General features: G+C 33.4%; 3 protein-coding genes across 5 annotated transcripts; 1 reads left to right on the top strand and 2 right to left on the bottom strand.

Moving 5' to 3' along the window:
- Positions 1–7905: 7905 nt before the first annotated feature.
- LOC111401516 (cytosolic sulfotransferase 15-like) lies at positions 7906–9067 on the bottom strand. The gene has a single exon (XM_023029288.1). It carries the CDS (start codon positions 9033–9035, stop codon positions 8037–8039), a length of 999 nt encoding a protein of 332 aa, XP_022885056.1. The 5' UTR covers positions 9036–9067; the 3' UTR covers positions 7906–8036.
- A 3290-nt stretch (positions 9068–12357) lies between these two features.
- LOC111401515 (protein LNK3-like) lies at positions 12358–19347 on the bottom strand. 3 transcript variants are annotated; one of them, XM_023029285.1, is made up of 6 exons: positions 19201–19347; positions 15987–16342; positions 15242–15485; positions 14845–14964; positions 14613–14755; positions 12358–12844 (listed from the first exon to the last, which is right to left on the bottom strand). In XM_023029285.1, the coding sequence occupies exons 2-6, from the start codon at positions 16316–16318 to the stop codon at positions 12622–12624; spliced, it is 1062 nt and encodes a 353-aa protein (XP_022885053.1). In that variant the 5' UTR covers positions 16319–16342; positions 19201–19347; the 3' UTR covers positions 12358–12621. The 3 variants fall into 3 exon arrangements, with proteins under 3 accessions (XP_022885053.1, XP_022885055.1, XP_022885054.1); XM_023029287.1 differs by lacking the exon at positions 19201–19347 and adding an exon at positions 15726–15882 and having other exon boundaries at positions 15987–16204; XM_023029286.1 differs by lacking the exon at positions 19201–19347 and having other exon boundaries at positions 15726–16342.
- Positions 19348–24350: 5003 nt separating this feature from the next.
- On the top strand, positions 24351–24906 carry LOC111400410. Its single transcript, XM_023027829.1, has 3 exons — positions 24351–24615; positions 24695–24762; positions 24829–24906. Exons 1-3 carry the CDS (start codon positions 24351–24353, stop codon positions 24904–24906), a joined length of 411 nt encoding a protein of 136 aa, XP_022883597.1.
- The last annotated feature ends 40046 nt before the right edge of the window (positions 24907–64952 follow it).

Genomic DNA, 64952 nt, shown 5'->3' with positions numbered 1-64952 from the left:
TATATATATATATATATATATATATATATATATATATATATATATATATATATATTGGGAATGAGCAGGTGCATGAAACAGAAGACACACCAAGTGCCAAGATTAAGCCTCGAACAACTATTTTAGGGACTTGTACCTTTGACAATGGGTCATTAGCTCAATTGAGTCTTAGAAGCCGAAGTAATAAAAAAATAGGGGAGAATCCTTATGAATCGAGATGGGAATCTATATTAGTTAAGATCTATCCAAATGAGAGAGGGTAAGGATTAGAATTAGCTAGAAATCAACCTTAGTGCATACCTCGGGAAAAGTGAGCAAAAATCATAAGTTTGGAAGTGTGTATCTTACGATTGAGGAAAGGAAATAATTGACTACTGCAGTTTGGGAATCAAACTAGTTATTAGTGTTGTGATGTTTACATTAATATTCACACACACACACACACACACTTTAAGGTTCACATTGAATAAGGGGAAATTAATTTCAAATGTGTAATTTGGACACTTTTCAAAGTAATGACACAATTATCCAATCCTAGTATTCTCTTGATAACAATTACCCCGTTCATCTATCTCATTTGCTTATTTTGTGCCTTTTGCAAGAATGCCTCCCAAATGCACACGCGACACTCCATTCACTTCAAAGGGGAAAGGCAAAGCCTTTTCTTTGTCCAACCTAGGCCGCTCTCGGGTTGATGAAGGTGGCGTGCGAAGATTCCTTAGCCCCGAGCATAAGCTTCGATTTGAGTAAGTAGTCACCAAATGGACTATTTTACCCGAGCGGGAAGTGGTTTTGGAAGATTTCTCGGGGTTTGAAATTGAGACATTAATCCATCGTACGGGCTGGGAAAAGGTGATAGCTAAACCATTTGCTATTTATCTTACACTTGTTCAAGAGTTCTACACAAATTTCAACTTCTCCATCGACGAGCCTGGGACCGATCACCAGCACCGAACCTGGGTGCAGGATAAATGGTTTATGTTCACACCCGAGGTTATTGATGAATATCTTGAATTGAATCGAGAAGAAATCATCCTGATACCACCAGAGCAGAATTGGCCAGAGTTAGCACATGTTATGTATGGAAGAGCAAATGCCTGGCCGCTCCGTCAACCAGATTTCTTATACAGTAATTTAACAGAGTCCCTCATGGCTCTGATGATGTTTGTTTGCCACAATGTTGATCCCTCCAAGCATCGTTTTAAGTTCGATCACACTAAAGCTGCTTTGCTCTACCATCTAGCTAGAGGGCTTAAATTTGACTTGGGCACTCAAATCTATAATTTGATTTGTGCCCACGTTGCTGAAGTAGACCCACGACACACACTCATATTTCCAAGCCTTATCTGTGGAATTTGCAGGGCTTACGGAGTGTAGCTCCTACTAGCTGAGCAGGTAATACGTCATGCTGCCCCAATCAACATTCTTTCCACCCAAAACTCTTGGAGAAAAGTCAATCAGTACAAACAAGGACGACAAGATAACCAGGATGAGGCAGGCCATGAGGATGATGTTGACATCCACCCGGACCTGCAACATGAGCCACCAGCTGATACCCCCGTACTGCGATAGATGTTTGCGACGATGACCGGGCTGAGTAGATTGTTCAACAGTTGCAGCAATCATTTACCGCCCTGGATTTACGAGTACAAGATATGCAAACTGACATTGGGATTGTACGAGCCAGCGCGAGCCAGACTCAAGAAGATGTCTCTGATTTACGTCAAAGTATTGATAGGCTAATTGGGAGGTTGGACCGTTATACTGGAATGATGGATGGCATGCAATTCTGGGCCGATCAGACATACGACATGGTCCGTAGTATGCAAATCGAGATGGGCCAGCAATCTGCTTTGATGAGGGAGATTCTTTCTCCCATCTATCTCCACCGCCACCTTCCGATTGACCAGGGGAGTCTCAGTTCCTTTCGCACCCTCCTTTTTGCATTTTATTCCTTATTGTGGTACATTGAGGGCAATGCACCGATTAAGTTTGGGGGTGATTTAATCTTTTATCATCACGTTTACTTCTTTTCGCATGATTGGTATGTTTTATCTTTATTTAAAAAAAAAATTAACTTTTGTGTGTTGTTTTTAACTTTTGTGTGCTTGTGTGGGTTGGATGGTCTTGCTGGCAATGATGCATATATTGAAACTGTATAATTAACTAAGAATCGTGGAAGAATTATATGTTGAGTTAATTGACACTTGTTGATGTGAAACTTGATCTCTATTGAGCACGATATTCATGTTCTGCATTATGAGTTGATGACTTGGTTTGTATAAGGAGAAAGTTAAACATAGTTGATTCAAACCCGAACCAACACAAATAAATAAGACCATAAAACCTCTTTTAGGATAATTTGGAAATGATTAAACTAGTATAGAGGAACATTGAGATAAGTAAGGATTCCATGTGTGAAATGATTGTGTAGATTATCTAAAGCCAATAAGATGAATTGAGACGAAAACCTCGAGTTAGGGGTCGGTCTCGAGAATAGGTGTTTAATAAGGGGGCATTGCACTAATATTGGCAATTAAAAGAAGTAAAAGAACTTCTCTTCGAAGCTTTTTTGACTTGAGCAATTAAGCCTGCAAGGGTCCTTAAAACCTGGTGCCCTATGGTCATCTGACTTGGGAGTCACCGGCTGAAAACTCGCTACATGGGTCACTTAGTCGCTTAATGGAGAGAAGTATATATATATATCAACTATTTTAGGAACTTATACTTTTGACAATGGGTCATTAGCTCAATTGAGTCTTAGAAGCCGAAGTAATAAAAAAATAGGGGAGAATCCTTATGAATCGAGATGGGAATCTATATTAGTTAAGATCTATCCAAATGAGAGAGGGTAAGGATTAGAATTAGCTAGAAATCAACCTTAGTGCATACCTCGGGAAAAGTGAGCAAAAATCATAAGTTTGGAAGTGTGTATCTTACGATTGAGGAAAGGAAATAATTGACTACTGCAGTTTGGGAATCAAACTAGTTATTAGTGTTGTGATGTTTACATTAATATTCACACACACACACACACACACTTTAAGGTTCACATTGAATAAGGGGAAATTAATTTCAAATGTGTAATTTGGACACTTTTCAAAGTAATGACACAATTATCCAATCCTAAGACTAACAGCATACCATCTAACCAAAGTTTAATTGGATCGGGCTATAAATTGTTTGAGGGCAAACAAATGTTCAAATTTGGGGGTGTTTGATAAGTGTATTTTATACACTTATTTAGGCCATTAAAATTGAGTATTTGTTAAATAATTTGATGGAATATGACTTAATCATATTTATATATTGTGTGTAGGTTACAATCAATGAAAAATACGAGAATGAAGAAAATAAGCAGGAAAAACGACTTAATTACATTAAGGCAAGGTTTGGGGACTAGAATGCAATGATCCAAAAGTTGAATGGGACCAAAGAACGATGAGTTGAGAACACCAAGAGTCAATTGGAGTTGAAGAGAAGCTAATGGGACAATAATTTTTGGGAAAGAATCAAAACACACACTTCAGAAAGTTTAGGAACCAAATTGCAAATTGGCCCCTAAAATAGACTATGCATACGCATAGGCTTGCAGGTCGTGCGTACGCAAAATTGAAAAATTTAACTTCCGAAGCTAAATTGATGCTACTATGCCTACACACAAAAGTGTACCATGCGTATGCATGATTCAATTCCGACAAAAAAATTCTATTTCTTTATTTTGTTTTGGAAAGTCTTGGTTTACAATTCTTTATACCATATTTATACCAAAAGTCGACAAAAACACGGGAGAACCTAATTTTTATCATATTGGAAGCCGACAAAGAGGAAAAGAGAACGGGATATACATTGAAGAACAAGATTTCATCACTTCCGGAATTAAAGGCATAAAGTGGAGGATTTCATATTTTTTTCATACTTTAATGATTCGGGTGATGTCGTTCTTTTATTTTTACTATTTTTCCTACATTAATATGCTAGGCTAGATATCTTTGTATTGGATGGATGAAAAAACTGATTGACTCCTAGTTTTTAATTCAAGACTTTATGTTTTTATCTTAATTCTTGTGTTGTGGTTTCTTTAATATGCATATCTATATTGTTCTAATGTTTGCGCACCATTAGGACAAAAATTGCTTATTCATAGTGTTGGAAAACTCATGATAGGTAGAACACTGATATTGGAACGCATGGACAATGAATGTTAGGAATAATATTTGAGACGTGTGCGATCATATGTGATAATCCTATACATCAATGCATGTTTGCCGTATGAGTTCGGACTAGGAATATGATCGTTTCGTGGTAATCATAGGTTTATTATATCTTGGAAAAAAATAATAAATAAATGTGAAATTATCGATCATCACAATTGCATGAGTTGAGATAATTGTCATAGGTTGAGAATTAGAACTAAGAGTTGATCGGTGGCGTCGGAAATCCAATACATTCACTCATCTGAATTCTAAAACAAATTCTCATAAATTTTGCAGATTTTTAGTTATAGAACTTAATTAACTATTCAAACAAACGTCAGCTTTTAGTTAATCTCACGAATTTAATTATATCGAATACACTGAAATTAGACTTTATTCCCTGTGGGACGATAACTCTTTCATCACAATTATTACTTGTACAACGAACTCGTACGCTTGTGGGATTTTAACGAACACTCATTGATCATAAAAAAAAGATCCAATCATCATAGTTATTTTGTTTCCAGGGTCATGGATAAAATTAAGAAAATCTTGACCAACTCCAAGGATTGATCTGGAAGTTCCCCCAGTTCATGGTCAGAATCGAAGTGAATTTCCAAAGGAGTGGAAGACGAGCTTCAACGAAAACCACAACTAGAGAGGAAGATCGATGCTCAATGAAAAGTGAGATGGAAGTGCAAGATGACATGGATGGACTAAAATATTTGTAGGTCCCCAAGAGTTACAATTCTATGGGAGTTGCTATTATAATTGTTATCAATCTTGGAAAGTAATAATCGTATGGAAGCTACAAGTTCTTTCATATCAATCTCCAAAACTTTTATCCCATTGGGGAGAGGCCAAGCATCAAGTTATTGCATGTAGTACAGATTCTTGAAAGAGAAATGCTATTTGGCCAGGGTCATTTGCACGGACCCTGGCCAGATTCTCTTTTGTAGGGCCCCCACAAGAGATGGCATGAAGTTTGATGCAATTATCTGTTATTTTTATTTAAAAAAAAAGTCATATAACTAAGAGTACCCAAGCACAGCAAAATAATATAATTGCGAAAATCAGAAACTTTAATGGGTTTGAAAAGGTATGATAATTTCTTCTATCGAATCCATTCCCAAATACCAATGCCCATTTCATTATGTACCTGACCATCGTCACTTGTCTTTACTTCCTTTCAATTCGATCGAATACACAACTTTAAAATACATAAAACATGAATCTGTTTTGATATAGTCGGAAGAATAGTGCATGAATTATATTCCTTTAATCAAAAGCACCAGCATGATTTATTTGCAATCGACATGCCAACTGTAAGATAGTATTTTGACTTACCAAAAACAAGTTACTTGCATAAAAATTAACCAACACAATGACTTATCGACGTTTTAAGGCATATGTAGAAATTAGAAGGAAATTAAATGAAATGAGGTATTTAAATGTAAATCTCTTTAAGATAAATTTCACTATCTACACTAAGGGTGTAAGCGGTCCGATTTTACCGATTTTTGATATATTTTCAAACCAAACCGTTTAAAACGGTTCGAGAAAAATCCAAACCCAAACAAACAATTTTGAACGGTTTGAAAAAAATTCAAACCTAAACCTAACGGTTTGGTCCGATTTTAAACCGTCGGTTTCACCATATTTTTTTTTACTCGTCTACTTTTATGTCATTAATTCATTGAATTTAATATATATTTATATCTCACTAGTAATAAATCTAAAACAAACTAAGCCCCTGTTTGAACCAAATTTTTGGAACAAAAAAAATGAAAGTTTAGACCGTTATTCCACAAATCCAGCCGCCTTTGTTGATCTGCTATTTCATGTGTGGGACCCAACCTCCTCTCCAATAGTCAATTTTCTCATTATGATGATTGGAAAATATGGCTCAAACAGGAGCTAAATATATTTACTATAAATTTAAATATCAACTAAATCAAAGTGAAATCACAATAAACTAAAACATAAATTTTTTTTCATTTTTTTTCACTTTTTTTAGGCTAATGACGATACAATAACGTTACAATACAAATCTATTAAACTAGATATAAGGTTCAAAAAACATAATGATATCCAACAAGATTTCGTGATCATCATATCTGAAAAACGAATACTGATTAAACAAGGAGAATAACTAACCACAATAATAAAATAATTGTTTGTAATATCTAAACATAACAATTACACAAGTTTACGCTTATATGATATTACGAAACACATTTAATTTCAGATTCTTACCTTAGTTTGCTCCAAAAAATTATTGATCTGAAACTTTATTTTTAGCAAATATTATCACCGAAAGTCTAGGATCTCTTTGTCTCCGATTTGGTATAATGGACTTCAATTCAACTTTGAAGAGGCGTGAAAAATCTGAAAAAAAAGTGTGTGGTGCCGGTGGCTCAAAATTATATTGGGTGTCGACTGGAGTTCATTTAAATTTTGAAGAAGAAAAAGGCTTTTGATAGATTATGTTGATTTTGAAATTATTAAATATATATTATGATTATTGGATAATAATAATAATAATAATATGTCTGTATTAGAAAATTAGGAATTGACAAAAATACCCACAAATGACAAAACTATTGAATTTTACATATTTGGATCAATTTTCAAAAAAAATCATTTTTTCATTTTTTTTATTTTTATATATTTTTTCGCGGATGCGGTTTGGTTTTAAACCGTAATTAAATTTCTCAAACCTAAACCAAACCATTTTGACCGGTTTGGTTTGGGTTTGGGTCAAAACCATTTCGTTGATCGGGTCCACGTGGCACCAAACTGACGGTTTCTAAAATGCGATTTCGGTTCGATTTTTCGATTTTGCAATTTTTGCTTACAGCTCTAATCTACACTAGTGCTAACAAGATTAAATGGACGTTTGTCTCTTAAGATGTAACCCTTTTTTTCAAAATTAATATTATGTTATATTAATTTTTATAGCATAATATTATTTTTTGTCGGACGAACCAAAACTTGACTGTGCTCTTCTAGACCTCATATTTTTTTATTATTTTTTTTATTTTTTGGAAGTTATTAGAAAGGGCTACATTTTTATAATTTATAAATGACTTTTTCATCACTAATTATGTGCGACTACAAAACTTTTATGTTGCCTAGACTATGCATTATTTTTCTATATATTCTACGTCTTCAAAAATTTTTAATTGCATCTAGATATTTCTTACTATATAGCTACTAGTATCGGAGGGGATGAATATTATTATCATCGTTGGTACAAATCAAAGACTTTCTGATTATTGGGCTCAACGCTGAAAACCGGGTTCCAAATAATAGATAACATAATTGTAGTATGAAAATTAAGGTTAGGTTCTCCAACTTTTCATGTGATGCAGTTATGGATGTTCAACCTTTAAAAGTGATATTTGAATCCCTCAACCATTTGATTATTGAACTCAACGCTGAAAATCTGGTTCCAAATAGTAGAATAATACAATTGTAGTAGGAAATATTAGGACGGTGTTCTTCAACTTTTCATGTGATGTGGTCATGAATCTTCAACCTTTAAACATGGGTTTCGGGTCTAAATGTAAGAGTTCATGTCCCTATGTTATTGAAATTGTTAATGTAAAAGTTAAAAGCACATAAAACTTTGACTTGACTTAAAGTTAGAGAACAAAGCGATGAAACCAATTAAAATTTCGATGGATGATGGTAAAAATTTGATCTTGTAAAGTATCAATGCTCATTTATTTAACAATTTATACAAAGTGGGGCACATAAAGACGTATTTAAGACAATTACAATATTTTAACTTTCTATAAATTTATTTTGTCAAATTATTATTGAGCTGATCCACCCTCAGAACAATTTGAAGGACAAACCTGAACCAGCTAATTTCTCTTCCATGATATTGGTCAGCCTTTCCACCATCGAGGGGCTGAAATAGTTTACCCAATCTCCCACCTCACCTTTCCTAAACAAGTTCTTGTTTTCAAAGTGAGCAATGGCACCTTTTCCTTTCTTGTTCACTTCCAACTCTTTCAAATGCTCAAAGCTGCATAATTTTGATATTTCTTCAATTACTCCATATTTTTCCTCTTCCAAAGAGAAGGGAAATCCCAAGAACTCAGCCAATTTCTTCATATAAAGGGTAGTGTCTTCCTTCATTTCCTCATATTTTAGAAATAAAACTTTGTGGGGTTTTTCTATACTCTCACGCCAATAGCCCAACATATGGTCCCAATATGGACCATATCCTATAACACCCCTGCAATACATATCAAAGGCTTCTTCAAGAGACAAGGGACCCAGAGATTCAGGCCTTATTTTACAAAGATAATGCCAGATTGAAACAAATGTGTCAAATGGGTTCCTGCACAAGTACACAACCTTACTATCTGATTCCCTAACAGATTCAGGCAGTGCCCCTAGAGGCATGTGAGTGGCGAAGAGTCGAGGCGTCGGAAGCGTAGAAAGATCAGGAATTTGATTGTTTGCATACAATTTATACTCAAGAAACAGCACGAGTTCATGTGGGTTTGAAGTGAGCAAAGGGTGATTCTTTTGGTAATCGAATTTCTCTCTGTTCACTATGGCAAAACACAGTGCTTTCAACCAGGTTGTGCCTGATTTCGGAATTGTGGCAACAATTACATCGCTGTCTTTTGCTTTATAGTGATTCTGAACAGAAATTATGGCCTGAATCTCTTTTGGCTGGCACCAAAATCCCTGGAATAGGTACAGATTTGGTGTTCTCCAGCCTTTTTCTGTTGGGAGTGAGCTAAGAATTTCTTTGAATTCTGGGGCTATTTCCTCTTCCGCATGTGATGCTTCTGCAATATTATATACAATTGCCATTTTTTATCAGTACTCAAGTTATGAAGAAAAAATTTGCAATCTGAGTGCTAAGTCAGGCAACAAGAAAATTCTATTTATAATACGCTGTTCGCAAGGCAATACCTGTAAATTTCTAAATTCTTGCATAATTAAAACGTGCGTGAATATGTAATCTAATTAAGGACCACCTCAACAAACCCCCCCCCCCCCCCCAAAAAAAATAAAATAAAATAAAATAAGAAGAAGAAAGTTGTAGTTTTTCTAGCTCCACTTTTATTTCACAAACCTACATTGCATGGCAAGCCATGCAGGTTGGCTAAATTACATTAAAAAGACCCATATCAAGTTGAATATTTTGGTGTTTTTAATTATCATTATGGCGAAGGTGTTCGTAACTTACCAGTGACATGGAAGATGATACATGGCATTAATATGACGTTATAATTAAGGGATTACAATGATAATAAGATACCATTTTTAAGATGATTTTGTAATTATTCAGACAAATTTTTATCGATATATTTCATGGAATCCATGAGTACCACTCATTTTCATGTATTTATAATTGGGTTAGAGGATGGGTAATGTGAGTTGTGTGGGGTGAGAGAAGTAGGATGAAGTTTGGTGAGTGGGTAATGATCTGTGAAAGTGCTTGCTCTTGGAGAAGACTCAACACACCAATTTCAAGCATATCAAATTGACGATTCGGTCAAACAAGCAAATAATTTATGCCCCCATTTGATTCTCATTCTTATAAGAACGAGAATAAAAAATATAGCCGTTACGAGATCCACACAAAAGAGATGAAGTCTAATATGGTGGCTTGAAATAAAAATTATTTTGTCCAGCTCTCTTCTTCAAGACTTGACACTTGAGACTTAGAATATGTTGTTGGGTTGTGTGCTATATGATATAGTTTTGCTGATGTAAAAATAACAATAATAATAATTTTTTAATATTGAATAAAATTATGTTACTTTATTTATTGCATTTATTTATTGAGCATGCGAAATTAAAGTGCCTGTGATCACTTGTGATAATATGAGTTGAGTACTTGCGTTGAGAAATACAGTGAGACACAACTTATATTTTGATCATAAATAATTTGTTCACAACCAATGTATAAGAGTTGACATTTTATATTGGAAGGTTATAGTGTTGACCAATTCACTATTCTAGTTTGTGATTTGTTCTTATCACAAAAAAAGTTAAAGGTGGCATTAGTACACTTGGAGTGTACTGAACGGACCACGTGTCGAATTTAATTCTATAGCGTGACCATGAGGAGAATTAAATTCTACTTGACCGTTGTGTATTTCATCTGAATCCTTTGACAGGATTATGTATATCATTTCGCGATTTTAATTGTTTTTTGATTCATCAATGAGTAAGATCAATTTAATTGGTTAAATATCTCGATGAGTTGAGAACTTGAGAATGAACGGAGTAGAGACCATGAATTCATATCGGGAACCGTCACCCTAAAAAATGGGTAGAGTGACTATTTAAGTATTTTCTATTGAACGGTTAAAATTCGAGCTTAATGTTTAGCGATGGCTAAATTTTGACATCTGTGATTTGTTCACAACACCGTTGAAGAAAATGAAACTTAAATTAGTGAGAATAATTAGAGGGACAAAACGATCATTTATGCTCGTACCTAATTATCGGATCTCGGACGGGGATAAAATGCATATACGATAGGTCAGAGAAAAGTATTATAGATTAATTGGCTTATGTGATTTTATATATTCTGAGAGTTCAGTCTTTTGTCTTTAGTGGTAAAAATAAAGTCTAATGATTAGATTGGGTGGTTTAGGGTCGACTAGACATGATCTAATTATTGGAGCTTGAAAAATATATGTCCGATCAGGTCCCTGTGGTAACTCCATAAAATATTGGTCCGTTCAGGTCCCTGTGCCAATTTATGCAATAGATAAACATTGATCTCTTTCTTCTTTAAACTTGTTGACTACTTTGTGCATAGACTCTTAGTTGCTAAGGGGCTAAGTTTGAAAAAATATGCATTGATTTTGTACAATTATTAGACCAATAAATGTGAATTGACAAAGATTTAAGACATTGTCACAATATGTGAAGAAGTCATCGGAAATAACTAGGGACGGGCAAATTCTCAGTGTTGCCTCTCTGGGCCCTAACTCCGCCGGCCAAGATTTGTAAGACGCGTGTATATGGCTACTTTAATTTTATTTAATAGTTGAAATTTTATTCGTCTCATCTATCAAATTTTGAATTATATAACTAATAATGTTTGATGGATGACTCTCAATGGTCCTGCAGTTGATACGAGCCTTTTGAAAAATTTGTGACAACAAACGACGCGTTAAAAGATTGTAACCTAACTGAGATACTCGCAAATAATGCATAGTATCATCCACAATACCATATGTAAATGTTGTAGAAAATCATCACGAAAATATTTAATACATTATCGATGGTTATTGTTCATTACAAAGTATAGAAAGTTCTTTGATTTGCTGTTACTCGGTCGCTATAACTTGTTATCTTATGTTGCCATCTTTCAGAAAAGCTTGAATCGAAAGATCTTTACGAATATTTTTTTTCTCCCTTTCAGTATTCACTTTTTGTTTTGTTTTAGTAAATTTTAGTAAAAATCTGATTTTTTTTAAAGTTTAGAACTTGTTTTCTTGATTTTGAAATGTGTGATATTTAAACTCTTACTTATTTCTAATTGAAAATGGATACATATTTTGAAAAGCTATTTATTTAAAAGCAAGCATCCTCACGTTCACGAGGTTTTCTAGATGGAGGGCTTGATAATTCGAGATGATTGCTTTGGACAAGGTACACCTAGCATTAATAATATTCTATTTATTTTAAATATATCATTTTGTATACACTATTGTCATAATGGAATTCATTAATATTCATTATGTTTTATTTCAAAAATAAAACTCACTTTTTTGCATTATGATTTTCAATGTAATTAATAAAATAGAGCATTTCTAATTTCTTGATTTGGGTTACAACAACATTCATTTTGCGTAACGCATTCTTCCTTATCACTGCAATTTAACTGCCAAAATCAAAATGGAATACTGGATATTTGGAACTCCAAAAGTACGAATTCCAAACAAATTTTGGCTAGAATTGTGGTGGCAAGTAAGATTGTGTGTGGGTGCCTGTACTGGATTTGAAAGCTTCACCAAATAAATAAGGACCATGCTACACTACCACAAAATTCGACACATTGGCTGACACAACACACTAACATGAAGGTCAGCGTTATTTTATTCGCGCGCGACCCACGCCTTCGCTGTGAGTACTGTGTCAAACAATGTGGTCGTTCAACTTAATCCAATAAATAAACACCCCTACATTAGTAACGACAGGAAATGTAACCATTCATGATGGTGAGTAGAGCATATAATATGCACAAAATTCGGCATGAAGAAATATCCAGAATCTTGAGAAAACACTTAAGATACAAAACGAGGTACTTGATTCAGATCATTTCAAATTGAAGCAGCCATTTTTGTCAAACAAGACGGACAATGATCTTTCTTTCATTTCCCGATTTTGCTTTCACTTGAAAGCAAATCCATGGCAGTAAGCAGAAATGAGCCTAGTCTCGGGGCATTGGTGGAGGGTGGTTTATTAAACCAAATGTTGGCACTTCTGCATCACCTTCAAGAACGGCGCCACTAGAGGAAGTATAGAAACATGGATTGTAATCGTAAGAACTGCACTCCACTTCAGGGCTGCAAAAACTGATGTGGTTGAACAGGAGATTAGCAACTGTTCTATCGATTGCATTTGTTGACTCTTCTTCTTCAGTATCACCCAACCTGGATGCAAAGATAAATACTTTGATTAAATAAACTTTGTTATACGAAACCCTGAAGGAATTATTAATACTCGATCTTCGAGGGGGGCAAAGATGTAGTTAACGCACACGAACCCCCCAAGGGTATAAATATGTTCTTCACAAAAGTACCAGATGGATAGGTGTTAACGAGTAATTTTCACTTCTTTCCAGGAAAAAAAAGTGGTATCTTCACGTAGAAAGATGAATTGTATAGAGTCATGTCCCAAATTCCCTCAACTAGAATTTAAGCCTGAACTACTATATTTCTTTTCAAATCTCTCAGGGAATTCTCAAGCTCCCATATAAATCAAAGCTTGAGTGGTAGTAAAATCAATTAAGCCCCTGTTTGATTCCCATTACTTGGTAATGAAAATGAGTAGAATAGTATTTTTTTGAAAAATGAGTGGTTGAAAAAGAGAGAAATTTTTTTGATTTACGTGTAATATTATTTTATGGAAGATTGTATGGTTGAAAATAGGAGAGAGAAAAATAGAATGTAATGTAATGGGGGCCAAACGGGGGCTAAATTTATTTCTAAGTTCCAGTTAAGTAATGTTACTTAGCAACGATCTCAACCATTCAAAACATTATGAGCGCCCTTGCATAGCCTTCTGAAAGGATTTTTTTTTAAGAGTTTATATGTGAACAATCATCTACAAACTTGCCATCTTGAGGATTCTTGATCTAAAATAAATGTATTGTATTCATTAAATGGATGGGTCAACTGAACTAGGCTCCTAAATGCTGCCAGATCATTCACAATGTCAATGTGTAGTGAACAAGAGGAACTCACAACATTAACCAACTACAGGAGTATTGTAAACACGTATCATTTCATATGAGACCGACTCTAACGATAGCTCCCATGAGAGTTTCTCAAATTGAATTATCTTACTTGGTCACTGCATAGTGAAGCTACATCAAAGCATTGATAAAAGGAAGCATGGCTGCAATAAACTCCTCTACCAAGTTGCAACTTTTCAGCATGAGACAGCGAGAGACAAAAGACTACGACGCGTAATTCACTGTTTTCTTTCTATTAAATTTTTCTTCTTGTCTTTATATTTTAATTTCCTTTTTTTACGTTTATAGGGAAGGGAAAGCAAAGACACCATTGCCAGCAGAGGATGAGGAGCTACTGATAGGGATGAGAAGAATGATGGAGGAATCAAGTATGCTGACAATTTTATGGAACTTGTGGATTTTCAAGATGGTTTATAGTATATTATGAGTACTTTGTATATTTATTGCATGTTTTAAATTTTATTTTATTATTTTTTGTAGAGGCTTAAGCCTTCAAAATGAATCATGACTTGTGCCTCGCCTTTTTAAACATTGCGTGGAATATTAGAGTTTTCCCACAGTACACCACCAGACTTTAGTACTATATAGCTTAACAACATATAGTACCTTGCTTCTACTCTTCCCATTAAAGCTACAAAGTTATTCTCTTTTTAATCATTTGTTCATCACATTCCACATTGTTCTTTAAGCTATGAGCAAATTTGTTCTTCAACAAGTCAATATTATCTGATGGAAATTACCCATTCAGGTTCTTCATTCTTGTTTGAACAGCCCACAAAATAAACACATAAACCCAAAAATTTTCCTTCTTTTTTGACCACACATTCTCCAAAAAATTACTATTCCAAAATACATTTTCCCCAAAACGACATTAAAATGGAGCCCAAACAAAGGTTGAGTAAAACAGATGAAATTGAGAAAGGTTACCAATATATAGCATTTACCTAGATGCTTCACGATAGATTGTCGGTGAACACCCTTCTGGTGTGTCATTTTCATTCGGAACATGGTTGGTATCTTCATGTTTTGAGTTCTTTGCGAGGCGGTACAGGGCATCTCGAATGCAAATTCTGGTACTCTCCGTCAACTGGGCAAGATAAGATTAAGTAAACAACTCGTGATCATCTCATATTTTAGTGACACAGTTTACCCGTTCTAGATAACTCACTTTCTTACCTTCACAGTCAAGCTCCTAAGCTCCAGATATACAGATTCCTCCATTGATGTTACTTCCTCTGCGATGTGTTTATCTGAACTGTTGTGCTCCAATGAGAAGGGGATGTCAACCTCCATTGCCTTAAACAACAATTATCAAGATTAAAAATTTGTTGAGCAAATCAAGTCTTAAACAGCCATGCCAATGTTGCAAACTAATGTCATGAATACGATAAAAGTATAAAACTACATGATAATATTGATATCCACCAAAACTAACGTCTACCAAAACCAATATCCGGAAACCAGAGTTACTTACCAATTGCCAAAATCAATACCAGACTCCTTGTATATTACTCAGTGTCTCTAAAAGATATTTCCTTATACTTGAGTTTCTTACTCTTGAAAGAATGATTACCTTTGCCACTGACAAGGGATCATCGTTCACTCCATTGTTGCAGTCTCGTGAAACAGAAATGTACTTTTTGGGATCCTTTAAGTGTCCTATATCTTCTACATGGTCTTGAACAGTGTTAGACTCTGAAACTAGATCTCTTAAAAGATTAGATGGTATCACATTGTCGTTGCTGGATGTTCGTGAAAAATCAATTGAACCAGCAGCAGCATGAATTCCACTCTCATTCTCTTCAAGTAATTGACCCCTGCATGAAATTAGTAGAAGAGTTGAACTTTGGGAGAAAAATTAATACAAAAATGATTAACAGTTTTAACAACAGAAAGATAATTTAATAATCACTGAAATTGATATGCCGTGAAATTAAGTGACTAAATTTTGTTCTAGTGGTGATTGAAGCCAAAAGAAATGTAAATTATTAAGGGCAAGACTTCGTTGCAATGTTTCCATACGAAAGGTTTAACTCAAGTCTCACTTCTGTACTTGCCTTAGAATAAGCATAACAGTGTGGTTTCTAATCACATGACTTTTACAGTTTCAGTGATATGATAGAACAATAGAAGAGCCAGAGCTTCAATCAATCGCCGATCAGCCAACCAACTTTAAAATTTCTGTCTACCAACAAATCACTGAGTCTCCTTTTCCTAAATAACAGCTTAACTTGAGCATGAAACGTGGAAATTTAAATAAAGCATTAGATGCACATGCATGAAATCAAATATCTTAAGCCCAGAAGGTACGCTTGTACAAGAAATTGTCATCAGCCTCATAATATCTGGCAAAGTCACTGAGTTGAAGATCCAATTGTTCATGAGGATAAGCATTCCGTTGAAAAGAATCATCCCGCAAACCTATACAAACACTTGAACTACAGAGCCGGTCATCTTCGCTGGAAGAAGTGGTTCCACTTAATAGATTTTCTTTCATTCCAGCAATATTGCGTTTCTTAAGGGAGTTAAAACTTCCAAATGTTTCATTCTCCCAAGGAGACAAAATATATGGGGATGGAAGCCTGTCAGACATCTCCTTATCTTTTGGTATGCAAAGATCTTTAATATCACTCCCGAAGTACCAATCCATTGAATTTTCGAAAATGATAATCACCTACATATAAAAGAAGGTTCACAACAGTTTAGTAAATTGAAACAATTGTATTATGCACCACTTTACTAGAGGCTGTCACAAAGGCCATAAGGAAATATATCACTCAATCATGTGAATCAGTTTACAATCTTATGCTACCCAAGAGACATTTGTCCAGTATTCTTCTATTATTACCATGCTATTCTCCTCTTTTTCTGTCATATTAATTACTAAAACAGCAATTTTAGAGTTTCTCTGTTCAGAATGGAAAACAGTATCCAATCCCTTACCTTTCAATCCATAACAAAATAAACAACCTCTTAACTTACCATCATAATGATTCATAGAAGTCAAATTGATCTATCCAATATTTCGATATTAGCATTGCCTCTGTCCCGTAATAAATGCATTACTTTCGTAATGAGTAAAAGTCCATTTAATACACCGATAATTGTAAAATGGTCAGGTCAGTTTGTCAATGGCCTAAGAATTTCGTTCAGTTAAATGTGGGCTTTTTCTTTTTTCTTTTTTCTTTTTTTTAAATGTTTCGACTGTTTTACCCTTCATGAATGGAAGTAGAAAAAAGGAGCCAATTTGAACATTGGGAAATCACAGTCAAACATCGGTTTAGGCAAAGTCTTGAATATTTGCATAGCTAATGAAACCCAACAGATTCATTTACACGCTATGTATGGCATCATGATAAGCAATTACATGCGAATTGCATCTTCTGAAACTATCAATGCAAATTACTTGCCGTATACAGCTATTTTCAACCAAAGTCCTAATGCACAGAAACAACTGAATTCAAAAACTTGTAATACAATTTTTCTAAACCAAATGAGAAAGATGGTTTAGAGCTCAAAAGAGAGTTGAACAAGGAAATGCTGGTTTTGGGAGCTCATCGCAGACAAAGATGGTACTGGACATCTCCATGAAGTTGGAGAATTTGATTTTTGATGGTGATGATTGCGACTGTGGGGTCAACGGGTAGCAGGGTGAAGGAGAGAGTTGGATTCTCATGCAAGGAGAAAAGACAGAGGGACAGAGTTTTTGCAGGTTTAGGAGAGTGATGAGACGTTTTGTGAACAATTCTCTTTTTTCCTATTCATCTAGTACGAGTAAATCCACATTTTTTTTAACAGAATAAAATCAATACGTATCAATTAGTTCATCATGGATCAGACATATTAGGTGCCATTTCCAAAAGTTTGTGTACCGAATTCAAAATTTCTAATATGGAAAAAGGTAAAGACTTTTCCCTTGTAATAATAAGGGTTAATCATATGAATGATCACTGAACTTTGCCCTATGTTACTACTTAGTCACTGAACTTAAAAATATAACTCAATGGTTACTAAACTTCGCCAAGTGTTATTACTTCATAATTGAATTTTAAAATGTATTTCAATGGTCATCGAACTTTACACTGTGTTACCCATCTGTCACTCAAATGGAAGAATCCATTAAGTCCAACAAACGGCGTTAACTCGAGTGACGGATGAGTAACACGGTGCAAAATTTGGTGATCATTGAGATACATTTTAAAATTCAGTTATGAAATAGTAACACTTGGCGAAGTTCAGTAACTAAGTAGTAACATAGTTGAAAAATCAAATCGACCTCAGTTACATTGGCAATAACATTTTTGTACTTTTATTTAATTTTTCTTTGTCAATTTCTTTTGGTGTTCTAACTATTTCTTTTTCAATTTATTTATGCGAAGTTTGAGATACGGTGAACTGATACCAGTTGATCTAAAAATCAAATGTACTTTTTCACCATGATGGATGAATATTAGCAACAATTCTATTTTTATTTAATTTATAGGTCTCTAATTTTCTGTTTCCTCTTTTTTCCCTTAATTTTCTTTGATTTCTTCTTTCATAGAGGTCGATTTGAGAAGCTTACCATTTTGAGGGATAAAATGAAATTTTGAATAGTATATTATTAGGAAATGTGTAATTAAAAAATAAGAAAATTTTTTGAATTTGCATGTAATATTATTTTATTGAAAAATGTGTGGTTGAATGATATCAAATCACTATTTAAGAATTTTTATTATTTTTTTTTTTGGGAAAGAATGAAACTCAAACAAGGGCGTAATAATTCAATTTAAAAATATATCTTAATTGTCACTGAACTTTACCATATGTTACTACTTAGTCACCGAACTTAAAAATGTAACTGAATGCTCACTGAACTTCGTCAAGTGTTACTACTTCATAATCGAAGTTTAAAATGTATCTCAATGGTCACCGAACTTTACACTGTGTTACCCATCCGCACTCAAGTTGACGTCGTTTATTGGACTTAACGAATTTTTCATTTGAGTGACGAATAGATAACACGGTACAAAGTACGGTGACCATTGAGATACATTTTAAAATTCGATTATGAATTAGTAACATTTTAACGAAATTCAGTGACCATTAAGTTTTTTTTTAAGTTCAGTGACTAAGTAATAATATAAGGTAAAGTATTCATATAATTAACCCATAATAATAACTACAACACAAGGGAGTGTTATTTTGTTTCAATCTCACCGCTAAACTAGTAGTCACAAGTGCATCTTTCCCTTTTTCTTTTTTTTTTTAATTACTTTCAGGGAAAACATACTTGCATACCAACTTTATAACATTAAATTAAGCTTAACCAGATAGTAAAATCATACGCAGAGAAATTACAGAGGCGACCACGAGCTTTCTATGGCACAAATTTCTTCAAAGGCTCAAATAACAATCACATGAATATCGAAAAATTCAAATCAGATTACAAGAATACATCCAAGTGGGGAAAACATTTCAGCTGTCATCCCTTAAAATTTAAACTTCAAGCCACATGAAAATTGATTTTATGAAGGAAAAAAAGAGACGTACCTGAGTGAAAAGAAGATTGATGAACAAAAAAGATTCTAGAATTATTTAAGTTTTAATCAGATAAATATGGCAACTAAAGAGCTAAGCTCAAAACTTTCTACTTATAGAACCGAGGCGTGTTGCAATGGATGGATGCTCTATATTTGAAGTGACAGAAAAGCCCTTTTTGTGAAGCTCTACAGTTGCAATAATCAGGGTATATTTGGAAGATTAAGAAAGGACGGTCCTTTTCGTCGGCGGGTGAGAGAATTTGTTTGTGGCTGAAAAACGAGGGCCAAGGGTTTCGTGGCTCAGGATTCTCTATCTAAAAATGAAATCACATTGCTCCACGTGGATTTCTCCCCCACCAGCTTGAAAGAATAAGGCAGTGTTTGATTGGAACCAATTCCATGGAAAATGGAATAAGTTTTCCATCTTTTACTCAATTAATGGTGTTTGATACTATTTATTTTCCATGGAATTGGTTTTCTTGTTTTGGTTGCCACATGGATATTTTCCATCTAATTGAATTCTCACCAATATGGTGAGAATTCATTTTCCCGATAACTGTAGCAATTTTTAATTTTTTAATTTTTTTTTTTAGTTGGCAATGGAAACAAATTCTAAGAATTATTGTAAAAAAAATTTCTCTATAATTGATAATTTCCATGTAAAACAAAGTCAAACGAACTTCAAAAGATGGATGATTTTCTTGGATTTTTTGTTTTTTGTTTTTTTTTTTTTTTACAATAGAAACAAATTCTGTCCTCAATATCAGTAAATTTTATTCGTTTAATTGACAATTTTCATATAAAACAAAATCAAACGAACGCCAAAAAATATTTTTATTTTAACATTTTTCACGTGAAAAATTATATCAATCAAACACAATAAATTGAGGATTCACAGGAAAATAATTTCTAGACAATTCAATTTCCTGGAATTCATTTTATTTCCGCCCAAATTCTATCTTTGTAATCAAATAGACCCTAAGAGTAATGCTATTTAATCTCGATGATTTGCAGCTTCAGTCTAATTATTCTAATGTGACATTAATGATAGGTAAAATTAAATAATTCATTTAATTTCATCTTTTATTTAATCTATCATTTAATATCACCTAAACTGGGATTGCAATATCAATAAGGTTACATAGCATTACTCAAGAATAATGATAGTTGTAAGCAAAAGTNACTTTGAAAGTTGAGGACTTAGAAAAAAATAATTGATTAATTTGGCTTCAGTTGGAGCTGAATTGGACCTTTATTGGCACAAAGTTCCTAGTGGGCTGCTCGTGGGAATTTAAAGTGTAATGAAATACAAAGTGGGACTCTTAAGTATAAGAAAAAGGGCATCATGCTAGAATTCTAGTTTGAACAGAGACACAAGTTGGCTGTCCGCAGGAAAGAAAGGGAGAGAAGAAGTGGAGTTCTTTTGTAAATAAAATAGGGCTGCTTGCTAAATTTTTATACAGATATACACATCACACGGCACTTTGGAACTGGATTCACACACAAATTAAAAAAGTTGAACCCCAACCTTGAGGGCTCCCACGCTCCGTCCCTAGAGTTTTGTGAGGGAAGTAAATCGCGGGATGTGTCCCAACAGGCCAGGGCACAAGAACTGTCTGTACACTGCGCCTACAATGAGTCAAATTCCATGTTTCAGGAATCGAACCCCCACACTGCAACTGCCAGCGAGGCATGAGATAATCTCACTCATATCATTTACACCACTAGGCTATGCCCTGGGGGCGGATTCACACACAAATTGGCCAGTAACAAATGACCATATCCTGATTATACACCACAGCGACCACCACCTCACCATGATCGAACATCACTATCTCACAACAACCTCCTCACCATCAGTACCGTTTTGGAAAAAACAACCACTACCAACCAGATCTATGCAAAATCAACCACTACCGACGATCGTGTTAAAAAATGAGATCAAATATGCGCAAAAACCGACCATTCTCAACGATCGTCTGCAAAAATTAGATCAAATCCGTTGTGGCTCCGATGAAGAGAAGCTCCATTCCGCGCGGCGCTCCCAATTGTGGGTCATAACTGCTGCTGCTCCGATTAGTGGATAAAGAGAAGCTTCAATGGTGACGTTACAACTCCCAATACGGCTCAATGAAGAAGATGAGAGAGACGGGGGTGTGTATGGCTCTGGTGAAGAAAGACTGAGAGAGAGAGAGAGAGAGAGAGAGAGAGGAGGGGGAAATTGATTAGGTTTGGGATAAAAATTGTATATTTAATATTTAAATATGAAACATCTTATTTGTGAAATGTGAAACTTCGTAACTGATTTTAAAACACGGATCTTTAAAGGTGGGGTCGGGTGTAGTTCCCCATTTTAATTGGGTATTGGACTAAAGTTTAAAACGCTAGAATCAGTAAAATTCCATTTTTTAATATGAAAATCTGCACCAACTTTTTAGATAAAGAAGCTAATTTCCAATTAAGAAAGAAGGTTTTGGACCTCACTATTCAAGTTAACAGCTCGAACTCGAGGCAAAATGGGACCTAGAAGTCAAAGATATGGAAAAGGGTAATGCACCATCAAATATTAGAAAAGTAACTAAATCATATCATAAAGAATTCGCGATAAATAAGTATAACAAGAAAATGATAAAATTAACCATTATTCTTAATAATTTTTGTGTTGATAGCGTAATACTTTTATTATCACAAGTTCATATAAAAATAACTAAAACATTAACAACCACAGCAATCTATATAGCCTTCTCAATCTCCAAACGTCAACCATTGATTCCCTAGCACGAAAATTAATTGAACCGACTCTACATTAGAAATCGATAAAAAGTCATCCCAACCCAATTTATTGAGTAAAATAAGCAAAAATAAACTAGCAATAACACTAACTAGAGAGTGGAGAATTAGTGGCAGGGAAGAAGGGAGCAAGTGCGCAAAGAGCCAGAGCACGCTATATCCACACGCAAGGAGCATATTGATAGCAACCTCTAGAAAGAGTGGTAAGCAGATATTGCAACGAAACTCGGTCCATAAAAAACACTAAACATGATTTCTATGGAGGGATTCAAGCAATCAAACAAAAATTTCTCACCGGTAAGGGGTATGCTAAATTTGGTTCAGTTTAATTTTTTTAGTTAAATGCAATATTTTTAAGACTCATTCGGACTTCATGTGGAAAAGTTAAAGTGCAGACAGGTCAAAAGTCAACGGGCTTGAACTACGTGTTTAAAAAAAAAGTTAAATAAACATTTATATCATCAAAATTCAACCAATATATTGAGGATAATATAGAAGAAATGTGAAATTTGGGATAAAACTAAATTTGTCTGTGCCAATCTTTTAAGGTTAAAAAAATGGGATATTTTGAGATATTTGAACTTGTACAATTAGTTTAATATTTATATTATTTACTTAGTGCCCATTTGGTACTAGCTTTTTTTGACCAAATATCATTCGTCCAGAATAACGAATGATAACACAGGACAAAAAGTCAGGCAAGTGTCAGATAAGATACGAATTGAAAAATACTATGGAGAGTAAGCTGCCTATTTTACCCTCAGATTCTAATTGGAAATACAAGTGACAGCCAGCTATGGAAAGCGATGGTCATTAATGGAAAATAAAAAAATTGTACATGTCACTTCAAAGCTATTTGGCTGGAGAATGAGTTATTGTCAGAGGAAGGGTGAATTTGTCTTGCTTGGGGCCCACAATTGTTTGAAAACGTATAAAAAAATTGAAAAAGAATGGAGTCAAACAAGCTCTTAAAGTTACTTTATAGTTTAGTTAAACTGGCAATGAAATCGTTACTCACCATAATATCTTTTTTTTTTTATAACCATAGGTGTCCGAGTTAGTTTATGCGCATCTCGACTAATTTCACAGGACCTTGAAGTTTAAAGTCAGGTACTCATCTTAATAGTTCTGAGAGGACTTGAACTGGTAAGCATTGGGGAGCAAATCCAAAATATAACTACTGAGATACCCCTCAGGGTTGTTAGTCACCAAAATATCTGATAGGAATAATACAAAAGAAAATTAAAAATATTGCTAGAATTATAAACTAATGGAAAAAACATTACAATAAACATAATAATAATAAAAGAGGTGAAATCTGGTTGTGTAATTTAAGTTAATTAACATGTCATAATCCATCGTGTCATATATTGGAGGAATCAAGCTAGAACTAGCTCTTGAAACAAAAAACAAGAGAGAAATCTAGAGAAATGAAAGAGGGTAACATAAATATTTAGTCAACAGTAAAAATAGAAGAACCAGTTGCCAAACAGTACAGAGCCAAATCTGTGTGAACATGAGGATAACACAAATATAGGTACACACACACATATATCAGGAGAATAGTGGAGGAAAAACAAAACTTTGCTGTAGAACCACCATCTGACGCCAAAGACTACGCCGGTGAATCTGAATTTGAATATTTCCTAAACACTAAGAACGCCTAGCCTTTGATACAAAGTCCCTTCCCAATCAAACTCGTGGCGGTTACAATCATTAAGTTATTATGCAGACCTTAGCGAAAGTAACATTTAGTAGGCTAGTAAGTGTAGAGAAAGAGCTCTACAAGCTAACCAAAAGGTGAGGAATCTGCAGGGACATATTGGATGGAACAAAAAAGAAAAAGGGAAAGGGGTTCCTAGGAAGGGGACAAAAGGGAAAGAAATTCAGCCCGCCCCATTCTCTCCAAATTTTAATGTTTGGAATAATATTTTTTTGAAGAATATGTGATTAAAAAAGAATAAATTTTTTTTAATTTACGTGTAATATTATTTTATAAAAAATTATATAGTTAAAATTATATAGTTAAAAATAAAAGAGAGAAAAAAAATAAAAGATAATGAGAGCCAAACAGGGGCTCTATTTGGCATATGAGAGAAGATATAGCCAGAGCATCTAATGTTGAGAAGCTGTGGCATATGAGAAATATCAAAATTGCCATTTTTTTGTCCACGCATGCAACAGTAAAGTTATATATATATAGACACACACACACACAAGGCAAATCACTCTACATTCGTTGGTGACTATAGGCCGATCTCATGTTGTAATGTGTTCTACAAAGTTGCTAGAATTCTTGCATCTTGATTGGGGCCGATTCTTGGATCAATTGTGGATCAAGCTCAAGGTGCATTTATAGAAGGTAGGAGTATGTTGGAAAATATACATCTCGCACAAGAGCTCCTTAGACAATACAATCGTAAGAGAGTTGCTTCTAGATGCCTTTTCAAAATAGATCTTAAGAAAGTGTATGATTCGGTCAATTGGGAATTTCTCAAGAATATGTTACACGACTTTGGATTTCCAATGAATTTTATTGGTTGGGTGATGGAATGTATTTCTACTCCTTCATATTTTATTACTCTCAATGGAAGCCTTCATGGATTTTTTAAAGGGAAAAAGGGTCTTCGTCAAGGTGACCCTCTTTCTCCTTTTTTGTTTGTCATTTGTTTTGAGTATTTTTAAAGAATGTTGAAGGGAGTTATGGAGAATAGCAAGTTCAATTATCAGTGGCCCTTTAAAGATTACACATTTGGCATTTGCGGATGATTTGATGCTCTTTGTTAGAGGAGATCCAATTTCGATTGGTATCTTAATGGATTGTTTTTCTAAGTTTGGAGACATATAGGGATTAAGGATGAATATTAGCAAGTCCAGCTTGTATACAGCAGGGGTTCATGGGCAAGAGCTTGAGAAGATATTTTAGTTGACCAATATGTCTAAGGGTACCATGCCATTCTGGTACTTGGGGATTCCACTTGCCGCAATGAGGTTGAAAATTAGCTCGTATGACTCTCTTCTCAACAAAATCACAACTTACATTTGTGGTTGGTCTAAGACATCTTTGTCTTGTTCGGGTAGAATGGAACTCATTAGAGTCGTTCTTCAATGTGTGGAATGTTTTTGGCTTTCCATATTTCCTATTCCAACCGCAGTTGCTTCAAAGATTACTAGCTTGTGCCGCAACTTCCTTTGGGGTACCAATAAATCGTTGGTTGCTTAGAGTAATGTTTGCCTGCCAAAACATGAGGGTGGACTTGGGTTTAGAAACATAAAATGTTGGAATTCAGCTTTGCTCTCAAAATCCATTTGGGATATTCATAGAAAGAAAGACTCGCTTTGCATCAAACGGATCAACCAAATTTACCTCCGTGGGGTTAGTATTTGGGAGTGTATGCCAAGGAAAGATCACTCTCCATTGATCAAGAAGTTATTGGACATTAGAAATCAGCTTACATGGCTAGAACTTACTAAAAAGTTAATGTCAATAGGTGTCCAAGTGGATAGCTTCTGGCCGATTTTTAACAGGCAATGCATACCAGTTTTTCAGGCCAAAGAGCGAGAAAAAAGAGCTGGACGAGGGAGATTTGGAGTCCCTACATTACTCCAAAATATTCTTTCATGCTGTGGTTGGCTGCACAATCAAAACTTTTTACGAAGGAAAAGTTTATGTATCTTAACATTGATAGAATGTGTGTCTTTTGTGATTCAAACCTAGAAGATGGGAAACACTTATTTTTTCAACGTGTCTTCACTTCAAATATCTGGAGGCATATTAAAGATTGGTTGGGAATGAAAAGGTCGATGGCAACGATAATGAAATGGATCCAGAATTAGAAGAAACCATAGCAGAAATGATGGACGAATAAGATTAATAATTGAAATGATGGACAGAAAAGATTAATAATTGAAAAAGATGAGATAGAAAGACAGAAATAATTATCAAGACAAGGAAGTCAAAAAGAAGAGGCGCAAAGATAAAGCTTTTTGAACAAATTTCAAACATCTGTAAAGTTGATTCTCATATTTCAAGCAAAGAAGATAAAGTTGTTAGAATTATCTTTTCAAATAATTCATTCTATCTTTTCAAATAATTCATTCTTTAATTACTCATATGGAGAATTGTATATTATTTATTTTTCTTTGATTTTAGATCGCACTCATGTAAAGTTTGCACAATATTCTTCAATTATTGATAGCACACTTAAAACACCAACAGAATAGACGTGATGTACCAACGTCTATAAATACCCATACCTCTCATAAAAGAAAAAACACACCGAGGAAAAAGCACAGAGCACACTATCACACTTGTACTAAAAAATCTCTCCACCATTGTTGTAAATTTAAAGACTTCGTAATTAAAATAAGTTTTTTCATATCTTCTCTTGTTTATAATTTTCGTTTATATTAGTTATTTTTTGGGCAAGGCCTAAAAGGGGAAATATCAAATAAGCAATTAATTTATTCACAAACAATATTTTATTTCTATTTCAAACAATATTTTATTTCTATTTCAAAAATATATTTTTAACGCTCTTTTCCTCTTCATTCTGAATTTCATTGCTAAAAGATAAAGTAATTATCTAAGTTAAGTTGGCTAATTTGTGTCTCAATTGCCGGAGTTTGTTAAAACCTTTTTAAACACGATGAAAATCTTTTTGGTTACAGTCTTAAGCTTTTTTTGAAAGGTTACGAAAAAAGCTAAGAGAAAGTTAAAAAAAAAAAAAAGGTCTGAAGAAATTAATTTGAAGAACGGTAAAGTACTCAAAGGCCATTAAAAATATATCGTTTTAAAGTTCTAATATTTTTTGCTTTTAGATTACACTGACTTACTTACTTGTTTATTAGAAAATTTTAATGGATATATTAATACTTGTTTTGAAAACAGAGAAATAGGAAGATTAGTTGTTGTAGGAATCCATATTTTATCCGCTGTCGATAGGAATAGAGGTGACTCCTCTTTATAGATTAAGAAGTAAATTGTTGAGCTCTCTATCTCTAAAGATTGTAAAGAAAAACAACAACGAGTAAATATTATAAGAGAAAATAATAAAAGAAATTTCAGAAGAACTAGTTAGACATTTTTAGTAATTGAACTTTAGTAGCAAAGATAAAATAAATTGGTGTATAATTTTTTCAAACTTTTTGTTTTCAAAAATTAATTGCTAGTAGACTTTTTATCGGTGTTAGGAAAAATTGGTTTTCAAAACGTGTGTAAATTTTTTAAAGACAAATTGCTACAAGTTTTTTTTTTACAATTTTCAAACGTATTAAAATTTTTGAAAGACTTTTTCTTCCAAAGAATTTATTATGAAAACTTTCAAAACGTGGTTAAATTGATAGTTTTTCTAAAGACTTTTCTTTTCTTACTCGTCATTTCTTACGAGACTTTGTTTTCTTAGTTGTCATTTTACTACAAAGTCTTTTTCATGTACAAAGAATTGATCTTGAAATACAAAGTCTTTTTCTTGTACATGGGCCATTCGGTAAAATGATATGATATGAGCCTTTATTGGTTCTAAAGATATTATATGACGGTACGATTTATTTTGATATATGAATAATAAATGTTATTTGAGATTGTACTAATATTTGTATCCTATTGAGTGTTCCTAATACTCATCCCTTTTTCATTTCCTCACATATTAGTACGAGACGTGTTAGAGTGTGACGATTCAATGGTGTGGTTGTGCCTCGATTTATGGGACTAAAATTTTAATAACTCTTTTTTTTTTTAAATTTGCTTGCAATATGCATTTATGTTTAATTAAATCATCGGACATGTTCGGTAAATTGTAGTTGTCTATTTTGATACAATATAATTTGTTTTTATATTCCTTTAAATTTTAAGTTGTACCTTATGATTTTCAACCATATCTATATTATTTGGTGTAAATTTTATTTTCTTACCTTTCTGTCAATTCAAAGACTTGAATTCATAAATAGAGAGTGGTTGCCGTTCAGTTCACCATTATAAATTCATGTCATGGCCACTATTCTAAATTTATTTAGTTTATTTATTAGGAGTAATATATGGTACCTTATAATTTTTTAAAGGCCATGATGTATGTTTAAAATTTGTAAAATCCATCTTATTCCATCAATTATATAACAAGAATAAATTAAATATATATTAAATTTTGCACTCTTTGGCTTGACACTAATTTGTTTTGAAAAATTTATGGCGATTTATTTTCTTTCTTTGTGTCAAATGATATAATTAAACGGAAGGTTGTGATAACGATTCATATTACTTTGTTATAAAATTTGGGTCGTCACATCCTCCCCTTTTATTTTATGTTTTTCATGTTTATTTTCATATAAGGGATAAAAAAATGGTTTTCATTCCTTAAAAAAAAAAAAAAGAAAAAAGAAAAATGAAAACGTCTCTTTTCTAAATTGTAAAGCATAACTTGTGGGCTGCTTGAAATTGATGTCGATTCGTTATCTAATATCTTTTCGCTTTATTATACACTTAAAAGTCAATCTGTGCCTAATTATCTAGTCAATTAATTACAAATTTTAAGTAGAGGAAAACATGAAATGAAGTAAATATATTTATAATTTTTTTCATAGCTTGATTTATTTTATTATAATTTACTTTAACAAGCACGATGATCATCTGGGGCGTCGAAGATGCACCCCACGGCAAAATACCAACATTAAATTTATAAATTGAGTCATAAATTTAAAGGTTAGCATTATAATTATATACGAAAATCATGCAAGAGATGTGTGCGTTACACGTAATTATATTCACAATATAGTTCTTGTTAAAGACGTATCATTTTAAATGCAAAAATACTTCTAATATTTGTTTATTTCGTACCTATGTTTATAACTTTTTCATTGTATTTTTATCCTCAAACCTCTGTTAGTTTGTACATCATGTATTTGATGATGGTTTTCGATCAAAAAATCTGTTGAGAGGGCGTAAAAGGGTTATTTTACTCTTGTACTTTTAAATAAACAAAATAAACAACAAATACAAAAAATTGATAGAATATTTGCACCTCATTTACAAGGGTGAATCCAGTATCGAAATTCAGTTAGGGGGGAGGTTGATTGTTGACCGTTGATCGTCAACGATCGTAATAGTCCGATCGTTTATTAAAATTTGATTAAATTTTTTCACTTATCCAAATTTCTTAAATATAAATTCTCAAATCAATAATCATAACTTATGTCTCAAAAAGGATAAATTATTTATCATAAATTCACAATTCTCCATAATAACTCACTAAACATAAATCATAACTCATTATTGATAAGACCAATAAGTAATAACAATTAACACATTTTACAGGCATGAGATAACAACATTCGTTATTATTTATTCAACAAATCAATGAGAAATAGCCAACAAAATATAACAAAAACAATACCCAAAAAATAAAAAATAGCAATAAAATAGAACATAAAGCACTCACCAGTCATCGGGCGAAGCTGAATTTTGTTCGCCCAATCGGCAATCGGGCTGTCTACTAACCACTGATGACTGAACCAGGCTTTAAAGTTTAAGCTTTTGGACTTGGCTAATGGGCAATGACTGGTGGGTGGCAGCGCTACTGAACGGAATTTGGAAGGGAGGAAAAGGGTTTGCAAGCTTTTGGATTTAGGAATGAGAAATTGAGAGTCGATTACTTGATTTGGTGGAGTTTGCTATTTGGAATTGGACCATACTGCCAGTGCCGGACTCGGATTGGGGGTAACAATTCATTGTAAATTTTAAAGCAAATTTTGGCCTAATTTTTTAAACAAAAAAAGGCCCAAATAATATGGACGGATGGACCACTGTGATTTACCGTTGGTAGCCCAAAGTGAAACCCCAAAAAAAAAAAAAAAAAAAAAAAAAAAAACACTATCCGGACTTATCTCTTTCCCTTTGTCTTCTTAGTTGCCTGCAAATTCACCGTTCCTACCTGACGGCTCCAGGCATTCCTCAACATTCCGGCGGGGTTAGCACGCGGGGTCACGCCCCCTCGCCAGGTGCTGGCTTCGCGCCTGCTCATTTAAATGCTATTTTACAGAACATTTGGACATAAATCATAATTAGAAATAGGATGTGCTAATAAATTTAAGGTTAATAATAATGATGATGATGATGTGAGCATAGAATTTGGTACATAATTGAAATTTGAGAAAAAATTGAGGATTTTTATTGCAGTTAAAATGTAACACAGTTAATCAAAGTTGTAGTGAATAATATCAACACCATAATTTTTTATAAGTGCATCACAAATTTGAATATATAAAATGTTTGACTTTTACTTGTTATCACACTTATATAATCAACTATTTTTTTTCTCATTTAATCTCAAATATTTCACTATTTAGCATATTTTGATGATGTCCGTCCAAAAATTTCGCTAAAAATGAGTAAAACATTTATTTACCACTCTTATTTTTAGATAAAAAATCTCTTAATTTGGCTTGTAGATAGTAAATTTTCGAAAATATACTAACAAGCACAAATTATTCTAGACATGTGCACTTTAGGTTTTTTTTTTTTTTTTTTTTTAAAACTTGCAAGATGCTTATTTTTTAAGTTGAATTGACGAATTGACTGTAATTTATGATTGATTAATTTAGAAATAATTTTTTAGAGAACACGTAAAGAAGAAGTGAAAAGAATTATGGAAAAATGTGATGGGAGATGCTACTCAAACAAACAGGGGCCACAGTCGGGGGGGCTTAAACAGTCACATACCATCGTGCCATATTGATGAATCGCAATTTTACCATATCAGTGATTTTTCAAATCCAAAGATTACAGAATATTCTGTCATTCTGATTCAATTTGGTAAAATGGATCAGAACGGTAGGAAAATCTTCGTCGTTTTGCTTCCTCACTGTGGACGACAGCTGCACATGCATTTTTGTGGCCACGTGAAATGCGGATACCTATGGTAATGTATTATATTATATTTATGTGTGTTAATATTCTCATAATCGCTTTCTCAATCTCACCATCATCATAATCACCAATCCAAAATGTTGGAACGAAAAGGAGAGGAGATAGAGATAATCCATTTGTGGTCCACACCCAGGTCTCTTAGCACAAGCCTTTTGTACTCTTTTGCGCAGGTACCCTTCTACCAATTTATTTTTTTTATGCCATTTAATCATGCCTATCATTTTCCTTACCGATTTGTTTATGAATTTGATAAATTTTTTGGGGCAAGTTGCATTGGGTTGGTTGAACAGTGAAAATGTTTGAATTTTGGTAGTGGGACTTTGGACAAAGAATAAACATCTCACAAAGTTAGAATCTTTATTTGACAAGGCAGGGAATAAACATTCAGTGGATATGTGTAGGTTCAAGTAACAGAGTGTGTAGGCTAGGAAATAAAAGTTGAGGCTTCGTACAAAGTAGCAAACAAAAGTTGAAGCTCCTCATAGTCCTTACCACCTTCCTTAAAGTAGATATCACCTGCGCACTTGAACACCCTCATTAGGAGGCAAAGTCACGTATTGAAAAAAGGTTCGACAATTGAAATGGCCAGTGGGTCTAGTGCTTGTTTGTTACAAATTGTAAGTCTATTAAAATCAATTTTTTGACTGTTATTTCACTATTTTAGCCGTCATTTTTAAATTTTTCTCTCACAGATAGAATCCACTTTATCTCTGACGGTCTAAAAATCAATTATCGAAATTTCCACTAAATAAGCTCCTAACAGATCGAGCCTGAGCCCAAGCCAAGACGAGGTTACTTGACTAAATAGGTCCAATTCGATTGAACAATCGATGTGAAATCAACATATGTGGGACCCCTCCATCAAGCGCATGTCACATATTTTATAGATATAACAAGTTGCTTGAAATTTGGAGAGTTTGCACACATTATAAGTTGGCTAACTATGAACTTTTGGTTGATGGAATTTTACTTAACATTGTGGTATAGTGCATGCTTCAATCTTTCCAGAAGCTAACATTAGAGAATATTTCATCTTAAAAGCTCGGAAGTAGAAAGGTGCCAAAATAACTCCACAATCAGGGAAAGATTGATTCTGTGGACTATGGTAGAAGTTCAGTTTAGAAGCTTCATGTGGTTGTTAACTGTTATAGATTAAATGACTTCTCTACTATGTTCAAAAGAAATAAATATTGCCGTCTGAAAATGCACATGGCATTTATAGTTGGGGAAATATGGGATGTTTGTGAACATGTTTGTTTCTGCTATTCAACTTAGGAATATATAGTCTTCCACTCAAACTGGGTACTAGGCCGTGTAAGGTGTATTTTTCAAGTTCTCTTATCACCTAAATTGGTGACAGCACTACCACCTACTCTCCGTTTAATAGTTGTGATGGGATATAAAGCTAATCGAATGAAATCAAAAGATGGGGGCATGATCTAATGTTACAAAATGTTACATGATTATACTTAGTGATGATGTCACAGCTTTTCTCACCTTTTCATTTCCCAGAGAGATGATATAGAAGTTCTTGATGAACCCCTTTATCCAAATTTCCTACGTATTACTGGAGTTGAAAGGCCGTACCGAGAAGAGCTCCTATCAAAGATGGTAAGTGAAGAAATATATTGTCATTCAACTCGCATTCTATGCCTTGATTAATTCAGAGATTAGCAGCATTTTACTCATTCCTGGGACAATACTATTTTGTGATGTTATTTGTAGTCCATGACTCTTGTGTCATATATGCAAATCCAGGATAATTTTGGACAAAATAACTGTAGCTTTGTTTAATCTATTGCAATACTTCAGCATTTTCAGTTATGTAGTTTTAGCTTTTGCTAGAGTTATTGCTTGATGTTGAACAAAGTGTCATCTGCACTGCCAATTTTGTTCAGGTGATTTCATATAGAGAGTACAACACGAATCCTACTGATGTAAACAACATTTACATTTTAATAAAATAATATACAATGCACTAAGGATCACAGTTATATTCATACAAGTCGCAAGCTAATTTATGCCTCTACATATCAATCCAAGACTGATTTATTGTATCAACATTGCGACCAATGCTCAAGAACTCTATGTACTTGATTGCAAATAAGCCACAGTCACCCCTGCAACCGAAGTAGAATATATTAGTTCTATAACATATAATTGAAAATTAAATCTGAAAATTAAAAAGTTGTAAATCCTTACAATCTTTCTTGTCTCGCCGTCGTCATGTTCCGCACAATGACTAATCTATCATTTACTCGAATCATCGCATGACTAGCCATCATGGGCACGATCACAGCCAATGGCTCCAGTATTTGCTCCAGTTGACTTTGTGTCAGACAGCTATGATCAGAGTCGTACACATATATGGTGGAATCAGCAAATACGATCTCCATCGAAAAACAGTGTGAGTTTGCGATCACTGGAATGTACATATGTGTACAATCTGTCCACGACTTTCCGCACCTCAACTATAGTCCAATCACCCACTCCAGCATGTACTCAGATAGAACATAATCATTCCCCTTGCTCAAGAGCTCGTGATGCTCAATATCTACGACACGAACGAACTCAGAGCTCAGGATAACTCGACTAGGACTGTCATAAGATCTCGGGTATCTCCGCGCCCGATCGCGTAACAATTCCATAGCCAAGTCGATATGCTGAAACAAAAAAACACCAACAAAAAAGATAGAGTCATTTAAGTAAATGAACCAACAACTTCTATAAATATAGTAAATAGAAACTCAAAAAACTTACATCATCAGTGAGCCAAGTTGAGGTCGTCAGTACATCTTCAAACAACTTTTTAGCATTGGGCACGGTCATACAGCCGATGGTATAACTATCTCTGAAAAATGAAAAAACAGTTACGAAAAATACAAAAAAATAGTAGCAAAATCATAAAATACTTACTCGGACTTAAGGGATTTGAACCAATCATTGAACGCCTTCTGTCTGACTGGGTCGACTTCGCGAAAAAGATTGGGGAACGCCCCATCCACAAACCCCCTTCTCTTCGCCTCGGCCGTGTATGGAGAAACGATGTACTGTGACGGCAATCTTGATCTCTTACCGACCATCAGCTCTGGTGCGTCAGTAGCACGCTTCTTACTCTTCGGGACCTCCATCGTCCCCTCCGACACGAATACTACCTCGTCATCCGTCATCTCTGGCGTCCTCTCATCCTCTGCAACCTGATCATCCCCCTCTACTACCACCTCTGATGTCCCCTCTGCTACCTCCTCGGCCACCCCTGTCCTTCCCTCCACCCCCTCTATCTCGGCCTCCTCTGAGACCTCCACCCCGGGCATCCCGGCCTCCTCCGGCACCTCCGGCCCGACCTCCACCCTGGGCATCCCGGCCTCCTCCGTCTCCTCCTGCCCGACCTCCACCCCCTTCCTCACGGCCTCCGGCACCGAACCAAAAAACTCATCGATTCCTGCGGTCGTTGCCCACCAATCTCGAGGAACACCAGTCTCCCCGACATTCCCTCGGACGCCTGCTACATCGCCTCGAAGTGCTGCAACCTTAGTATGAAGGTCTCCTATGTCTCGTCGCAGCACTCCAATCTCATCTCGCAAAGCTACTACATCTGTCGTAAAATCTCGTCGCAGCACTCCAATCTCATCTCGCAAAGCTACTACATCTGTCGTAAAATCTCGTCGCAGCACCCCTATCTCCTCTCGTACTGCAACGATCTCTGTTGTAAAATCCCGTCGCAATACCCCTATCTCCTCTCGTAGTGCGACTACCTCTGTCATAAAATCACATCGCATCGTTCCCAGCTCCTCTCTAATAATGCCAGTCATGCGTGCAAAGAAATCATCTGAATGACGGGTCTGACTGGGTGTAGGCGATCCACGTGGGATGTAGGTGGGAACGGGAGACGGAGATATCCTCGGAGAATGAGATAATGGCGGCAGAGGTGATCTCATCGGTGGAGGCGACGGAGATCTCATCGGTGGAGGCGAAGGAGATCTCCTAAGTGGAAGTTCCGGATGGCGCTCCTACACAGAGAAAACAATTAATATTAATAATCCACACATGAATTTATAAGTCAAAATACATAATGATCTTAAATAAACGTACTATATTTCTATCCGGAACGGACTCAAATACTGGATCGTCTTCAGTAGGTGGAACAAGTAATTTACGTACATATATTGCATCCTCCTCTTCCACTGAAACAACCAACTCAGCATGAATTTCGAGCTGACATATCATATTTCAACGTGTTAACGAGCATGTATCGAGCCGAGTAAATGTATGTACAATATAAATTGCAAATATATAATACTCACCTGAGGGTCGTCGAGGATAACTGTCAAATCTTTAGCCGATGGCTTTTCATGTGCTCGCCAATGAAGCATTCGTGGGTAGCTGGTCTCGCTTCTGATTGCCCATTTGCTACCCAAAGCAGGGATAGCCTCATATGCCCACAACTGCAACAATTACAAAATAAAAGTTTACATATACATTTAATAAAAAAGTTTAACACGCATTACGTTACACTGAATATTTACCTGCAAAGCCATGCAAAAGCCATATACATCATATTTGTGATCGCCCCTCTTCGATTTCGGTATAGTATGTACCCTTATGAATACATGGAGAGTATCGGTGTAACATCTCCGACCCCATGGAAAGCTGTTGAAAGCATCGATATCATCAACAACATCCAATGAAAAAAGATCGATCGACGTCCTACGATGTCGACACCTCAAAATACTCTCCAGTATATACACCAATCCTAACTTCAACTTGTCTAACATGTGATCGCATCTCCTAAATGCGTCCTCTAGCTCTGGTGGTGTAACTGGCCCTTTACCTCCAAAATATAAATCCAATAACCTTTTATTGGGTATAATACGGGATCTAGCTTCTTCTTCCCCGGTACATCTCAAACCTGTAATCAAGGCAAATTCAAGGATCGAGAATCTCGATACCTTCCCATCCCCCATAGCAAAATGTAGCTGATCGCCATCGACTGGTTTAAGCAGCCGTAGTAATAAAGCATCAATAATCTGTCCAGAGAACTGCACGTCCTTCAACGGATAGAACGACCATAAAAACGATCGATGGAGTAAGTCAATATTCTCCTCGTCCAGCCCCTCAAGCACTGTCGTATAGCTAGAAAAGTTACAATACGTCGTAACTTTTCCCAAATGAGCCCTCAAATCGTTGTCCATATGATATTCCATCCTACAAAATTAATACATGTTAAAATCATATAAAAGAAATTATAAATGAAATATCGTACCTACAAATTTAACCAATCAAATTTCATATTAATAAACCAATAAATAAATTCATCCAATCACATATTAAAACAGTTAAACAAAAATTTTTTCACATATTTAACTATTTAATATTTATTTAAAAATTATATTTCGTTAATTATCTGACTATATATATATATATTATTTACAAATTTATTCGATTTTTCGTTTTACTATTTCTTTAATTAATTATCTTAATTGATGAAGTACAAAAAATATTATTCAATTTAATTTATTCTTTAAATATTTCGTTAATTATATATATTATTTATTTCATATTTAATTGATCTATTTCTATTATTTATTTGAATAATATTTATTCGATTTTTCCTTTTACAATTTCTTTAATTCATTATCTTAGTTCGTTAAGTAAAAAAAATATTGCTTATTTTAATTTATTCTTTAAATATTTCGTTAATTATGTATATTATTTATTTCGATTATATATTTGAATAAAAATAATAATATTTATTCGATTTTTCGTTTCACTATTTGGTTAGGTAAAAAAATATTATTTAATTTAATTTATTCTTTAAATATTTCGTTAATCATGTTTTTTATTTATTTCATATTTAATTACCCTATTTCGATTATTTATTTGAATAATATTTATTCGATTTTTCCTTTTACAATTTTTTTAATTCATTATCTTAGTTCGTTAAGTAAAAAAAATATTGCTTTTTTTAATTTATTCTTTAAATATTTCATTAATTATGTATACTATTTATTTCGAGTATTTATTTGAATAAAAATAATAATATTTGTTCGATTTTTCGTTTCACTATTTCTTTAATTAATTATCTTAATTGGTTAGGTAAAAAAATATTATTCAATTTAATTTATTCTTTAAATATTTCGTTAATTATGTATATTATTTATTTCGATTACTTATTTGAATAAAAATAATAATCTTTATTCGATTTTTCGTTTCACAATTTCTTTAATTAATTATGTTAATTGGTTAGGTAAAAAAATATTATTCAAGTTAATTTATTCTTTAAATATTTCGTTAATTATGTATATTATTTATTTCGATTATTTATTTGAATAAAAATAATAATCTTTATTCGATTTTTCGTTTCACAATTTCTTTAATTAATTATCTTAATTGGTAAGGTAAAAAAATATTATTCAATTTAATTTATTCTTTAAATATTTCGTTAATCCTGTGTTTTATTTATTTCATATTTAATTACTCTGTTTCGATTGTTTATTTGAATAATATCTATTCGAATTTTCCTTTTACTATTTCTTTAATTCATTATCTTAGTTCGTTAAGTAAAAAAAATATTGCTTTTTTAAATTTATTTTTTAAATATTTCGTTAATTATGTATATTATTTATTTCATATTTAATTAATATATTTCAATTATTTATTTGAAACGTATATTTAAGTAAAAAAGAAAAAAAATTAAAACTCAATTTAATTTATCTTTAAATATTTCGTTAATTCTCTTAATATATAATTTATTTTATATTTCATTTTATTTCTTAACACAAAAATAAAACAATAATTCTGAAAAAAAAAATTATTTTTACCCAAATCCGGGTCCGAACCCGATTTTGGGCCGGATAGCCGACCCGGACCAAAATCCGGGTCGGTGTGGTCCGGACCAGTCCGGACCCGACCATATGGTCCGTTATGGTCTGTAACGGACCATCACCCCCGACGGAGCTGCCGAAAACTCCATTTTCGGCGAGCTCCGTCCCTTTTTTTCAACATTTTTACCTCAAATTCGATATTTTCTTACATTTTAACCATAAAAACATGAATTTAACCCATATTCATATCCTAAACATTCAAACTTTCACAAATTCAAAGTAGTTATTTATAGAAAACATGTCTAACCTTCCAGAAAATGACGGTCTCCGGCGAATCGAGGTGGCTCTGGTCTTGGTCGAAGTTGGTGAGGTCCGGGCAGTCCGTAGGCGACGTCGAGCGGTCCATGCTGATTTTTTCTTTTTTTTTTTTCTCTTCTTTTTTCTCTCTATTTTCTCTTCTCTTCTTTCCCAAAATGGGGGTATTTTCGACCCTCCACAAATAATAACATTTCCCTGTTTTTTTTTTTTTTTAAAAAACTTGGTCAAAGGCTATTATCAAAAACATACCGGGTGGGGCAGCCATTGCCCACCATTTCCTCAATTTTTGAGGCCCTAGGCCCTTGCCTCAAGCCGGCTTTGTTCGTTCCTTCACAAAGTATTTAGTTAATTACTCTTCTGTTCTTTGGAACGATCACATTTAGGGGGTGATTGTTTTTGCTTATCTTTATCTTCGATGAAATCATTCATGTTGATTGGCTGATAAAATAGATTCTAATAAGAAGAGAGTGGATTTTGGGGTCTAATTGCCTGCTTCTCCTTGACGTTGTTGGAATTGGTTTAAATAATTAAATGAAAAGGTGTGTAGAAATTGGAAAATGAAAAGGTGTGTGAAAGTAGAAAATGAAAAGATGTGACTACGTGTCAATTTCGATCAAATATTCGGACTTGATCCGATGGTCAAATTACAAAAATAAATAGACCAACTTATTCTACTCGTCGAGTAGATCGTCGTGGCATATTTGGAATCTCGAAATCAATTCCGGATGAATGAGAAATTGCGGACCAAATTTGGAAGAAATTAAGTGTTGCAACTTTTCGAAAGGATGCATGTTTTGGCCAAGTGTTGCTACTTTTTGAAAGGATGCATGTTTTGGTCCACACTACTTCATTTGCACCCTTTCTACATCTATAGATAGAATCCTATGGACATGGTTTTGGGGTACACCAATTGCATTGAGCATTCATTCTCCTCTTGCAATTCTCTCATTTCTAATTTCACAATATTTTCATGCATTTCCTTGGTAGGGAGGGAATTCCGTTCGAGTTCGTTGGTCGAAACCATTTGGAGTGCTCCTATGGCTTGACGTGGTCGTTGTATCTTGGGAGATGATTGTCGAAAAACCGTTAGCACCGATGTGGGGCAAATTCATCTTAAGGACCAAGTGTTAAACACTTGCCTCGACCAAAAATTCATCACTTGCAATTTTTCTTCCTACAGTTTTCTGATTTCTTTTGATTATATTTTGATTTCAGAAATGATTAACATTGTTTACATGATTATGTTGCAAGGTTCGATCAAAAGAATAATTTGCTTTTGTTCAAAAATCGAAAGGGATGAATCCATATCTATGCATTCAGATTCGGTAACTTTTATGTTTTGCTTCTCAAATCCTATTTCGGTAATTCGAAATTACGTTTCGATTTCACGCAAATAATCGGTATGCTTTTGTGAATATAATATGCAAGTAATCGGTGTAAATTTCCCTAACAATCTTAAGATGAATTTTGTGTGATCTTTCTCGTGCGTTTATATTCACATTCTGAAGTTGTATTGTGAAATCTTTACTTGACATCCAATTGATTCCATAAACTATGGTATGTATTCTGGAATTGTGCAAGCAAATTTGTAAACTTAAAAAAAATAAAAATTGGTTTGTGCACTCATATTGATGGAAATATTAAATGGTGGCTATTTGAATCTTCATTCGCCCATAAAGATATGCATTCTTCCATGAACCAGTGTGTATATGCTTTTATTATAGTTTAGTGAAAGAACACGTTTTTCGACCGCTGAATGAATGTGGAAATTTGGTAAGTTACCCATTCAAAATAATTGACAATACGACAACATATTTGTGCATTCCTACTAGTTGTATTTTCCAAATCCAATTTCACATGTAAGTGGGTAATTACGTAAGGTTTTTTTACCCACATGGCTGCATAATAATTGGTTCATTATTTTACAAATGCATATGATTTTAAAACAGTTTTTTGGTGGCCGGTGACTAGTGATGCAAAGGGACCTGTGTGTTCTGTCCATTATCGATTATTACATAATACACTCCACTTTGCCTGAATAAATATATGCACTTGTTGATAATTCAAATGATGGGTTTCTCATGTTAAAAACAGTTAATATGGCGTGATCCATTAGGAATTATGTGGCATGATTTTATTTGTCTTGGTATATAAAGTGGCAACAAAATATGGAAAAGCGTGGACCTCCTCCATGAGACATTTTATAGAATAAACTTATACAAATGAATGTATAAATATTTGGAATATATGTTGCTATTCCTACACTTTGTCCATGATGAATTGGATATCGTTAAAATCAACTCGAGTCCAATAATGAATGGCTGGAAATAAGGAAATTATTCCTAACCATTGGACATATAAGGATGCCAATTATTTGATGAAAGTATATGAACTTTCATGAGATTCCTTTGATTGGAATATGAAAATGGCATGGTAAATTAGTTGGTTAAAGTTTCGTAACTTGTTGAAATTATACTAACTTTGATTAATGTTGATAGCCTCAATTAATTTCATAAAATTAAGTGTGATGATTTAAGTGGATATCATTATTTAGTAATGAGAATTAAGCCACTTAATTATTTGAAATCGAAGAAAATTTTGCATGGAAAGATGTGTCTTTTCATATGGAGAATCATGACTTTTGGTATGATTAATTTCCAATGGGTGTGTCTCTTTATAGAGATTAATTCAAGAGGTGTGTCTTTTTATAGGATTGTGTCTTTTGAGAACACAACTTTTCGACCAATGGTTGAAATAAAACTATCATGTGAAATGTCATAAATGTGATAAGTGCATATGTTTGAAGAAGTTGCAATGCTTGTCCCTCTTTATTGTTGAATTGACTTCAATCGTGAGACCAATTAAAATTGGTTTATGCTTGGAAAGCATTGCTAATCTATATGATGGCCTTGATTTAATTTGGATGATCAAATTAAAATAATTGGATTAAAATAAATTGCAAGTTGACGACTACTACTTTGAAAGTACTTAGACTTTCACGAAGCATTCGATACGGATATTATCTAAGAGATAAATGAATAGAACTATAAAAGAGTTGCTGAATTCTAAGTTCAAGTATAACCCAAGAATGTGGGGGGTTAAATTTAATGCTTGTGAAATTGAAATGGAAAGTGCAAAACTTGTGGATGCAACATTGCATATGTATTTCTAATTGAGGAATTGTGGGGGTAACTCAGTTTAACAGTTAAATTTACTTTTATCTTATAATCATAGAAAGATATCTATGAAGGTGAAAAGATAGAAAACTCTTATACTAATTATAAGGATGATATACACTAAGTCTAAAGTGGATTAAATGGGTAGAAGCTGATTATAGCGATTGTTTAGACATGCAAGAACAATTCGAATATTTGAAGAATATTCATATAGTTCAAATGCATGGTAATGTTTCAATGATGACATTGAATATCCATGATTCTAAAATCCGCTTGTAAACATGGTTGACTAGTGTAATAATTAGATAGAAATCCTCTAACAGTGTTGATAAAGCTTTAGATGAAGCTAATTAGGCATGTAGCTTCATGAGAGGATTTCTTGGTGCTGATAATTTGTATCTGTCAAATGAATCGATCATTGGCTAGCAATATTTAATAAGATACTAAGTCATAAGTAATGGTAGATCTAGACGTATAAGTCATAAACATAATACCATTTAGCAGATGATCTCAGTAGTGTAAACTCGTGGTACCTTTAAAGAGATTTACTAAGAGAGATCAAGAATACTGCATATCGAAGGGAATGAGGTAAAGTCTACTACGTTAGAGTCTCTTGTAATGGTAACCCTACATTGTTGACTGAAGATCCCAAGATCTTGGTTCAAAGGGACAACTAAGTTATGAGGATTCTATGAAGCACTAAGGAAAATAGTTTCCTAATTCATTCCTATGATATTAAAGTGCTTTTTGCAGAGTTGTAAGAGGTTAAGATAATCTTTTAATGATTCCTATATCTTGATTAAGTCAAGTGGAGTAGGGTAGAATACTCTTAATAGGAGGTCGCCTATGTGAGTGTGAAGTGTGGCCGCTTCAATGAGAATTATTTAAGGCTTAAATTCTCTAAACACTCGCAGAACCAAGAAGGGTTTAGGGCCAAAATGAACCAAGTCAAGAGAGCTATGAACGGTTTAGGAAAGACATTGTGTGAGTATCGTTGTCTTGGCTTACACTAAAGGCTGAATGGTTCAAGATATCACGTTCACCAATTAGCCTAGTAAGTCCGATGGTATTTCACTAAGGGAGGTTCAAGGCCTGAAGCTACCTTCCCTGATGCAGTGTTTTTTCACACCCTCTCTACATTGCATCATATCATTACATTTGCATATGCGTACCCAATTTCCATTCATGTGGGGGATTGTTGGAATTGGTTCAAATAATTAAATGCAAAGGTGTGTAACAATTGGAAAATGAAAAGGTGTGTGAAAGTGGAAAATGAAAAGGTGTGACTACGTGTCAACTTCGACCAAATATTCAGACTTGATTCGATGGTCAAATTGCAAAAGTAAATAAACCAACTCATTCTACTCGTTGAGTAGATCATCATGGTATATTTGGAATCTCGAAATCAATTCCGGATGAATGAGAAATCGCGGACCAAAGTTGGAAGAAATGAAGTATTGCAACTTTTTGAAAGGATACATGTTTTGGCCAAGTGTTGCTACTTTTTGAAAGGATACATGTTTTGGCTCAGACTACTTCATTTACACCCTTTCTACATCTATAAATAGAACCCTATGAACATGATTTTGGGTACACCAATTGCATTGAGCATTTATTCTCCTCTTACAATTCTCTCATTTCTAATTCCATAACATTTTCATGCATTTCCTTGGTAGAGAGAGAATTCCGTTCGAGTTCGTTGGTCGAAGCCATTTGGAGTGCTCCTATGGCTTGACGTGATCGTTGTATCTTGGGAGATGATTGTCGAAAAACCGTTAGCACCGATGCGGGACAAATTCATCTTAAGAACCAAGTATCAAATACTTGCCTCGGCTAAAAATTCATCACTTGCATTTTTCTTCCTATAGTTTTCTGATTTCTTTTGATTATATTTTGATTTCAGAAATGATTAACATTGTTTACATGTTTATGTTGCAAGGTTCGATCAAAAGAATAATTTGTTTTCGTTCAAGAATCGAAAGGGATGAATCCATATCCATGCATTCAAATTCGGTAACTTTTATATTTTGCTTCTCAAATCCTATTTCGGTAAGTCGAAATTACGTTTCGATTTCACGCAAATAACCGGTATGCTTTTGTGATTATAATATGCACGTAATCGGTGTAAATTTTCCCAACAGACGTTATGTTCAACATTTTAGGTAGTCTATGCAAACTACAAGGCTTGTTAGACGATTCTCGCTATATTTATTGAATCTCATCTAAAAGGTTAAACTTTTAGATAAATAACAAATTTATGTATTTAAATGGAGTCATAGCACACACCCCCTTCACATATTAATTAGATTTATTTCTCATGATTGACCTAACACATAAACATTTTTTCTTTTTAAATTGAGTGGCGGTGAGATTGAGCTCAGCACCTTTGTATGCTCTTCTATCATGTTGAACCATCCATCTAAAGCTTAGAGAGAGGACACATTTAGAGAAAATTGAAATACGGCGTGCTTCATTTTTGTTGAATATGTTGCTTTTATCGATCTTGTTGCAAGGGTCTGGTGGTGTCACAATAAAGAAAACTACCCAAGCTCTCATTTTTGGTATCTACGAGGAACCAATGACTCCGAGCCAATGTAACATGGTGGTGGAGAAGATAGGAGACTACCTTATCGACCAGGGCCTTTAGGTCTACTCTTGATTAAGATACAACAACATCGTCAGTTTTAGAATATATTATTGCATCCTCGACTTAATATGTCAATCTGGCAGAGGAGTTTTTGCAGAAGAATGTATCTATGAATAAAAAGAATGTTGGTTTTAGGATTCTACTTTTTTCTCTTTTATTCGGTCTTTTGTGGATATAGTGTTTTGAGATTATTGACGATTCTATTATGCAATTTGCATCAAATGAAATAAATGAAAGAGCATTTTTTTTAAAGGCTATTTTTTCCCTTAATGTAAATGCATATTATTAAAATTATACGTGTGTGGATCGCATGACACAAAATAGATGACTTGTTTCACATCCTCTATTAATTTTCAATACATTTATTACTGTCTTTAGAGTCGGCCCTGACCATTTGAGGCCCTAAGCGAGCAGGCCCTGTTGAGGCCCTATACTTTGTTTTTCCATACATATAACAATATTTAGATAATATATATATATATTTGAAAAATTTGTATAATCTTAAAAATAGAACTACTAAATATAATATCACTTAAAATTCGAAAGATTATGCTAGTATCATATTTAGCCTTCTCATTTAGTCTTTTCAGGGTTTGAGCTGCAAAATTAGTAATTAAACGACTCAAATCAAGTTTTCCAACATGTTTTTTTTTAATGGAAATTATAGCTAATCCATTCAACCTCTGTTGTGACATGGTTGATCGAAGATAAGACTAAATCAATTTCAATTTTTAAAAACTTCTTTCAGTGGATGCAACAGTGACAGAGATACTCAATAATATCCTGTAAGGAACCCAAACATTTGCAAAATAACGACTCTTAAATCATAAAGCAGCATTTCAGCAAAATCAGCGCTCGCGCGCGCGCGCGCACACACACACACACACACACACACATATATATATATATGAAGCCCAAGAAATTGGACAATCAACAATGGCAGAAGCCAGAAAGAGAAATAGCCGATAGGTTCCACTTCCTCACACCCCAAATCAGGCGGAGGCGGAAGGTCGAATTGGGTAATATTACTTCACAATAAAAGCCACCACTTACTTCCATCAATAACAAGTTTTTCTAATATTTTTGGGTCAATTCTAAACCATTGTAGGGTTTACAAAGAAAGAAAATTAAAACAAAAGCAGAAAAAACAAAACAATGAATTACCCAAAACGAACCTAGTACAGCTTCAACCTTCAGGTGCAAAACTTCAATGTTTGCACCTGAAGTTATGCACAACTGCCGATAAAACCTAATTTTTATTAAAACGTATTCCTCAAATTGATTATCATTATCAGTACATTCAAAAATATAATGATCCCTACCAACAACCACAAAAACTTAGACCACAAAAATAACAATGAACTCACCCTTCGGATTGGAGTCCAGAGAATTCTGGAAGAGGAAGGAAAGGAAGTAGTATCGTCAGTAACTCTGTCTCAAGTCGAATTGAAATCAGGTATGAAAATTGGAACAATGCCTTGTAATTTATGTTTGTAATTGTGCAGTCCAAGCCCTTTTTTTATTAGATTTTTGTATTTGGAGACTTGGAATTTGTATCCATTTTGAGGCCCTGGGCCCAAGCCAATTTGTTGAGGCACTAGGCCTTTGCCAAGGTGGCTTGGCCCAGGGCCGGACCTGACTGTCTTGGCAAGTTCTTAACTTTGTTTATACAAGTGGAAAAACATTTAACTCATGTTTGGTAGAAATTGAAGTTCAGATTTTAATTTAAGTGAAATTCAACAACTAATTTTAATTACATATTATGGGATCCACAATTTTTCAATCATACATTTAATCAATTTTTTTCAAAATCTACTAAAAATTTGATTTTGATTCCTATCAAGAAGAAGCTTAATGTCTCGTCTTCATTAAAATAATGAGAAGTTGTGATCTCGACTCTTAAGCATGGAAAATATGAAAGTTTAAATTATTTGTTTGAAGAACATGCAGAATTGATTGTGCTACAATTGTGCCAGAAAATTAAACCCCTCGCAAGATTGCTAATTTGTGAAAATTTCCAACAAAAAAATAGGGTAAATAGCACATGTAGTCACTATTTTCATTAAAGTCTCAATTGGGTCAATAAAATTTAGTTTGTCTCAATTATGTCATTAAACTTTAGTTTAATTTTAAAATTTTATAATTGACCTTCACTATATTTTAAAATTTCACTACTTTCTCATCTACCTTATCTAGAGGTGGACAAAATGATCAAACCAATCCAGAACCAAACTAAATTGAACGGTTCGATTTGACTCTACAAAAAAATTTAATAGTCTTGATTCTTAGGACAACTTTAACTTAGTTCTAGTTCTAAAATCAAGAACGAAACTCATCATCATCATCATCATCATCATCATTGAATCACAATCCACACCAAAAATTCAAAATTCAATTGAAAATTAGAACAAAAATGTCATGTGCTTTTGGTTTCTCAATCAGTGAATCACAATTCACACCAAAAATTCAAAATTCAATTGAAAATTAGGACAAAAGTGTCGTGTGCTTTCGATTTCTCATTTTTCAATGTAGAGATAGGAGACCCTAATTCGTTTATCATTTTTTTTCTCATTTTCAATTTATGTAATGACTCTCACATGGAGACCGACAATTATTGCCTGACATCTACCGTTGAGCTCAGCCATCATCGTCGCATGGATTTTGAAATTGAAGCCTCAACCTTCAATTTTTCTTCCTCAAAGGTTCTTTCTCTCTTTTTCTCAATCAATAATAAAACTAGAATGAAACCAAACCAAATCAGAATCGAGCCGAACCCTAAACCATATCTTAAAAAAAAAAAATAAAAAAAAATCCATTTGGTTCCATTATAAAAAAATCTTTGGTTCATGATTTAGTTCGATTATCTTGGAATTAGAACCAAATGCAATTATGTCCACTCCTAACCGTGTCCTAAATTAAGGTGTCACATGATGATTACATGAAAACTCAATTAGGTCCCGTTTGATTGCGAAGGAGGAAAACGAAAAGGAATTCCACTTAAGTTGGAAAACAAAAAACCACCATATCCATAAGAATTCGTTTTCCATGGAATTGGCCAATAACGTGCTTTAAATGGTTGTACATTAGAATTTGAATTCCATTTACACATGCGAATCAAACAGTCAAAATGGAAATTATTTTTCTTGGATGTGACATTTTCCATGGAAAATGTTGCAATCAAACAGGGTCTTATAGTATGAAAAACGTAATTTCAAATTTCACCACTCTCTCATCTACCTTATCCTAAATTAAGGTGTAACATAATGATTGCATGAAAATTTAATTATATTATGGTTGCTGGCTAAGAAAATTTTATCAATTTGGGAGCCGGAATGTAACAAATTTAACATAAGTGTGAAATTTAAAACTAAATTGAAATTAACTCCTAATTTTTAAAGAAGCTCAAAAGGAAAAGAAGGCGCAAGAAAAACAAATGGGTGTTTTGGGTAAATCACGGTAACCCTAATCTCTCTCAATTTCCCTTATATAACCACGAGTTCGCGCATTCGTATCTATTGCCACGCAATTTCTGCCACTTCACTCGGAATTTTGGTTTGTATGTGTGTTTATGATATTTTTATTTTGATTTGTGTTTACTATTAAAAATGGAGGATTGAACAGCAGAGATTGTGTGTATCGACGTTGTGCAATATGAAATTAATGCACTTTGTTCGAAAGAGTTCTCTGCAATACTGATTTTTAATGGGGAAGGTGGGCAGTTGTGTTTCAATTCTTCCGTTGAATCCTTCAACAATCATCTTCCCCACATTCTATTACGCAATCCTTCATTCTTTTGAAAATTTTAATTCACTTTTATTCGATGTTTTAATCCTGATCCTTCTTTTTGGTCTGGTTTAATCTATAGATGCAAATCGTGAAAATTGATTTCAACTTATTCAAAATTGAAAAAAAAGGAAAAAAAAAAGTTTTTTTTTTAATTATTGTTTGCGGATATTTATTTAATTTTTCTTTTAATAATTTGATTAAAATAAATATAATGCTAATTTAAATTACTCTTCGCTTTCTGATCTGTATTTGAGGGATTTTTCATTGTTTTAAATGGTTTTTTTTCCTTAGGATTAAAATAAATAAAATTTTAATTTTAATTATATATCGCTTTCTGATATTTATTTGAAGGATTTTTCATTGTTTTAAATGGTTTTATTTTTCTTTTAATATATAGTATTGGTTCTTAATTTTCTGGTCTTATTCGATCTAATTAGCTCGGTCCACTCTGGTTTTCAAAATTTTGGCTTTTAAGTTAGTTTTGTATAGTATTTATTAATTGTTTAAGTTGTAAAACAAATACAAAATGAATAATATTTCAGATATGAAATTGGTGATTAAAAGAGGAATAGCCAAACAGAGAATATTATTATTTGGACGAAGAAAACCAAACTTGTTTCAAATAAGCTAACTTGTTAAAATTCATTTGATTAGGCCCCAAACATGAATCAGTTGAAAAATTACTGACAAACACAACAACTGTGCTACCTGGCCCATTTGCACAGGGCCTGGACGTTACAAAGGGCGATGTTACCATATTGAGTCTGTTCCTGGGGAAGCAGATCAATATATCTTTTATGTAACTTACCTTTTAGACCTTTATATTCAATTGAATATAATAAATAAAAAGTATTTTTGTTTTCCAGTCAAATAAATCATTATAGCGAAGAGTTTGAACCAAGATTTCCATATGGATGGGAGTGAGGTATTAGTATATCTAAGAAAAAATTTAAATGTGAAAATTTCTCCTCTAGATCTAGGAATTTACTCATCTTCCATAAAGGAGCCGATGTTAACCAAGGAAAATAATTGGTGGTAAAGACAAGATACACTTGGGCCAGAAAAACTCGTGCTCCAAATATGAAATGGAATTCATTAATTTGGTTTTCGAAATGAGTCAATTTTTTTTAGTTAAGTCAAGGTCACGATCGATATCGTCACTAGTATCAATATCATCACTAGAACACTCATCTCGATAAAATGATTTGAACCACTTATTCTAAAATGGGCATTTTCCCTCTTTTATCCAATGCTAAATTGAGATTTTATTGATACAGAGCCAATTCCAATAGACTTATTGGAGGGTCTCATTGGCGTGCATCAAGTAGGAATTGAACCTACGAATTCTTGTTTGGGCAGTTCATACAATCATACATAGTGTTTTGATCTAAGATTTCAATTCTTTCTATCCAAAATTTAATAGTTGGTCCATTCTTAGTCTTAGTAAAGTCCATCACAAAACGACTTCTTTTTTGAAGAGTCAAGAGGGATCAAAAAAAGGTCTGGTCTTTCTCAATATCCATCTAATCTATAAGGATAGTAAGAGCCCCTTAATTGAAATTATACTCCCCGTAAAGTGCCTCCCAAAAGGTAACGGAGGCGCACAAAGGTTTCCTCGAGCCGGACGGAGATTGGCTCTCGAGTGCAAAGACAGAAGTGAGTTTTTTTCCAAACACAATTAGGCTTGCACTCTACGTCATTGTTCTACATGACCTATTCAAGATAATCATATATAGGTAGTCGAAGTGATGCATAACCTCAATTGAGACGTCACGTGACAAGTTGACCGTCTATGGCTAAAGCGAGGTGCATTACCTTAGTCGAATTGCCATGTAAGAGTTTGATCCTCCATGAACGAAGTGAGGATTTATGACCTCTGTGGAGTAAATTTGAAACAATTACAATATAATATTTTATTATCGTATTTGATTTATTTTTGGAAAGTCTTTTAATGAGAGAAGATGGTGTAACTTGGAAAGTCTATTCGAGTTGTGAAAGAAATTAACATCAATTACAATAAAATATTTTATTATCGTATTTGATTCATTTTTGGCAAATTTATTCTGTAAAAGAAAAATTCTAATTTTCCTAAATAGCCGCCGTGATTTCCTTTATTAGCCGTGTTCTTAGCTTATATTAATAGGTCCACTGATTATAATGAAACGCAATTGAATATTGAACAAAATTACAATCTTCCTCTCATTTTTTCTTTTCGCATTCTCTCTTCTTTTTAAATTTTTATAGTCCTTGATTATCAGCATTAGAAGACCTCTTCCACTTCATTTATTTCAAGAGGTCTTTTGTATAAGATCTTCATATGGTTGATGTGATATATTCATAGCAGATGCCTCACAGTCAACTTATTAATTTACTTTTTTGAAGTCAGACTTAAGTTATAGGATGGCTATTTGTGAGAATATCTCCCAAAATTAGGATTGATGGACTGACAACTACGAGAAAGACACATTGACTATCATTATGAGCTCACGTTTCTTTTCATTCAATAATAATTATTCAACTCATTCTATTATAGAAATTCATTTAGGGTGTGTTTGATTGTAAATATGGAATTTACATGGAAAGAAAATAAATTATAGACAATTCAATTGCTTAAAAATTATTTGCATGAAAATTGTTAATTAAATGCGTTTGATTGATTTTATTTTCAACCTAAAAAATGTTGTACTTATCCATCTTAGGAGAGAGGGGGAATATATAAAAGAGAAAGAGAGAGAGAGAGAGAGTGAATTAATTAGAAAATAAAAACCTTCTCCCCCTAAAAAAATATTTTCCTTGTTTTCAAGAAAATATGGCTATGTGACCAAAAATAGGAAAATATTTTTCATGAAAAAAATATCAATCAAATAGCACAAAAGTATGAATTTGGACATGTAATTCATGCAAAAACTAAGGTGAACAAATTTGTGGTGTTTGTAGAAAAACATACTAGTAACCACGAGCAAACTTCGTGAGAATGCTTATCGAAAAGTGCATCTACTTTCGCTTTCAAAAGTTTTTGTTCTTAAATAAAGAAAAAAATGAAAAAAAAAAGGTCATGAGTAAACTTCATTATTGGGTATTTCAAGTTTTCTTTGAAAAATGACAAGTTTTGAGAATAAAATTTAGTTAGAAGATCCCCTTTTTGAACAAAAGAAGTGTCCACCCACTATGAATGCTAATGAAAAAAATATAAAATACGAAAAGTGGTGAAGAGATCTCTGAAGAAAGACGCCCCTCCTAGCTTAGCCAACCATTGTCGACGTCATCTATGTAGAGGTGGAGAAGTCATTGCATACCTCTCTAGAGAGGGCACCATGGCCGCCAATTTGAAGAGAACTACGGAGTAAAATTCTACTATGTCACTCCTTTAACAAATGCAAGCACGAGCGGACATGCATATGCTCCAAAATATGACCTTGCCATTCTTTGGGTTCATAGGCAATAGCATCATTCAAGAGGTAAACTTACTCTTGCAGTTGAGATGGTGAAAGAGTATCTAGTGGCTTGTTACTTTATGAAGTTCTTATCAGTACACAAGTCCCCCTACCATGGAGTGTTAGGAAGACCCACCATGAAAAGATTATAGGCTGTCACTTCCATCCATTACCTACCCTTGAAGTTTCCTACTGATAATGACATTGCTACCGTCAAAAGCATCCAAAAGAAGACACCTGAGCAAGTAAAAGACGTCGAGATGGTTCAATTCCCTGAAGAATGGAAAGGGAAGTCTTTAAAGAATGGAGACCTCTAAAGAAGAGGTTATGAATGGAACATCCTTTAAAGAACGAAGGATTCTATGCAAAACGGGTTATGTTTTATAAATCAGGAGTCCTTACTATGTCCCTGAACAAACGTTTCATATGCTTTCAGAACCTCGTCCCTAAAACATGGGACTTGGCCTTAGTACTGATGTTTAATCTACTTTTAGAGGGTTCATCCTTGGAACATGAGTTTCAACTTTATAACTATGCTTTTTTCTTGTAGAGGCCTCAACCTAGTCTATGCATCAGCACCTCACCATGTAAGGACCCATCATCGCCTATGTATGTAGCGTCCCTATCAATGCAATGCTTCATACATAGCAAGACCTCATCATTATCTATGCATCTTGCCCCTGTCATGTAAGGCCTCATCCTCGCCTATGCATTTGTGCTTCTGCAATGTAAGGCCTCATCATTACTTATGCATTAGAGCTTCCTTATGCAAGGCATCATCGTTGTCTATGCATCAATGCCTTTACAATGCAAGGCCTCATTCTTACCTATACATCAGGGTCTTTGCCATGCAAAAACTTATCATTGCTTATATATCAACGTCTCCATCATGCAAGGTCTTATCCTTGCCTTCGTACAAGGCCTTATCATCACTTATGCGTCAGCGCCTCCACCATACAAAACCTCAACCTTGCCCTATTTTTCCATTGGAATGGATAAATCATCCACTATGTAAAAAGCCCTTGGCATGAATGAATTAGCCATTATACAAGAAAGCGTATGTCACTTCGATACAAGAGGTGTGAATCATCCCATATGAAGCCCATCTCGAATCCAGTAAAGCAAAACCCATTTTCCTTGGCATGGATGAATCATCCACCATGCAAGAAGACCTTTAACATGAATGAACCTTTCAACATGCAAGGAAGTGATAACCTAAGAATTGCTAACCAAGAGGGAGGTGAATTAGGTTTTTAAAACCTTTTTCAAATATTAATTTCAGATCAAGCAAGTTAAGAACAAGCAGATCAATCAAATATTAAATTTAATCAAAATAATGATAAGTAAAAGAGAAAAGAGGATGAAAACGATATGATTGTGGAGGTTCGATCCAAATCAATGATCTACTTCATTTATTACCAAGCTATTCGTCACAATAAGGTCTTCTCAATATATTGATTGACTTATGATGCAATCACAACCCTTACAACACTTCCCATGACTTACAAATAAGGATCGCCAATCGTTATACAATGTTGAGCTTTCAAGTGACCTCAATATGATCTACGCTATTGACCTTAATATGATCTACAATGAATAATAGCCAAGTGTTAAGTGAAAATCTTTGATGAATATGATAATTAAAACCTTGATTCAATTAATTAAAGTTTTTCATAGAAGATGAAGAAAAAATAAATGCAATATATATTCCAAAGATTTTGCTGAAATATTTATCTCTTTAATACATTTGAAAGACCTTATTAAGTGCAAAAAGATGACCTATTTATAAAGAAAATTTGCAAAACTTTCTTAGAGTTCGGATGAGGGCCTGATCGATCGTCACAAGTGCGGATGACCAAAATATAGTCCTTGGATAAAAAATTTTAAACGGTTAAATTTTTGAACAATTGGAATTTCGGTAGGTCGAATGATCAGTTTGGTTGACCGCCTGGTTGAATCGATTTTCTCAGTTTGACATTTTTTGGCCTGTTCCGAATATTTTGAAAAATGTGAACTTTTGAAAAGTGTTTTCAATTATTTTTCAACCTAATTAATGCTTTAAAATATTATCCAAATTCAAACATCATTTTGAAAAATAATTTTACCTTTGGTCGAAATATTTTATGCAAGTGATATCAAAATACTTTTTGGTGTATAAAATAATTTTTAATGTATAAAATCTTTTTGAGATTAAAACATTACTCATTGCTAAAGATTGAAGTATTACATTTGAACTAAAAAGCTTAATCTTTAACATATTTCTTCGAAGTTTAGCTCCTTGGCTATCGTCTTAATCTTTCTTTGAAGTTTGACTTTTATGCTCTTATCCTAAAGGCTTGGAAGACTTGACACCGGTCTTGATCTTCTTTGTGAGTCAGATTTATAATGGTAGTCTTGACGCTTTGACGACGATCGATTGATTTTATCATTGATTACTTTAAATACTATAATCACTTAAATTCAATTTGTTAGTAAACAAGACTTAACTTATTTGTTATAATCAAAACTTTAAGATTATAATCAACCACATATCAATATTTTCTCCTTTTTTATTATGACAATCAAGATTATTTGTAAAGTAAATCAACAATGTTGACCTACGGTTGACTTCTCATTTGATTATCACAAACAAATTGAGTTTATTTCTAACAAATTGTATTCGAGTGTTGATAGAGAATATTGTAAACCAAATTTGAAGAAGGCAAAGTTCAAAACAAAACGACGATTGACATGAAAGTAAAATCGATGTTGTGAAGATTACTATTGAAATGAAAGCATAAGTCTAGCATGCACGTCAAGATGAAGAGCCTTATTGAAGATAATAGTCTTAGACTTTTTAATCTTATATGTAAAGGAAATATATTTCAATATTTGGCAATGAATCTTAAAAGGCTCAGATTTTACACACAAGAAATATTATTTCACCAAAATAATTACATAAGATATTTTTCAAGATAACGAATTCAATCTTACACTATAAAATGTCACTCATCTTGAAAAATTAAGTATAAATATTCTTCAAAGTATTATCTTTGTCAAAATTATTAAAGAAAATCTTTTTTTACACTGTCGTGGCAGGTGTCCGGTAGAGCTGGCGGACGTCTGGTAGAATTAATGGTAAAGTTTTTTAACCGTTCTGAAATACAACAGCTAGTGAACTGTTAGGTACGATAGCGGACATTTAGTATGACTCGTCCCATAGAACAGATTTTCTACGGTTCTACAGTTATAAATATCCCCTCACCTTGCATTCATAGATATAATTTTCTTAAGCAATTAAGTGAGGCATTTATTGATATTTGCTACCATATTTCTCAATCTTTAAATGGAAGCTTTTTGAGTAATCAAAACTTGCAAATACTTTCTATCTCAATCAAAGTTTTTTAACCAACACTTGAGCTACGCTCTTTGCTATTTATTGAAGTATTGAGCCTACTTCTCTTTTGATACTTAATTGACTTCCTATCACTTATTAAGAGAGAATATTTCAATTATAATATTTTATTTTTTTGTGGGTTGTGTTGAGGTCCCTGAAAGTTCAATATTGTAAAAGGATCGGTGCTCCTTGGTTGTAAGTCACTGGAAGCATTGTAAGGGTTGGATTGTACCATAAGTCTAACAACAATAGTGGAAAAATCTTGCTCATGACAGAGAGTTTGGTAATGGAGAATGTAGTTATTTGCTAATGGCTTAAAATTGAATTTAGTTTCAAAAAAGATATAGATAATTAATTTACCCCCTCTTTGTTAGTTGTTCTTGAGCATTCAATTGGTATCAGAACTTGGTACTCTCTTTTAAAAGATTTTACAATCTTAAGTAATGGCTATCCAAGTATTTCAAACACTCCAGGGACACTTCACAAAACGACCCCTTTTCTTTGATGGCACACATTATAATTATTGGAAGGCCAGAATGATGATAAATGTGCAATCTATTAATTATAGTATTTGGGAAGTTATTAAATACGGTCAATATGTTCCTACTAAGACTATTAAAATAGATGGAAAATTGGATCAAATTATATCTAAACCTAGGAAAGAGTTTGAAGAAGACAAGATAAAATTATCCTTAAATGCCAGTGCACTAGATAGTAATGAATTTAATTGAATAAGTACATGTGAATCGGCATATGATATTTGGCATGCACTTGAAGTTGCTCATGTTGGCATGAGTAAAGTTAAGAAAATAAAAATAAATTTGTTAGTTAAAGAATTTGAAAATTTCATCATGAAAGAATATGAGTCTATTGTTGATATGATTACATGCTTCACCGATATTGTAAATGGTTTTAAAGGTTTTGATTGTAAATTTACTAATGGTGAACGTGTTGGCAAAATGCTTAGGTCCTTATCGAAAGAGTGGAGCCTGTTGAGGATGTTGATCGAGAATGCCAAGGATATAAATACATATCCTTTGGATGAGTTCTTCGGCACATTAATGACCTATGAGCCAAATAATGCCTAAGTTAAGGAGAAAATAAGAAAAAGTAAAGAGGAATCAAATGAGCCTCCCAAACAACAAATTGTCTTAAATCAGAAATTGAAGAATGAAAATCAAATGAAAACATTAGCGATGAAGAGCTCGATAACTTAGTTCTTCTTTTCAAGAAATGGAGAGGTTTTCATGATAATCGAAGATTTCAAAAGAAGGCGGAAAAGGGCGAAGAAAGAATCAAAAAGATTATTTGCTATGATTTTGATAAGCCTAGTCACAAGAGAATCGAGTGCTCGAACAAAAGAAAAATTCTCAAGAAAAAGGCACTCCAAGCCACATGGATGATAGCGACGAAGAAGAACAAAATGAGAACCATAGTCAAGACGAAATGACAAATATGTGCTTCATGGCAATCGAAGACGAGGTACCAAAGAAAACAAAAAGTAAATGATTCTTGGATTGCGGTTGTTTGAAGCATATGACCGGAGATCGATCTTTACTATCGAACTTCAAAGGGAAAAATGGAGGCCACGTAACTTTCAGAGACAATGCCAAAGGTAAAATTATCTCATTGGAAACATAGGTAATCACTCATCCCTCTCAATTGAAAATATTTTACTTGTTGATACCCTTAAACATAATTTACAAAGTATTAGTAAATTATTTGATAAAGGCTACAATATAAAATTCGATTTTTCCAAGTGCCTTATCAAGGATGTCACATCTAAAGAGGTGATTTTAGTAGGAAGCCGAAGTAAAGATATTTATATCATAAACATTGAATATGAAAATTATGAAAACTGTTTACTTAGTGTGGAAGAAGAATCATGGCCGTGGCATAGAAGATTAGGGCATGTTAGCATGATCTTTCAAAAATTTCCCAAAAAATATTATGTACAAGGTTTACCAGACTTGAAATTTGAAAAAGATAAAATTTGTGATATATTTCAATTTGGAAAACAAGGATCTTTATGCTTAAACTTTATGCTTCAACTATTAAACCATTACAATTTCTCTACATGGATCTTTTTGGACCTTCTAGGACGATTAGCTTAGGCGGCAAAAATTTATGCCTTTGTTATAGTCTACGATTTCTCAAGATTCATTTGGGTTATATTTTTAAGTTTGAAAGAAGAAGACTTAAAAGCTTTTAAACACTTTTGTAAGAAGATTGAAAATGAAAAGGGTTGTTTTATTACAACTATTAGAAGTGACTACGGTGGAGAATTTGATAATGTCGGTTTTGATGACTTTTTTAATGAACATAATTTTTCGGCTTCTAGAATTCTTCAACAAAATGGTGTAGTAGAAAGAAAGAGTCATACATAGCAAGAAATGGTTTGGACCATGTTGAATGAAAACAATTTGCCAAATATATTTAGGCCGAGACCATTAACACCACTTGCTACATCATAATAAAGTTTTAGTAAGCAAAAAGAAAATTAAAACTCCTTATGAACTTTTAAAAAATAGAATTCTAAATATTAGCTATTTTAAAGTTTTTGAATGTAAATGCTTTATTTTAAATACAAAAGATTATTTGGGAAAATTTGACTCAAAGTCCGATATAGAAATTTTTCTCGGATATTCATCGACTAGCAAAGCATATAGAGTTTTTAACAAACAAACTATGGTCGTTGAGTAATTCAGACATGTTACTTTTGATGAAATTGATTCTTTTGATCGAGAGCAAGGTAGTGATGACGATGTGGATTTGGAAGCTCTGTTTGAACAAATGAAAATTCAAGATCAAAGTAAGGAGGCACCAAATGAAGAACAAAAAGGAAAAAAAAAAAAAAAAAAAAAAAAAAAAAATGGAGACACAAAGTGATCCTCCATTACCAAAAGAATGGAGGTTTGTTCCATCTCACCCTAAGAAGCTTATCATAGGTGACCGAAAGGTATCACTACTAGAACCTCTCATAAAAATCATCTTGTTAGTTGTGCATTTATTTCTCAAATCGAACCTAAAAATTTCAAAGAAGCTGAATTTGATTGAGTTTTTGATTCTAGCGATGCAAGAATAATTAAATCAACTTGAAAGAAATCATGTTTGGGACTTAGTCGCAAGACCAAACCATCAAATTGTTTTTGGTACTAAATAGGCTTTTAGAAAAAAAAAAAAAAAGAGATGAAAAAGGAATAATTGGGTGTAACAAGGCTAGATTAGTTGTCCAAGGTTACAATCAAGAAGAGATATCGATTTTGAAGAAACATTTGCACCCGTAGCTAGACTAGAATCTATTCGCATGCTTCTTGCATTTGCATGTTTAAAAGTTTTACACTTTATCAAATGGATGTTAAAAGAGCATTTCTAAATGGATTTATTCAAAAAAAAGTTTTTGTTAAGTAACCTTCCAGTTTTAAAGATCATAAGTATCTTGACCATGTATTTAAACTTAGAAAAATTATTTACGGTTTGAAATAAGCTCCAAGAGCTTCATATGAACGATTGAGCAAATTTCTTCTCTCAAATGGTTTTTTGATTGGAAAAGCGGATCTTCACTTTTTGTAAAAACTCATAATGAGGATATACTTATTGTCCAAATTTATGTTGACGACATCATTTTTGGTGCTACAAATATTCGTTTTTGTGAATAATTCTCAAATAGCATGAGTAAAGAATTTGAAATGAACATGATGGAAGAACTAAAATTCTTCCTTGGTCTTCAAATTATACAAACAAAAGAAGAAATTTTTATAAATCAAAATAATTACATTTTAGACATGCTCAAAAGATTTGATATGCTTATGAAAACACCCATGAGCACATTTCTAAAGCTTGACAAAGATGAGCATGGTGCTTTGGTTGATGTCACAAAATATTGAGATATGATCTGATCGGTTCTTTATTTAATTGCTAGTTGGCCTAATATTATGTTTAGTTTATAATTATGCTCTAGATTTCAATCTAATCCTAAGGAATAACATTTACGTGCCGTAAAAAGAATTTTTCGGTATCTTAGTTGAACTAGAACCTTAGGACTTCGGTATTGGAAAGGGACTCACATTGACCTAATTAATTATTTGGATATCGATTGGGTAGGATGTAATGTTGATCGTAAAAGCACTAGAGAAAATTTTTACTTTCTAGGCTTTGCACTTTTGTCTTGGATTAGTAAGAAACAAAAGTTTGTTACACTTTCCACCGCTGAGGCTGAATACATTTCGGTCGCAAGTTGTTGTGCTCAAACACTTTGGATGAAACAAACTCTTTGTGATTGTCACTCATCTTATGATCAAGTAACCATTTTGTGTGATAACACTAGTGTCATCAACTTGTCTAAAATTCTGATCTTGCATTCATGAACTAAGCATATAAAAATTCGACGCCATTTTCTTCGTGATCATGCACGAAAAGGAGATATCTTATTAGAATTTATAAAAATCGAAGATCAATTGGTTGATATCTTCTCCAAACCTCTATCTCATGATCGTTTTTCACATGTTCGAAGAGGTTTAGGAATCATGATGAAAAAAAAAGTTGAAATGAACTTAAATTCGAATGAATAGTGCATGAATGGACTTTAGAATAATCAAAGCACATTAAAAAAAAAGTACCGGACGAGTCCAACGGATTATCCAGAGGAACCTTATTTACCGAACGCATCCAAACGAATTGGTATGAACCTTGCATCTGATTTTGCAGAATATTTGGTCTCTGCCTTACGAGATGTTCGGTACACTGCGAATCAGATTTTAAAAAATGCAATCAGAGGCTGTTCTTTCCATTTTTCCCATTTCTTCAAAACTCTCCTTCCTGTTTCACTCGACTTCCCTCTTTTCACTATTCTACTTCCTCAATTGAACATCGAATCACTTAATCCACTTCTTCTATATCCTTTTTCTTCTTCAAATTTGACATTTTTCTCACAATTTCAAAATTTCCCAAATTGCTGCCCTAACTCAAATTCTCCATATTTTCATCTAATCTAATCACGAAGGGATCTAAACGCATTGCAAAGAAGACTAAAACAACTTAAAGATGGCCTTCACCACATCTTCCGACGAAGAGATGGATTTCAAGCTTGAGGTTTTGGTGAATTTGTTTGAGAAATCACCAATTTTAATAGGTAAGAATGTACATTTTTTCGATTTCATTATTGAAGCACCTGTATTTCACATTGAATTTTTTTTTTTTGAAAGCATAGGTTAGGTTTTGGTTTGCACTTTAGAGGAACACGTTACCCATGGCTTATAAAAGAATTTTATAAAAAAATGGTCACCACTCCTCGATCAGATGAATTTTCTTGTTTGATTAATAATACCCATATCACAATCACCAAATCTCTAATTCGCCATATTCTCAAACTGGATGAATGTGATATGCAAATATTTCTTCATAAAGCTCATCCGTTAATTGGGGGATACAGACCAATGCTTGTCGTCGAGTAACGGTTAAAGATTTCGAAAACATTACCAAAATTCGCGCAAAATCAACTTACATTACCATGTAGAGTTTTACAAAACATTATTGCACATGTCATTCTCCCTAGAAAGGGGCATCGAGATGAGGTGAACTTTTTTGACCTTTTGGTACTCGATTCATTCTTTGTTGGTCGAAAATTAGATTTTCGACCAATTCATTTGGTCCCATAAAGCTTGTATATTCTTCTCGATATGCCAAGGCCTTACCCTAGGCATATTGCTTGCCGAAATTTTCAAACACTTTAATGTTCCATTGCATGATGAAGCTTTTGTTAAACTCCATCCCACTAACACTATTAACAGACAAACACTCAAACGCATGAAAATCATTAAAATGCATGGTCAATGGGTGGCTCAAACAAAAGGGTTCAACCCCACTTCAGGACCTTCCACTTTGCCTTTTGAAGAAAGAGGAGAAGAAGAAGAAGAGGTGGAAGATGCTCCACAAGATTCAAGTTCTCCTCTGGGCATACTCGGCTCAAGTGCTTCACGGCCTTTGAGTGGTTGATTGACATTTACCGAGGATCACTATAATCTTCTAAATGGTCGAATTGACTTTCTTACCTCTATCATTGATGGGCTTGCCGGGTTACTTAATCAAATTTAAGCTCACTAAGACACATCCTCGCGCAGCAAGCAGAAATGCAAGCCCAGCAGAATGACTTCTACGCTCATTTCTATGCCCATTTTCCTCCACCGCCGCCTCTGGCACCTTAGGCTTCTATGACTCTTATATTTTAGTCATCTATTAGACTTTGGCTATTAAACATGTTTGACATTTTTGCTTTATGTTTTGAATATTATCTTCAATGCAAATTATTATAATTACCTTGGTTTAACTTTATTGTTAATATATGTTGTTACTTACTTTTTGCAAATTTTGTTTATGCCAAAAGGGAGAAGATTAGTGAATGATTCTACAAAAAAAGTGGGCATATTACATAATTTAAAATTTGCTTATGCATGTTAATAGGGAAAATATAAGTACAAAAAATAGGGGAAATATACATGTCTCAATATTTATGTTCCTCGTCATTTGTGCTTCATCAACTTGTTTAATTTTTATGTTGTAAATCATCTTGTTTGTCATAATCAAAAAGGGGAAAATTGTTAACCTATAGTTGACTTCTCGTTTTGATTATTACAAACAAATTAAGTTTATTTCCCAAATTGTATTTAAGTGTTGATAGAGAACATTGCAAACCAAATTTGAAGAAGGCAAAGTTCGAAACAAAGCGACGACCGACATGAAAGTAAAATCGACATAGTGAAGATTGTTATTGAAATGAAAGCATAAGTCTTACATGCATGCCAAGATGAAGAGCCTTATTGAATATGGTAGTCTTAGACTTTTCAATCTCATATGTAAAGGTAATATTCTTCAATACTTGATAATGAATCCTAAAAGGCTCAAGTGTCGATTTTACACACAAGAAAAATTATTGTATCAAAATACTTACACAAGATATTTTTTAAGATAACGAATTCAATCTTACACTATAAAATGTCATTATCTTTAAAAATCAAGTATAAACGTTCTTTAAAGTATAACCTTTGTCAAAATCATTGAAGAAAACCTTTTTTTATACAAAGCTGATGTAGCAGGCGTTCGGTAGGACCAACGGTAAATTTTTTTAACCATTCTGAAATACAATGGCCAATGAACCATTCACTACGATAGTGGTAGTCAGTATGACTCGTTCGGTAGGACAAATTTTCTGACGATTCTACAATTATAAATACCCCCTTACCTTGCATTCATAAATATACTTTTCTTGAGCAATTAATTGAGGCATCTATTGATCTTTGGTAACCTATTTCTCAATCTTTAAAAAGTCAAATTATTTGATTCTTGAAAAACTTTTTGAGTAATCAAAACTTGCAAATAATTTCTATCTCAATCAAAATTTTTAAACCAACAGTTGAACTACACTCTTTGCTATTTATTGAATTGTTGAGCCTACTTTTTTCTTGATACTTAATTGAGTTCATATCATTTATTAAGATAGAACTTAAAATTGTAATATTTTATTTTTTTGTGGGTTGTGTTGAGGTCCTGGAAAACTTAACATTGTTAAAAAAATCGATATTTCTTGGTTGTAAGTCACTGGAAGCATTGTGAGGGTTGAATTGCACCATAAGTCAATCGACAATAGTGAAAAAGGCTTTGCGCATGTCGAAGGGCTTGGTAATGGAAGACGTCGATTGTTGTTTGGATCGAACCTCCATAACACATTGTTTGAGCCTTCTATTCCCTTTTACTTACTATTTTACATATGTTACCTAACTTGCATATTATTTATATACTAATTGCTTAAATTTGTATTTATTTTCGAAAGAGATTTAGATAACCAATTCACCCCATCTTCGTTAGTCGTTCATGGGCTTTCAAACAATCAATAAGGGATAAAAATTTCAATTTTAACATCTATTCCCCTTATTTTTTACAAACCAATTTTCATCCATTCAAAGCATATCAAGCAATAGATAATTCAAGGTATATCATTTGATCATTCAAAGCATATCAAATCTATCTCATTCATTTTCTTACTTTCGACATAAGCAAAATGATAATGCGTATGAAAGTAAGAGTGTGGCATACATGATCAACTCTTTAAATTAGTCATAGGAAAGAATAGTATTCTTCCTCAATTAAACATAGAATGTCAAATATATGCAAATCGAAACAAGAGAGTAAACAAAACATTTATGGCAAAATACTTTTCAAGGTAGAGTGAAGAAATTTAACATATAAATTTCAATCAATGATGCATATAAAATCAATCATATAAAAACACTTAGTATGAATTCAATTTAACCACATACTTCAAATTCATTAATAATTCCCAAACCTCTTCAAATATATGAAAATCTATCAAATTCTAGAAGTTTAGTGAGAATGTTGGCAAATTATCTTTCCGTATTTACAAAATCTAATACAATATCCCCCTTTTGTTCATGATTTTTTAGAAAGTAATGTCCTGGTTCAAGAATGCAAGAAGAGATTTTTTGATAAATTTATGGGCTCTAATGTTATCACACATAATAGATATATGATCAAAAGATAAATGGTACTATAAAACTTGAGCACAATAGCTGTGGCCGAAATATATTCGACTTCGATGATAGACAATGCAACAAAATTTTATTTCTTACTAAATCATGATAAAAGGGCAAAGTCTAAGAGCTGACAAGTTCCGCTAGTGCTCCTATGGTCAATTGTGCAACTCGCCTAGTCGACATCCGAATAGCTAAGTAAATCAACATGAGTACCTTTAGGATACCAAAGACCTAATGTTCTAGTGCTACCAATATATCTAAAAAATTGTTTAACAGTACTAAAGTGTGAGATTGGAATCTTGCATATAAATACATACTAAATATAATATTGAGTCTATTAGTGGTTAAATAAAGAAGGGATCCGATCATATCTCTAAAATTCTTCACAAAGGAAAATGTTAGTGCCACCAAATATAATATTATCAACATAAATTTACACAATAATCATATCATCCTTTTTAGTTTTGATAAAAGTATAGTATCCACTTTCTCATTGGAAAACTATTTGAGAGAAGAAATTTGCTCAATCCTTCTTACCATGCTCTAAGAGGTTGTTTTTTTAAAGTTTGAAAATATTATACGAATGCTTGTGATTTTTGAAACTGTGGGTTACTATACAAATACTTTTTCTTGAATAAAATAATTTAAAAATACACTTTTAACATCCATTGGGTAAAGAGTAAATCCTTTGTGACAAGTAAAAGCAAGAAGCATGTGAATGGATTGTAATCTTGCAACTGGTGCAAATTTTTCTTCAAAGTCTATGAATTCTTTTTTATTGTAATCTTGGGAACTTTCTAGCCTTGTTACGCATAATAATCTCACTTTCATTATGGTTATTTTGAAAAATTTATTTTGTACCAATAACAGTTTTATCACTTGGTCTAGCAACTAAATCCCAAACATGATATCTCTCACATTGATTTAGTTCTTTTTGCATAGATAGAATCCAAAATTCATTAAACTCGGCTTCTTTGAAATTCTTTGGTTTAATTTGTGAAATGAAAGCACAATCATTAAAGTGATTTCTAGGGGAACTTCGAGTACTTAGATCTATAGACGGATCAACAATGATATGTTCTTTTGGATAAGAGGGAACAAACCTCTATTCCTTAGGAAGAGATGGATCACTTTATGTTTTGTGAGATTCAACCTTATCTTGTCACACATTTCTTTCTTTCTCATGTTGATCTTTAATAATTCTGGGATCTTCTTTGTTTTGATTTTGAATGTTCATTTGTTCAAAAGGGATCTTCGACCAACATCATTTTCAATATCTTTCTCTTGATTAAGAGGATTAGCTTCATCAAATATTACATGCTTGGATTCTTTAACAACTAAAGTTAGTTTATTGAAGATTTGATAAGCTTTGCAAGTAGATGAGTAATAAAGAAAAATTTCAAAATCGAACTTTGAATCAAATTTTCTTAAATTTTCTTTAGTTTTTAAGATAAAAACATTTACAACCAAACACTTTAAATTAATCGATATTGAGAATTCTATTTTTCAAAGTTCATATGGAGTTTTTGTTTTTTTTCAACTAACCAAATTCCTTTTTACAATATAGCAAGTAGTGTTAATGTCTTCGGCTTAAAAATATTTTGGTAAACTATTTTCATTTAGCATAGTCCTAGCACTTTTTTGTAATGTATAATTCTTCCTTTCTACTACACCATTTTGTTGATGAGTACTGGGAGCCAATAATCATGTTCATAGTCATTATTATTGCAAATATTATCAAATGCAATATTGTCAAATTCTCTACCATGATCATTCCTAATGGCAATAATAGTACACTCCTTTTCATTTTGTATCTTTTTACCAAAATATTTAAATGCATTCAAAGCTTCATCTTTTGGATTTAAAAATAGGACCCAAGTAAATCTAAAAAAGTAATCAACAATGACGAAAGCATAATGTTTGCCACTTAAGTTTGCAATTCTAA

This window comes from Olea europaea, chromosome 10 (genome assembly GCF_002742605.1).
Source record: "Olea europaea var. sylvestris chromosome 10, O_europaea_v1, whole genome shotgun sequence".
NCBI lineage: Eukaryota > Viridiplantae > Streptophyta > Magnoliopsida > Lamiales > Oleaceae > Olea > Olea europaea.
This window is presented reverse-complemented; position numbering and strand designations above follow the sequence as displayed.

Bases quoted from the DNA above. Each gene is read 5' to 3' on its own strand.
- LOC111401516 (XM_023029288.1), bottom strand. From the start codon at position 9,035: ATGGCAATTGTATATAATATTGCAGAAGCATCACATGCGGAAGAGGAA.
- LOC111401515 (XM_023029285.1), bottom strand. From the start codon at position 16,318: ATGGATTGGTACTTCGGGAGTGATATTAAAGATCTTTGCATACCAAAA. The intron at 15,486-15,986 runs GTACAAGCGTAC...AATTTCATGCAG, and splicing joins GAGGCTGATGACAATTTCTT to GGGTCAATTACTTGAAGAGA. The intron at 14,965-15,241 runs GTAATCATTCTT...TTGTTGTTTAAG, and splicing joins ATCCCTTGTCAGTGGCAAAG to GCAATGGAGGTTGACATCCC.
- LOC111400410 (XM_023027829.1), top strand. From the start codon at position 24,351: ATGTTGGAAAATATACATCTCGCACAAGAGCTCCTTAGACAATACAAT. The intron at 24,616-24,694 runs GTGACCCTCTTT...TATGGAGAATAG, and splicing joins GAAAAAGGGTCTTCGTCAAG to CAAGTTCAATTATCAGTGGC. The intron at 24,763-24,828 runs GTTAGAGGAGAT...GGAGACATATAG, and splicing joins CGGATGATTTGATGCTCTTT to GGATTAAGGATGAATATTAG.